The 72,089-nt window shown below is 36.3% G+C and overlaps 3 protein-coding genes across 3 annotated transcripts; 1 reads left to right on the forward strand and 2 right to left on the reverse strand.

Moving 5' to 3' along the window:
* Positions 1–14,844: 14,844 nt before the first annotated feature.
* Positions 14,845–20,565, reverse strand: LOC110879454 (probable protein phosphatase 2C 12). The gene is made up of 10 exons (XM_022127915.2): positions 20,321–20,565; positions 19,838–20,139; positions 19,385–19,556; positions 18,046–18,199; positions 17,409–17,472; positions 17,209–17,316; positions 17,003–17,128; positions 16,668–16,903; positions 16,367–16,566; positions 14,845–15,317 (listed from the first exon to the last, which is right to left on the reverse strand). Exons 2-9 carry the CDS (start codon positions 20,039–20,041, stop codon positions 16,368–16,370), a joined length of 1,263 nt encoding a protein of 420 aa, XP_021983607.1. The 5' UTR covers positions 20,042–20,139; positions 20,321–20,565; the 3' UTR covers positions 14,845–15,317; position 16,367.
* Positions 20,566–36,768: 16,203 nt separating this feature from the next.
* LOC110876698 lies at positions 36,769–38,661 on the forward strand. The gene is made up of 3 exons (XM_022124861.1): positions 36,769–37,020; positions 37,119–38,149; positions 38,577–38,661. The coding sequence occupies exons 1-3, from the start codon at positions 36,769–36,771 to the stop codon at positions 38,659–38,661; spliced, it is 1,368 nt and encodes a 455-aa protein (XP_021980553.1).
* A 13,975-nt stretch (positions 38,662–52,636) lies between these two features.
* LOC110879455 (26S proteasome non-ATPase regulatory subunit 14 homolog) lies at positions 52,637–54,994 on the reverse strand. Its single transcript, XM_022127916.2, has 6 exons — positions 54,747–54,994; positions 54,343–54,520; positions 53,644–53,725; positions 53,380–53,556; positions 53,147–53,314; positions 52,637–53,023 (listed from the first exon to the last, which is right to left on the reverse strand). The coding sequence occupies exons 1-6, from the start codon at positions 54,886–54,888 to the stop codon at positions 52,832–52,834; spliced, it is 939 nt and encodes a 312-aa protein (XP_021983608.1). The 5' UTR covers positions 54,889–54,994; the 3' UTR covers positions 52,637–52,831.
* Positions 54,995–72,089: the final 17,095 nt, after the last annotated feature.

Here is a 72,089-nt window from a genome sequence, read left to right on the forward strand (position 1 = left end):
CATCCTCACGCTTCCTTTTCTCAGCCTCCTTGCTCCTTAGTGTCCTCAGACGGACAGCATCTAATGTGAGAGACAAGGAGAGGTCAGTAACTGACCTGAAGGTCGTCGGCCGAGAGGCCTTTACACTCGCCTTTATCGCAGGCTCCAAGCCCCCAATGAAACGGGCAATTCTTCGGGGTTCTGGTGTCACAAGGTATGGGACCAGGCGAGACATCGTATTGAAGCTCGTCAAATAAGCCTGGCAGTCCAGGTTCGTCATCACCAGTGACACAAAGTCAGCCTCGATCTTCTCAACCTCATGCTGAGGGCAGTAGTTTTCCTTAATGAGAGCAATAAATTCCTCCCATGTCATCTTGTATAAAGCAGACTTACCTGATGCCTGCACCAACGCTCTCCACCATGCCAGGGCCTCGCCCTTAAATGACTGGGACACAAACTTCACCACATCCTTCTCTGCGCACCCACTGATGTCCACAATAGTGTCCATCTCATCTAGCCAAGTGATACAATCAACAGCACCTTTCTCCCCCGTAAATTCCCGGGGCTTACAAGACACGAAGTACTTGTAGGTGCAACCCTTGGCACCAGATGCATCAGTGTACTCTCGTTCACGACGAATACTATTTTCAGCTGACGAGTGATTGTCGTCATCCTTCTTGGGTTGAGAGGGTGGTTTGGAGTGTGTCTTTGGTTTGGAGGGTGGTTTTGTTACAGATCTGCTATGAGACTCAGTGTATTGACGATCAAGAGCTGCCTGAACAGCATTGTTAATTAGAGCCTTTAGCTGTGCGCATGTCAAATGCACTGGCGCATTGTCGTAGTCATCTTCATTTGTATGGCTATTCTCTCCATTGGGATCTGCCATTGTAACTTGAATCTGTTACAGAAGATAACAAAATTTTTATTTAGAAGCTTATTATGGAATTGTCTTTTATGACAATTCGTTAACCATGGTAACAGAGACCATATTTGGTTAACTTATTACTCACTTAGTTTTAGGATTTGAATACATCCTATTTTAGCTATAACAATAATATTGGCGGCATAAAGCCTAATCACGAGGATGTTTTATACTATTAGCCGAGATTTCAGAGAATCAAAGGCATAGAGATTTTAACCGTAGTCCTTTTATCTCTTTCTGACAGGGAGTCATAGACCACCACTGCCTTTTGTCTTTATAAGACAATTATTACGGCCCATAGGCACTACACCTCTAATGGATGTTTTAATATGGTTGGCCCGTAGGCACTACATCACTTAATGGATGATTTAATAAGGTTTGGCCCGTAGGCACTACATCACTAATGGATGTTTTAATAAGATCTGGCCCGTAGGCTCTACATCACTAATGGATGTTTTAATAGGATTGGCCCGTAGGCACTACATCACTAATGGATGTTTAAATAAGATTGATCACCTTCATTGGTGATTTAACCCACGATTTATAAATCATTTAGTTGGGTTTTGAAATCCTTAAAGGATTATTGTATAAGAATGACGTGCGTGATTTTAACGAATCACATCTGCCATGATTGTTAACATGCTTGCAGCGGTTAACAGGGAATCTGAATCTTTTAATTAAGTCCTACCATCTTGGCCGGATCTTAAAAGACACCAGGCTAGGTTTCACTCGTAAGATTCTTTATTTAGGCAGATCAATTTAAAAGGAATGGTTTTGATTGATTTCATACATATTAAAACAAAACTCATAACATACATTCCATAATCTCAATTACAATCACATATTGCCCTAAACGGGTCTTTTAAATAGTACATACCTCCATAGAGGTTTAAAATAAGTGACGAGTCCACGCAGGGACTAACATAAGATAAGTGTCCATGCAAGGACTAAAAGATAAGTCCACGTAGGGACTGAAATATGATAAATGTCCATGTAGGGACTTCTTTTAAAGTAGAAATTACATTAGTACAACTATTAAGGGCTAGTGGTCACGTTTCTTCTTTTTGCCCTTTAGTAGGTTCGCCAAGCCTTTGAGAAATCCTCGGTGGCTCTTTTTCTCTTCTTCGAACTCTCTCTCCACACGATCTAGTCGATGGAGTATCTCTTCCTGTTCAGGAGGAGAGAATCGTGGTTGTGGCGCTTGCTGCGGAACTGGAGGTCTGGGAGGTATTGGGTACCCATGAGCTGAGTAGTCCGGAGCCCCCATGTTCCCATGAGCTCCGTCAGGGTAGCGTGCATTATATCTAGCCGACACCACATATGGGTCGCGCTCATAATTGTAGTTGTAATGTGCCTGAGACGGTTCGAACGAGTTGTAAGCCGTTGGACCCGTGTAAGCAGGTATGGGTTGGTCGTACCCAAATGGTGGCGAATTTGGTGCAGCTGGTGCGGAGTTCGCCTCCTGTATAGGACTTGAAGGTCCTTCTTCTTGTAGTGGCGGATAGTGGCTACTACTAGAGTGTCGAGGGGTGCTGAAGTGGATACCCCCTCCTCCTCGTGTGGACATACGAGCATTTGTCCTCCTACGCCTTGGCGGATCAGGCATTACTGGTTGCGCCGGTGGCGGAGGTGGTGGCGTAACTGCCACAAAGCGTGAATCCTCAGAGGGATCCTGTGGATGTCACGGTTGTTGTGATGTCTGTTGAGGTGGTGTGTAGTACCACTCATGTCGGTCGAACAACGCTTGGAAACTATCTGGTCCCTGATAGGGTGTGCCATGGAAGGATGACCCGTCAGAGACTTCTATCGGATGCGTGGGCGTACCACGAGCAGGTTCTGTTGGATCAGTATCTTCGTCCATATGATCCTCGGAGAACTGATCTTGTGGCCCTAGTGGAACAAATCCTGAAGGCTCCTGTATGTAGTCAGCTGGATTAAACTGACCTATGAAGTATGGAGTAGGGTCGTCATAATTCCGGTGCGATACCGAACGTTGTAGAGGTAAGAAGGAAGGTTGTGGGTTGTTGGGATCATTTTCTGAGTTTGGCCCAAAGGAGTGCCGGTATGATGGCGTCGAGCTGTGCGAGGTGGAATGCCTTGCAGGTTCGTAAAGGTCTCTTCGTCGTTGTGGTTCTTCGCTCCTCGTCATTGAAGTAGGTCTTGTACCTGACGGTCCAGCTTCGTGATCGTGATGCGTCACGATATCTCCTCTGCCTCTTCTTCCCCTTCCTCTTCCTCGGAATATTACGGGTGGCATTTTTCCTGCTTTATAAAACTTTAAATACCAATAATAAAAGCAAAAGACAAAATTGGAATAACAATTCGAATTTGTCCTAAGTTCTTGTCTAGACTCAAGTATGTGCAATTGTGTCATTGAGATTAAACACATTGCCTAATGTGTTTAATTCACTCAATGTTGGCTCAGATACCAACCTGTCACACCCCATTTCCATGTGTATCACCGGTGGGCCCGGTGGGGGATTACCGTGACGTAGTTGGCAACAATATAGTCAAACCACACAATTATATAAATGCACAGCGGAAGCTTTAAAGATAAATATATACTTCAACCTCTGGTGGTAATATCAAATGTATTACAGAAGTCGAATGTATCCACAGCGAATCAAAATAATAATAAAATATTGTTCATTCAGATACGGCATCGAGTTTGCGAGACTATTCGTGATGCCTAGGAAGCTATTACCAGCCCATTTCGTATAGTACCTGCACTTAATCTTTTGGGAAAAATACGTCAGTTTACACTGGTAAATACATTCAACTGACACATTTGAAAATGTTTATTAAAATTGATTTGAATGCACAAGGCACAAACTCTTTTATAACTTGGGAAAATTATTAAAATCTTGTGAACGTATTACATGTTCTTTTATGCGTTCAGTAGCCCGGGTCGTGCCGGGTTAAAGATTTATAGACACACCACACTGCGTAAAACCGTAGTATAGAAACCAACGGCTACGTCTTTTAATTAAATGTCGACAATATATACCGGGTGTACGCCTACACCGGGATGTCGATGGTTATGGCCATTTCGTAAAATGATGCCAAGGATATCCGGGACAACGGTCATTAAACCCCCCAAAGGCTTTTAAGAAACAAAACTGTTTAAATGAGCCGATCATATTATTTAATTAACCACCTAAGCGATGGAAAAATATAATGCTCAATCAAGCGGTATTAACATACCGTAACCCAAGCCCGTATAGGGGAAATAAGTTAAAGTATTTACCTTTGCAAGTATTATTCCTTAATTTGATTAAATCACTGATAGCTTTTACTGGGCTCCTAATCTGGAACGAAGGTTTTAATTAACCTCTTAGAATTCTAACGGGTCTTTATATTGGCCGTAGCCTGGACCGGTTGGATTCCGGAATATAAATATGGTTTAATCGCGCGAAAAGGCGAAAACCGAGAATGGAATGTGATTCTGCCCCAAACAAGTTCAGAGACTTGTTTTATATGGGTTCAAGGTTCACACTCTGGATTTTGGGGTCAAAATAATATAGTTTGACCCGTATCGGCTAATTTATGAAAACTAGTTTCACAAGCCGAACCGTGCGCGCAATAGGCGAAACGGTTAACCATGAGAGTCTTACGCTTATTTCCTAAGTCAATATGCCTTAAAGAGGTTGTGGTACCAGTAGGATACCTTCCGTGATGCCCGTAACGAGTTTAAGTTAATATTACGCCCCGTAGGGGCTTTTCGGTCATTTTAAAGACTTTTAAAGGGCTTTTCGAGTTCTACAGGAAATCTGGGTTTCCCGATCAGTTTGTAAAGTCTAAAATACTTTATTTATTATTTAAAATCAGTAGCAACTGGAATCGGGTCAAAAGGCCTTGTAGAACTCAAGTTTTGGCCGAAAAGGGCATATTCGGTATTTACCGAACCGTAGCCATAACCGCAGGTTATGAGCAAGGTAAAAATTATTAAAAATCTTTAAAATTCCAAAAATATTATTTTATAACAGTGGGTAAAAGTTTTGGTGACGAAATCTTGGTTTAGATGGGCGTTATGCTAATTGCGCCGTTTATTACAAAAGTTTACTTTAATCGCGCCATTTAGCATAACTCTCATTCTGGACCTCGGATTGGCGTGAAACTTTAAGGACATGCTTATAATTTTGTAAGCAAGGTTATGGTCCGTTCACGTGTCCGAAATACTCGTTTTATTTTTAAAAGACCGTTACGGTCAACTTTTAGGCGATTAACGGAAATGCGTAAAAGACTCGGACAATTCATGAACCGATCACAGAGGTCTATACCACCATGTAACCTGGTCCTAAGAGAGTCCTAAGGTATATCTATACCTCACTAAAACGGGTCAGAACTGAAGTCAAAGCAAAAGTCAAACTTTTGCGACATTCGGCTCGGAACCGGGTCAATATAGCAAATGGTCGATTCAAACGAGCGTAAACAAGTTTATATACTTAATATCATGTTTTATGAGTGTCAAAACAGGTTTCATAGCATATACATTACAGATTATGTATTAAACGGCAAAATAGCTTTCTGTTGACTTTTTAAGTGCACGTTTGACTCGACATTTGACATAGTTAGAGTGGTGATCAGAGGGAACCCTTTTAGGGGTTTATTACCCACATTAATACCAACTCATAACTACCTTTGATTCGTCATAAGACTGAACCATCTCGGATTTATTTTAAAGTCAAACCGTATTTACGACGGTTTGGTTTCTAGTGATTTTCTAAGCATAAATTGAACTACAAAGGATCTAATGAACTTATAGAAGTTAAGACTTGCTTAGAGAGCAATGAAGAACACTTAAGAGCCTTTAGAATGACCAGAGAAGTGTTGTTGTGTTGTGGTGAAAGTTATGAACACAAGTATGCTATTTATAGCCAAAGTCAAGGTCCAAGATCATCACACAACACCCTACAACTGATCATGGATGGGTGGCATGTGTCCTAGAGGGTTATGGGTCGAGTAGGGGGCACCCATGCTGCACTAATTGTCCAAATGATCGTTCACAAGTTCAAAAGGCAAGTCTGTCCAAACATTCTGCATCTGGGCGTCCCACGCGGCCCGCATGGGAGTTCTATGCATGTTTTAATGCGGGTCGCCTGAGATTCAAATATCAGGCGAGTAAAAGAGGTGGCTCGCGGCCCGCCTCAACTTAACCCGAATCTTCACGCGGGTCGCGAGAGGTTAGATTTCCAGAAATTTTAAATCTTTTGTAATGATTATCAGAATCCGGTAATTAATAACGAAATCTTTCGTAATGATTTACCTGACCTTTCGGGTTTGAAGGGGTAACTTTGCGGTTTGGCCCTCGGTTAATTACATCTAAGGACCTCGTGTTATTTACCCGCGTTGTTAAGTCCCCGGTTAGTTTATTAATTATTCAGAAAGTCTTAACTTTCATTATTGACGCTTTTAACCCTTCTCATACGAATTTGATTATAACTTTCTCGTTTTAAAACGGAACTTCGCGGAATTTATACAATATGTTCTAGTGAGCGTATAATACTGTTACAAAGCCTCGGGAGCGTTAAAGGGTCACTCAGAGGTATTATTAAACATGTTGACACAGTAACCCCTGTAGCTTGTAATCTCTCACTTTCTTCCGTGTTTCGCTTCCATACGATCCATGATTTATTCGTTTGAAGGTACAAGCACCATTTAGGGTTACTATACAGTATATTTACCCTTGTTTGACATCTATAACTCTCGAATTTACATACATTCAAGGTTTGTCAAAATTAGTCCTTTATTTAATATCCATGCCACGTGTAATCAAATGACACGTGTTAACACATTATTGGACACAAAAATTCGAGGTGTTACAAATTTAATGTTTTATCTAATTAGAAGTGTTCACTTTTATATAATTTAATTACCTTTTTGTAGTAATTTGCTTAATTTTAGAAATTACAGTTCTAATTCGGGGATTTTGATTACATGTAGTGTTTTCACAATCTATACTATCTATTAAAGGAGTTTAGAGGATGACCTCGATTTGCCTACGTGTCACGTTCTTAGCTATTAAGGAAGAGAGTAAGACACAAAGGATGTGTCAAGCACAGTTTAGATGATATATGTTCAAGGTAATAAGAAGAAACCCTCTGTTGAAGAAGCAACCAGTGAGAGTGTTTTGCTGGAAACATGGAGGGGTCGGTGACGTTGTCGAGGAGTGTCAGGAAATGCTAAGTGATAGCATTTCCTGAAACTCCTCGACAATGTCACCGACCCCTCTTAAAAATTCCATCAAAACTCTCTCATTGGTTGCTTCTACAACAGAGGGTTTCTTTTTATTACCTGAACATGTATCATCTCAACTGTGTTGATTGACCCTATATGTGTTGTTACATCAAGATTCAATTAGGATTTTTTTGATTTTGAAAATTGATCGATTCAGTTTTGATCACCACAGATGCTTTTGTCATCTGAGGCTATGATGGCTAGATCTGCCGTGTTGTTTCAACATGCCCTAATCGTTGCTGGCTGCCGTTCGCGACTGTTCTAGGTAGCGTTGAGTGTAATTGATGTTTGGTTGATGATAATTAGATCGATGTCACCTAAGGGATATTCAGTCAATGATGTTGATGAGATGCTTCTCACCTGAGACTAAAACTATGATGAAGCAAACGTCTGCCCGAATAAGCGAGGCCTGACATTTTCAAATCATTTGAATTACTTTAGCAAATCATTTATTTAGTGTTGACTGTGAAAATGAATAAAAAAGTGAATTCAAAGTGCATTTTTCTTGTCCTTTCAACATGCGGCTATGATGATTTTGTAGATTAGAGTAAAAATTGAATGAAGATAACATTATGGTATGGCAAGGTCGTAGGATGGCAGTTGTTCATGCAACCTCTCTTGCAGCCATGGTGTTGTCATCTTTATGCACAATCTGAGCCTAACAGTCTGACAATATAAATATTTTTCCTAAACCTGTATCATCTGAAATGTGTTGACTGACCCTGTATGTGTTGTTACATTAAGATTCAATTAGGAATTTTTTAATTTTGAAAATTGATCGGTTCAGTTTTGATCACCTTAGATGCTTTATTTTATACCTTGACTAATTCACATGATTTTCTAAATTTTGAAGCCTTACAAGAAGATTAAAGAAGGTATATTCTTTTTGGCATCTTTTTTATATGTTTTTATGTTTGGATTATTCTGTTAAAAATTGTTTGTACTAAACAGGCTAAGATTGACTGTTTGATGCTTAATGGATACAACTGGTCATCCTGGTCGGGTTGGTTATATATCACGTTGGATCTTTCGGGTTGATGGTTGATGAGGACAACTGGTCATTTGGGTCGGCTCGGGTATATGATTGGATCATTCAAGTTGATGCTTGATGTGTACAAGTGGTCGCCTGGGTCGGGCTGGGTCGGGTTGGTTATATTACGCTGCAACTTTCGGGTTTGATTTATTGTTCTTCTGAATTGATTACTTTCTCTTGAATATCAAATTTTTTCGTTTTATTATTTCTTTTAACTTTCAGGATTAATTCAGTTGTGTAGCCATCTTAATCGACATCTAGGTTTCAGCTGCGATTTTTGGGAAATGATATGTAAGTCCTTGGAACATTTAATTTTTTTTATTCATTTACCTTTCATTTCATAGATTTCTTAGAATTATAAATTCAATTCTTTTATATGACTAGATTCATTATGTGTGACATTTATTTTGTTCATATTAGGTACAAAGAAGAAGCCGAATGATCTCAAATTGTCAAGATGTTCAAGCAACTAGCAAGTGTTTGGATGATATTCATGCTCTTAACCACTTTCTATAACAATTATTACTTAATATGATTAGTGTATTGATTCTCTAAAATTACTTGATTCAAATTTGTGATGAATGATTAGTCCCTTTTACTACTTGATTTGAAAATATATTTAAGATAAAATTTCTATAATTAGTTGTTATACATGAATAAATGACTTAATCTTTTTTTATATAATGTTCTTTATTTTCAACCATATAATACATTCACATTTTATAACATTTGGTTCATATTTTGATAATTTCTTTTTTACTCGACCGGTGTATATTGATCAACAGAATTTTTTATGCAACAGTACAAGACTACGTATTAATAACCTTTACAGACGTGTTATAGAATATGAGATTATATATGGATTTTAATATGGTTTTGGTTGAAGCCCGCGTATTACGCGGGCATTAACCTAGTTTGTTATTAATAGAACAAGTTGCTATAAATCTCTGTTAACACTAGTGATCCGTAGCAACTTACTACCAATATTCAACCCCTACTAAAGATCAATTTTCATTAAGCCATGCAAATCCGAAACAACTTTCAATAGTCTAAGCGAGAACCCAACCAAGAAGGTTTTGCCCCCCTTGGAATCCATGGGCTAATGGGGTTCACCCCTTATAACCCCCAAGATTCCTAGGTTCGAGAAATCATAATAATCTTGATCGAGCATCTACTAACTCGTATCAATGATTATTCGGAGTTTTATTGGTCTTATGTAAATCTTATTGACGAAATGGCTTGATGTTTGAGCTTAGAACTTACGTGAACACTTTGATAGTCATAAAGTAACGAAGAAATCATGTCAGAACATTAGATTTAAAGTGTATTGAAAAATGATAATTTGTTGTGTCATTTAGAGTAATGGAACTTGATTTTTTTTCATCAAAACTAGACACTACAAAGATGTTTTAGGTTCGCGAAATTCAGTGGAATTCAATAAAATTGGAATATCGTTTACATTTCCTAACGTGTTTCGTTCGTAGAGTTAGGTGAATTTTGTATCTCCATTGATTTCTTATGTGTTTTGTTGAGAAATGAATTGGAATTTGTATTGAAATTTAACCCCCTCACCTTTCTTTACAGGAAGAAATTTCAAACTTCAACAATATGATGGAATTCAACCAAAGTAAATGGAATTGTTGTCACATCTGCCACTCCCGCCCCTGCTCCACCCACCCCCACCACCGGCTACCCTTCATCCCCCTCCCTGCCACCGGAGCCACTCAAAACACTGTTGCCCTGGTCACAACCACCCACCCCGACCGTGTTCTACTTGTTTAAAAATAGTATTTGTTTTCATAAATGTAATAGAGCCCATTTTTTGCTATAAACCAGGTTCTACTTGTTTGTCCAATGGTGAATTAGATATTAAAACCTATTTTCTTTTCTGTTCGGAGGGGATAAATGTGTGTGTTTTTTTTAATAATGTCGTCGTGTTTTAAATATGCCCAAAAGACAACTACTATAATGAAGAGTGTCAAGCACCCATGAATCTCATTGAACTTACACAAAGACCAACCTTAAAAACGTAGTGTCCTTGGTCAGCCGGAAGAACGCCACGATCGATCAATGCCTCTGAGCGAAAATACGGTTGTTGTGATGTTCCATCGAAGGGATATCTGGTTGACAGATGGCGCAAAATGGCTGGATGCCAGGATGTATAATTGGAAAATAGCAGGGCATTATTAACTGAAAAGCATGCATGCATGGGTCTTGATTTTTGAAGGTCCAAAGATGCAGTGTCCGCAACATAAAAGGCAAACAATAGTTATCTAGATTGAGTGGTTAATTATTCTACAAGGGTACGGAATAGTACTCCCACATATTGAGTATGTACATTCCACTATTAGTAAATCAATTTAATATGTGATCCTTAAAATTTGGATAATTTCATATTTTCATAATCATCAATCATGCTTTAAAAATATTGTATATTATGTACTAAATACTTTTGCTATATAGTTATGATATTTTATAAGTTTAATTAGACGGAATATATATAAAATTCCTCGATTATTTAAGGCAAAACTTGAGGCAATATGTTAACTCTGGATTTTGTTTTGTTACAGAACATCAGATTAAAATGTTTAAGGTGTAGATTTGCTGGTCTAGGAAATCATCTCTTTATGGTGGCTGAGTTAATTGAATAATATTGTTATCCTTGAATAAAGAAATAATATGCAAAAAGTCACTTACTGCAAAAGAATGTACATCGTATTTGGCCACTATGAGTTGTGATACATGACAACAAGAAGAGTACTGTATGTGAACAACTCAGTAAACTACAAAAGGTTTCTGAAAATTCTAGATTTTGTCCTTTCTATTTTAAAATTACATGGATAATTCTTGCTTTTTATAACTTGTAAGTTATAACACATGATTTGGTCTTTTGGCCACTAAAATTAACTTCAATAAAATATTAACTTTTAAAGAATCATCATGTCCTTTCAATTGTAACCAACCACTTAATGTCCCGCCCGTGTTGCGGGGCGATGGTGGAATAATTCTCAATCAATTAAAAAAAGACTACTATAATTTTGCTAGGAAAAAAAAACAAAAACGATGATAAGACCGTAATTTTGAGCTCAGGGCAAAACTGTAATTTTTAAGGACTAATGAGCGAGTGTTAGGCATCTACTTGACACGAAAAAAAATTAAATCAAGAAAACCAATTAAAAAAAAAACCTTTATAGTTTTGCTAAAAAAACTAAAACGATTGGAAAAACGTAATTTTTAACTGAGGGCGGGATCATAATTTTAATTCGGGGATAAATCGTAAATTAAATGGACCAACGGGGGAGTGCCAGGAAGCTGCCGGCACAACTGTAATTTTACATTGGGGGCAAAATTGTAATTTCAGCAGGAAAACAAACAAAAACGATGGGCAAAATGTAAATTTAAGTTGAGGGTAAAATCGTAACTTGGGTGTGAGAAAAAAAAAAACTAATGGCAAAATTATAAATTTATACGGGGCAAAATCGTAATTTTGAACCGAGGGGAAAATTGGAATTTTTAGTTGGGAGCAAAAGCATAAATTTATTTTTAAGTGGGGGTAAAAACATAATTTTGAACTGATGGGGAAATCGTAATTTTAAGAGGAAAAAACTAATGGCAAAACTGTAAATTTAAACGGGGCAATATCGTAATTTTGAACCGGGGGCAAAATTGAAATATTTAGCTGGGAGTAAAAGCGGAAATTTATTTTTAACTGTGGGCAAGAACATAATTTTGAACTAATGGCAAAATCGTAATTTTAAAGTGGGATAAAATCGTAAATTTATTGGGCCAGTAGGGGAGTGCCAGACAGCTGCCTGGCACTATTACTTTACCGCCCATTTTACCCAATGAAAGGCGACACCTATTCCCCTATCGGTGCCGCCACTTCTTTTTGTAGTAGTTGAAAATTTCCTTTGTAGTTTTTGCCTGAAAAAAAAAAAGAAGTATTTTCTATGATTTACCTATTTTATTTAATGTGTATATATTATAAACTTTTTTTATTATGATAGTCTAATCTAAATAAATAAATGTTCAATAAAAGAATAAACTCGTCAAATAAATATTTTTATCTGGTTCTTACATACTCAAACCTTATTAATAAACAAATATCTTAAAAATTAAATAATTTTATAATCAAGGTTATTCTTATATTATATATATATAGGTAGAGGATCCTGTAAAAAGTGCTCAAAGTGTGAGAAGTGTGAGAAGTGTATTATAACACTATATATAATACTATATAACACCATATAAACACCATATAACAATATGTAACACCATATAATACCATATAACACTATGTAACACTATATATCATTATACAACAAATATAACACTATAGGTTCTCTGATAGGATGTCTATGATAGATGTATAGTGTTATATTTGTTATATAATGTTATATAGTGTTACATAGTATTATATGGTATTATATGGTGTTACATATTGTTATACGGTGTTTATATGGTGTTATATAGTATTATATATAGTGTTATAATACACTTCTCACACTTTAGGCCCTTTTTACAATATACTTACCCTATATATATATATATTATATATATATATATAATCAAGGTTATTCTTATATTATATATATAGTAGGGTTTATTTGAGAAAAAATTAAATTAAGAAGAAAAAGAACAAAGGGTACAATTGTAAAACATTAAATAGTTTTTCTCTCATCTCATTTATTATTATCTTTGACTAATTAATTATTCATAAAAACTATCATCCTCCACTTAATTTTTTTCCTACGCATATCAAAATTTATCTTACACGTTTTCAAATTTATCTTACATATATTGAAATTTATCCTACACAGCTCGTAATTCATCTTACACACGTCGTAGTTTATCCTACACTTTAAATCAATTTTTTTTTCTTCTTTGAATATATATATATATATATATATATTGAAAATAAGTTACAAATTTAATGTACTTAGTTATTAAAAAGGAAGACTACAAATTAATGATCTATCTAAGTTTACTAATATACCCTTGCACTAATATTAAATACAAAAATTAGATGCAGTAAAATTAAGGATTCTTATTGGTTGAGATTTCTTCTTTTTTATTCTTACAAAAAATTTCTTCTCATTTGAACCCTCCACTATATATATAAGGTGAGGTTCTAGAGTGAATGCTGGTGTATTTTGTTAACTGAGTGAACAAATCATATCCATTGATTTACATCATCAAATTGTAAAATACACTAGTGTAATTTTATCATCAAATCCTGGATATTGATTTACACTTGTGTATTGATAATCAAGGCTAGGATTAGTTCACTAGTGTTCAAAATCAAAGAGATTGTTCACAAATGAACCTAACCCTATATATATAAGGTTAGGATCGTGTGAGAAGCACTAGGCTAATTGACAAACCTGAGAAACATTCTGAACCACATATTTTTCCTAAGCTTTTCGTAATATACACATATGTATAGTTTAAAAATCACTATATACATATGCGTATAATTCAAGATTCGACAATATACATATGTGTATATAATGAATTTTAAACTATACATATGTGTATATTACGAAAAGCTTAGGGAAATGTGTGGTCCAGAATACTTCTCAAGTTTCTCAAATAGGGTGGACTTCTCTTAGGATCCCTATATATATATACACATATATATATATATATGATAATGTTCCGTTAGGAACCACCCTTTATTGCGAGAACCAATATGAACACAACAAAAAATACCTAAAAAAATTAAAAACAAACAAAAACAATGTTTTTATAAAAAAAACGCTACATTTCGTCAAAAAAACCGAACAACAGTACCACTGCACATGTGCATGCTATGCACATGGTTTTTTGTGGTCCACCCAAACTAAATGCTAAAAACTAAACCCTTAAAAAACCTAAAAAATCTAAAAAACACAAAAAAATATTTAATATTTTTTTATTTAAATCGCTACTTTTAGTAGCTAAAAAAATATTTTTTTAACTATTCATACTGATTTTGACACTCTAGGTCTGACTTACCAAAGAACACCATCAAGAAGAAAACCCAACATTATAGCATGCATGCCATTGGACCATAAGGATCTCAAACTCTTACCATCACTCCATGCCATTGGACCATAAGGCCAATGCATTGCGTCTGTTTACACATTTGGCTTCTTTATTTGCATGTACATCATGTATCATTCATTAGTATCAAATTTTATAAAGTTTATTTTATGACATTTCCTCATATTTGGCTTCTTTATTTACATGTGTTTTCATGTATTATTCTTCATACAATATTTCAAGTTTTATAAACTAATTTCTATAAATAGTTGATTTTATGATTCATTGTCGTAACCTCATATAAAAAGGAAATATTGAGAGTCACGTTCTGTGGGAATAAACTAATATATATAAAGATATATACGCGCGCGCACGCGCGCACACATACATATACAGAGATAAAATTATACTGATAAAATTTTGTTATACATGTAATAAAATAAATATATGCATACAAAGAAATTGAAAACATATTTATAAAAAGCAAATAACTATATATAAACTTAAAATATATTTATAAAAACTTATTATATATAAACATAAAATAATAGAATAAATTACAAACCAATTTTCCTATAAAGAGCACAAATCAGAGCATCCTATGTGGTCACATCTTACAAGTACAATGATCAGTTGCATCCAAGAAATAAAATAGAAAAAATGTTTCATGAAAACAGAATCATGATAGTACAAGATCTTAAAGTTACTATGAATGAATATCATATCATAATACAGACAAATCTGAAACAGTGTTCAATTAAGAGAATCTAGTAATACAAGAATTTCAAAAAATTGATACCCTCATAATAATTAAAATTCCAAGACAAACTTTCTGTCAACTGTCCAATTAGAGACCCCCAATTCTATTCAATGGGGTTTTATGTAATTTCTCCAAGCCTAGCACATTTTAGGCTTCCTCCCTTCCCTTGTTATATGAACATGGAATTAGGGCAAGATTTTAACTACAGTAGTGGCCCAACTTGAGCACAAGAAAGAATTACAAAAGAATTATTGATCAAGGCTCAAAGGTAGGTTGAGCAATTTTACATAGTAACTTATCTCAAAATCAGCCTTTTTCGGTCTTCGCATCCATACTCGGGTCATATGTATAGCCACCGATTACTATAAAAAGAAAAACATTGTATGAGGGAAGAAAACATTGAAGTAGAGGTGGCAAAATAAGCGAGTTGGATTCGGTCAGTTCAGTTGGGCTGACCAATTAGTTTTCTTTATTTTCCTTTTTATAATAGCCCCTGTAGTATATATAATTAACTGAATGTATTTATATTCTCCAACTGGCCCGTATCTGATGTCTTCTTATCCATTTGGACCCATTAAATTTATGCATTGCCTTAACTGGTACAGATATTTTAACCCGTAAAGCATTTTCTAATGGCCCTATAAACGGGTTATGCGGGATGTAATTATAATATGTCTGGGTTTGTAATGGTATTGTAGGTAGGCCTGTAAACGAATCGAATGTTCATGAACTGTTCGTGAACTTGTTCGGCAGGAAGTTTGTATATTTAATAAATGAACGAACATGAACACAACTTTTTGTTCATTTAATTAAACGAACAAACATGAACACACGTTTATTCGGTCATTTATGTTCGTGAACGTTCATTTATTTACATTTGTTTTTGCTCTTTCGTTTATGTTTGTTCGTTTATATTCTTTTCAATTGAAATACATAAGTAGTTATATTTATATAAATATTAAACATAAAAGAAACCTCTACCACTTATATAAATATGACTAATTGGTAATTGAGCTTTCTAGTAATAAAGATGGGTTTTCCAAAAAAAAAAATTATCGTAGTTAATATAAAAAATTACTTTATGTTCTTTTATGTTTAGTCAATTATGTTCATTTGTGCTCATTTATGTTTGTTCAATTTTGTTCATTTGTGTTGTTTATTGTTGATTAAATTATGTTCGTTTAAGTTTGTTTATGTTCGTGAGCTGTTCATTTATGTTTTAAATAAACGAACACGAACATGACCATTTTCATAATGAACGAACATGAACAAAAAAATGTGTTCAATCATATGTTCGTGTTCGGTTAAAGTTAAATGAACGTGTTCGAACATGCCTCTGTTCGTGTTCATTCGGTTCATTCACAAGCCTAATTGCAGGGTCTAGGTAAAGAACAAAGAACAGATGAGGTACCTTAAGGTCTTTTGCCTTCCATGGCCTCTCTTTTCTCATGGCAGCTTAAGCAAAGAAAAGGACCATCCCAAGGATTTGGTTTGGCCGAATTACCCGCTCCTGAAAGTACGGAAATACCCTCCCCTGGTTTCATTTCTTTTTGACACACCGCACAAGTGAACAATTTGAACAAGTTAGACAACGGGTATTTGGTATGTAACCTGCAACCAAATCATATATATCAGTTGTTAAGAATAATACATGACTAGACTCGTAGATCTGTCAATGGGTCAGATTTGACCCGTTAACAAATAGTACAAACCTTTCTGAAAGCAAAGCTGATCCTTCCTCTATTAGCTCTTCCACCACATCTGGCTGAAGATACACTGCATCAACCTGAGGGGGAGACCCGGAACTCTTTCTCCTAAACATGGATTTTAATACCCCTTTACCAGTCTTCTTTGCATGTGGGACGTTAGAGTTCGTCTTTTCTGGAGGAAGAATATCAACGACAATGCAGGTTGTGTCATCCCTTAATCCTTTGAATTGTACAGCTTCCTATTAACAGGAATAAAGTTCAGTAAAACTGATGTTTAGACGTGATCAAATCATCAAACAGACAAACACTAAATATACAAAATGTGTATCCATCCATACTTTAACAATTTGTGCAGCTGCTGTATCTGGTGGCAGTCCACGACAACAAACTAGAGCTGCTTCTGCTGACATGGCATCCCATACCCCATCGCTTGCAATAATCATCCTTCCACCAGCAGAGGACAGCTGGCAGGTTACAAATTATAAAAACTATTAATATTATTCATTAACGAATATAACATCATACTAGTGCAATATGAACTGACCTTCACTTGCTTAACATAAGGAACAGGCACGATGAACTCTCCAACGTCTACATCTCCAATCGATCGGGAGAGGCACAATCCACCGGGCCAACATCTCAAAGGACCAATCTATCAAAAAAAATTACGACTCGAAAATAAGCAACAGCTCTATACATATGCATAGTTGCATACTATATACAACGATAGAGAAGACCACGTACTTGTGCACCACCACCAGCATTAAGCCGACCAACCTCACCGCCACTTGCAGTGACACGCTCCCTCCTACCGAATAACAAAGCGAGAAATTACAGTTTAACAAGCTAAATATATTACAAGGTTAAAGTTTGAAGAATAGACTAAATGTGTTATAAAGAGATTTGTGAGCTATGTTGTCAAAGACGCAAGGCGCAGGCGAGGCGCATCGGTCTCGCCCGGAGCCCAGGCGCAAGGCGCAAAAAAAGCGTGGGCTTTTTTAAGAAAAGCGCACATAGAGAAAAAAATATATAAAAAATAGGTTATGCTTTGATAATAAATAAGATTCCACATATAAAATTAAAAAAACTATTATATATGCCATTTAAGATCATGTAGCTAATAGTTTTGCACGCGTGAGGCAGTTTTGCACGCACTCGGTTTCGTTTTTAATGGTCATTTGTGCTGTTTTACCTTTTTCCATGCGCCTCAACAAAGTTTTTTGCGCCTAGGCGCGCGCTTTTTGCGCCTCAGCATCGTTTTTTCAAAAAAATCCCATTTTTGCGCCTAGGCTTCCACCAGGCGCTATAGGTGCGCCTCGCTGCGCCCGGGCGCCTAGGCGCGCGCTTTTTGCGCTTTTGACAACATAGTTTGTGAGCATACTCTTCTTCACTGCAATCAAGCCTGTGATCTGCTGATAAATAATATAAGCCACCATCTGCAGACTCAAGTATGCAGCGGGAATCACCAACAGAAGCTACGGTGATAACTGATCCTTCGATAATTACAAAGGTGACAGTTGTTCCTGAGGATTGAACTGAGACATAACAATGCATAAGTATACACACACACATATATAATATGCGCATATATACACACATTTATGTGTGCGTGCATATATAGTATTCACTGATGTACATTAACTTGTATTGTAACTGTTTTAACATTTTATACCGACAGGAAGGCGGAGGAAAGATATTTATTAAGATAAACTATAAGAGACAAGTAATTAAGATGCTCAACCATGTTGATGTTGTTCATCAATGTTCACATTGTGGTGGTCTTATGTCTCATGACTCGCAACGTGTGGTCCTATACCTCTTTAAATGAGAAGTTCTACAATATTTTTTGGAAACCTTTTCTTTGTTAGCTAATCTGTTGTGGTTTATCAGTACAAGTATGCAACAACTTTAGCAAAATAAATATTAGCTTCCCTAAACATGAATTTGGCAATTTTCACCTTTTATTATCTCCATAACATGTCCCACTTATGTTTACAAGGCTTCAAATCAAGCTTGAGATTATGTATTATAATGCGCATTTATGATCCAAGAAGAAGGGATCAACCATTCAAGATATGAAAGCGAAAAAAGAAAGTAAACAAGATATGATTGTGGGCACATGAGCATCTGATTCTACAATCGTCAACAGGAATCGTATTACAACTGTTTGCATAACAAGAGTCAGGTTTTTGCATGCAAATAGCTTAGTACAAGGAACTTGGAGGACCAAGTATTTTAGATAGGGATAAAAAAAATCAATACAAAAAACTGCATAGGAATGTGATTCTATCACCCCAAAAAAATACATGCCAAATAAGTTATGTGTCATTAATATCCCAGATGTCAGTCGAACGAACACATTGTAACAAGTAATTACCCCCAAGGTTACTAAAATTCTATATATGACAAGTGATACTATATCAGTCTCAAATACACGTGAAAAGTTTATTCCGATATAGAACATTAATACCCAAGGCCTAATAAGGAAACCTTACTATACTCATGCAGATAACTAGACTCAAGCTTTTAAGTTAATTGAAATATTGCATTGAAGCTGCTTAGTGACTCCGCCCTACATGCATCAAAAACAAAATCTCCTACTTCAAATTGATGTGGGTCCAACTTTGTAAGGTTTAAAATCTCTACATGCATTACCACAACGGCATCAGGATGCATCCTGTTTATGCCGATTTGTCAAGAAACCTAGAGAGAGAGAATACCTTGTTCTTGGAAATCTTTATCTGTTTTCACAAATCCTGCCACCAAAGCCCTGGGCAACACTGTGACCCATTCATCTCGGTTAAGGTCTTTAGGAATAGCTCCCAATACATTGTTTAAAAGGTTCTCCTTAGCATATATAGCTGCCGCAGACCCATTATGACCGTCAAATATCTGCAAAGTAAATCTTCGTAAGAGAACAGAACCGAAGACCATTGGCAATACATCCTTTCATAATCTTATTTCTCCACTCACTTTCATTAAAAATTCACCATCCTGTGCCTATTTAACTAAAAAACGAAGCAGCTTATCCATTTTTGTATCTCCAACTTAAATAAAAAATTTAAAACATAATTTGCAAAAACAAATATGCACATAAGTAATTAAGTTATAACGGTTAATAAAGCATACATACACTCAAACATAGAAATCCAGAAACAGTTTAGATAAAATACCCCAAATACCGAATACGTAGTGACACCATCCCCTAACACACGTTGACATTCCGTCTTAACCAACGCGAAATCCTCCCCTTTCTTAGACTGGCTAGCCTGACCACAAGTAATCTCCGGTCTCTCCGTCTTCTCACTCGCCAGTTCACGTTTCAACAACACCGATAACGGAATCGCGTGATGATGCTCACCCTTAACCGCAGCCATTTCCTCACTTCCTTCACAAATCCACACCTATATCCTTCAATCCAAACCTAACAAACACACTAAACCTCCTCCAGATCCACCTCCATCACAACAAAACCCTAAATCACCACAAACATCATGAAATATATATAAATAAACAATCGCATAAAGTAGAAATACGCGTGAAATCGGAAAACAATGCGAACAAAACAGCTGGATTCGAAAACGAAATGCAAAAGAAAACCTAGAACAATAACAATAATAATACAGGTAAAGTGATGAAAGAGATAGCGAACTTACAGAGATTCGATGACGTTAACGGCAAATCGGATGTAAGAAATTCGAATTTGCAAACGGAAAAGTAAGATTAAGAAGCAGATTCGATGCGATTTGGAGGAAAAATAGGGGCGAATGAAGGGGTTTATAGAGTTTTTTTGTTGTTTATTGATAATCATGTCATGTGCTGTGCGAGCGTACAAAACGCGCACCGCTTTCTGCTTCAAAAAGCCGACTTCAGTAATGTATATGAGCTGTAACTGTTTCCTATCCTGAGTTGGTTCAACATGTTGAATTTTTTATTCTGTTCTATGATTTTTAAGGCACCGGTATTATTATTATTAATTTATTATATTATTTATATCATATCAATCATTAATATCGTTTTGATTTATAAAAGAAAAGTATTTAACTTTTTTTTTTTTTTTTTTTTTTTTTTTTTTGAATGGCTAAACTTGTATGTCATGGGGATTGAACCCATGACCTCTACCTATCCTACACCTTATCTAACTCACCAACACCATTGGGCTATTCCCAATGGTAAAAAAAAAAGTATTTAACTACGTATGTCAACCACAAAACACATTCTTTAGATCTAGGAATCAATCATTTTTGTTGTAAAAGGTGAAAGTTATTAAATAAAGTCATAAAACAATTATGGTTTATATGATTATTGTTTAAGAAATGCTATGTTTACAATTATATTCCTTTTATCATTGTGATGAGATATACGAAGTCATGTATCTATTTTATATACAAAAAAAAAAACACTCTCTCTCCCTAACCCTAATATCGCCGGAATCATTTGAACCGTCGCCGGTGACTCGACGAAGATTGGAAAGTGTTGGTTTAGGGTGCGAGGACTGGTGTGATTAACCACCTTTGCTAATCTGTATCTACCTTTCATCCTAAATCGATCCTTTGCTTCTTCCATTCGCCGTCCGGGACTTGGTTCTTCCGGGATTAATTCCTGTGAGTATCAGTGCTCGAAGTCCAGACCTTGATTGCTTAGTTGGTTTGTTTTTTATCGCGGCTATCTTTATAGTTCAGCTAGATTGAAACGAATCCAATTAACCTTTTAAAACTCTGCATCTTTGCGGCGGTGATACCCTCATTAGGAATGGAGAGGGGGCGAAGAATATACGACAACTACGGATGGAGGTATGATGCACAAGATGATTACACAAGTGATGAGCCATGGCGGATTGCCAAATACAAAGGAAGGAGGTTGGTTCAAGATAATAATCAGCAGAAGAAACCACATGTTAAAGAAACGACGTACTTCATTGGGAATCTGCCGTATGACTATTCAAGCTACCTCCTATGGGACACGTTCCAGATCTTTGGAAATATGACGGATGCCTACATACCAAGAAAGAAAGATAAAAAAGGTAATACCTTTGGATTTGTCAGGTTTGCTGGGGTTAAAGATGTGCATGTGTTAGGTGAAAAGTTGGGGTCGGTCAGAATAGACAAGGTTAGGGTGTCCGTTAATCTAGCTAAATTTGAGGAAGAAAACAACAATTTTGGTCATTACAAGCAGAAAAGTTATGGCGACTCTGATAGAGCAAGAAACAACCTGTCACACCCCGATTTCCACGTGTCTCACCGGTGGGCCCGGTGGGGGATTACCGTGACGTAGTTGGCAACAATATAGTCAAACCACACAATTATATGAATGCACAGCGGAAGCATAAAGATAAATATTTTTCAACATTAAATGTAATATCAATGTATCACCATTGTTGAAATAATAATCCACAGGGGAGCAAATAAAAATAACAAAAGTATAGTTCAACAGACTTTAGGCATCTTAAGCTTGCGAGACTTCTAATGATGCTAAGGAGAAATCCCAGCCAATTACGCATAGTACCTGCATTTAGTCTTTTGGGGAAAATACGTCAGTTTACACTAGTAAATACATTCAACTGACACTTTTGTAAAAATGTTTAATAAAATTGGTTTAAATTCTCAAGGCACAAACTCTTTATAACTTGGGATAATTTATAATCAAATCTTGTAAAGAATTACATGTTACTATGCGTTCGGTCGCCCGTGTCGTGCCGGGTTAAAGTTTAATAGACACACCACATAGCATAAAACCGTGGCGGGTAACCAACGGCTACACTTTTATAGTTATGGACATAATGCCGGGTGTACGCCTACACCGGGATGTCAAGGTCGTGGCCATTCGTAAATGCTGCCAAGGATATCCGGGACATGGTCATTAAGCCCCCAAAGGCGTTAAGCCAACAAAACAAGTTTTTAAACGGGTCACATTGATAATACCCAACTACTAATGAGTTGGGGTCAATTGCCCGACCAAGCGGTATTTTAAATACCGTAACCCAAGCCCGTATAACGGAAAATAAGTTAAAAGTATTTACCTTTGCAAGTATAATTCCTTAAATTGAAATAAATTGCAGATAGCTTTTACTGGTCCCCTAATCTGGAACGAAGGTTTAATTTAACCTATTAGAATCCTAACGGGTCTTTAACTTAGCCGTAGCTTAGACCGGTCAGTTTCAAAGCATAGTTACGGTTTAATCGCATGAAAGGCGAAAACCGTGAATGGAGTGTGATTTTGACTCAACAAGTTTGAAGACTTGTTTTATACGGGCATAATAATCATACTCTGGATTTTGGGGTCAAAACAATATGGTTTGACCCGTTTCGGCTAATTTATGTAAACTAGTTACATAAGCCGAACCGTGCGCGCAAAAGGGCAACGGGTAACCGAAAGAGTCCTACACTGTTTTCCTAAGTCAATTAGGCTTTAAAGAGGTTGTGGTATCAGTAGGATACCTTCCATAAGGCCCGTAACAAGTTTAAGTTCATATTATGCCCCGTAGGGGTATTTCGGTCTTTTTAAAGATTATAAAAGAGGTTTTAGAGTTCTACAGGAAATCTGAGTTTCCCGAACAGTTTTTAAAGTCTAAAATACTTTATTTATTAATTAAAATCAGTAACAACTGGAATCGGGTCAAAAGACCTTGTAGAACTCAAGTTATGGCCGAAAAGGGTATATTCGGTATTTACCGAACCGTTGCCATAACCGCAGGTTATGAGCAGGTTAAAAATAATAAAAAATCTTTAAAAATCCCAAAATATTATTTTACAACAGTGAGCAAAAGGTTTGGTGTCGAAATCCGGGTTTAGATAGGCGTTATGCTAATTGCGCTATTTAATTACTAAAGTTCCGTAATTTGCGCTATTTAGCATAACTCCTATTCTGGACCTCAGATTGACGTGAAATTTTAGGGACATGCTTAGAAATCAGTAACCAAGGTTATGATCCTTTCACATGTCCGAAATTCTCGTTTTAAATTAAAAAGGGCGTTACGGTCAACTTTTAAGCATTTAACGGAAATGTGTAAAAGACTCGGACAAACAACGAACCGGTCACAGAGGGTTATACCATCATGTAACCTGGTCCTAAGAGAGTCCTAAGGCATATCTAAATCAAACTTTAACGGGTCAGAACTGAAGTCAATGCAAAAGTCAAACTTTTGCGACTTTCGGCTCCGAACCGGGTCAAAACAATAAATGGTCGGATCAAACAAGCTTAGACTAGTTTATATACTTATTATCATGTTTTATGAGTGTTCAAACAGGTTACATATCATCTACATTACAGGTTATGCAAGAAATCGCAAAATGACATTTCTGTTGACTTTTTCTAAGCATGTTTGACTCGATATTTGAACTAGTTAGAGTGGTGATCAAGGGGAACCCTTTTAAGGGTTTAATGCCTACATGAATACCAACATATAACTACCTTTGATTCGGTTAATCACTGGACCATTTGTGATTAACCGTTAAGTCAACCGTTAGTTACGACGGATTGACTTTTAAGCTAAAAGTAAGCAAAAACTAAATAAGAAAGGGTCAAGCACACTTACTGAAGTCCTATGCAAGACAAGAGATGTGTAGAGAGTGCTCTTGAGCTCCAGATGTGATCAATGAAGGCAGAACAAGGTGTGAGGAACTTGTTTGCACAAAGTGGCCTTTTATAGGCAATGTTGATGCATAGGATCATCACAACATGGCCTACAAGGGTTCCTTGATGATCAACAACTATCCTAAAGTGTTAAGGAGTGATTAGGGGTCACCCATATCTCTGGAAGATCTTCACATTAATGATTTACCGCTTTAAACAGCCAACAGCCAACTTTCTGTCGCTGGGCGTCGCTTACAGACCGTATGGCATGGGCCTTGCGGTCCGTAAGCCTATGGCGGAAATACTTTTACCCTTTCACCCCCTTACGATCCGTAAGGCATGACCCTTACGGTCCGTAAACGCTCATCAGTGGCAAAAAAAATTAACCTTTCATGCATTGAACGGTCAACTTGCAATATATGTTTTTGAATCCGGGACAAGTCAGTATGAGGCCCCTTTTAACCCATGCCTAGCCAGATATCACCATGTATTATGGGCTTGCATAAGGATGGGGTTTAAGAACCATTATTTGTATTGCATTATTTCTTTAAAATCCAAAATTTAGGAAACTTGGACACTTTTGATTATTAGTAATTACCGGATTTAAGATATGTTAGATGCTTATTAATTTTGCTTAAGGTCTTGGGATTTAAAATGACGAAGTCGCTCAGAGGTAGAAATTAACATGTCGACATATTCGAAAATCCTACCGCATATCTTAATTAAATCCGGGTTTATATTATTTTTGTCGTAAGCGACACGTGTCATTTATTTATTGGACACAAAATTTCGAGGTGTTACATCCTCACCCCCTTAAAATAAATCTCGACCCGAGATTTACTGAAACAAATAAGGGTATTTTTCTTTCATCGTGGATTCAACCTCCCACGTGAATTCGGGACCTCTACGGGCATCCCACTTGACCTTTACTATAGGTACATGCTTCCTTCGAAGCTTCTTTACCTGTCGATCTTCAATCGACAAAGGTTTTTCCACAAATTTTAAGCTCTCATCTATATGCACATCTGTATGTGGTATCACCAGTGATTCATCAGCGAAGCACTTCTTTAGATTGCAGATGTGGAACACAGTGTGAATTCCATTGAGCTCTTCTGGCAAATTTAGCTTATAGGCAACGGACCCGACACGTTCGATAACCTCGAAAGGTCCTATGTATCTCGGGCTTAGTTTGCCTTTCGTGCTGAAACGCATCACCCCCTTCCAGGGTGATACTTTAAGTAACACTTTTTCACCTACTTCGAAGTGAAAATCTTTACGCTTTGGATCCGCGTAACTCTTCTGCCTATCTCGGGCAGCTTTGAGACGGTCTCGAATCTGGACAATCTTGTCCGTCGTTTCGAAGACTATCTCTGGTCCTGATAATTGGACATCTCCAACTTCCGCCCAACAAACAGGTGATCTACACTTTCTACCGTATAATGCCTCGAAAGGCGCAGCCTTAATGCTGGTATGGTAGCTATTGTTGTAGGAGAATTCGATTAGTGGTAGGTTCTTATCCCAACTACCACCCAAATCGATAGCACATGCACGTAGCATGTCTTCCAACGTTTGAATAGTACGCTCACTCTGACCGTCTGTCTGAGGATGGTAAGCCGTACTAAAATTCAAACGTGTGCCCAAAGATTGCTGGAAACTCTTCCAGAAATGCGACGTGTATCTAGTATCCCGATCAGAGATAATAGACACAGGTATGCCATGCAAGGATACAATCTTATCAACGTATAACTGGGCTAACATATCGGAGCTATAAGTCTCCTTGATGGGTAAGAAATTCGCTGACTTAGTCAGCCTATCAACGATAACCCATATTGTGTCATTTCCTTTCCTTGTCTTGGGTAACTTGGTAATAAAATCCATAGTTACGCATTCCCACTTCCATTCAGGAAGTTCAGGCTGTTGTAGCAAGCCAGATGGCTTTTGATGCTCAGCCTTGACTTGCGCACAAGTTAAGCATTTTGCTACATAAGCAGCTACAGACTTTTTCAAGCCTATCCACCAATAATTTGCCTTTAGATCCTGATACATCTTATCAGCTCCCGGGTGAACAGAATACTTGGAACTATGGGCTTCCTGGAGGATAACATCTCGTAGTCCTCCATAAATCGGAACCCATATTCGTCCATTCAAACGTAAAATTCCGTCCTTGCTAAGAGTTAACTGCTCCTCATTTACTCCTAGTTTCTCTTTAGGATAGTTAGCTTCCAACACAGCTTCTCGCTGTGCAGCTAAAAACCTTTCAATCAAATTATTCTTAACTTCAATGCTCTTGGCATTGATTTGAATGGGTTTCACCCTTTCCTTTCTACTCAGGGCATCAGCGACTACATTCGCTTTGCCGGGATGATATCTGATTTCACAATCATAATCATTTAAAGTCTCCATCCAACAGCGTTGCCTCATATTTAGCTCCTTCTGATTAAACAGATGTTGAAGGCTCTTGTGATCCGAATAGATCACAAACTTGATACCATACAGGTAATGTCTCCACAGTTTTAGTCCGAACACAACGGCACCCAGCTCCAAGTCATGGGTGGTGTAATTCTTCTCGTGCACCTTTAACTGTCTTGAAGCATAGGCAATAACCTTGCCTTTCTGCATGAGCACACATCCCATGCCAGTGTGTGATGCGTCGCAGTAAACTACGAACTCCTCGGTACCTTTCGGTAGTGTCAGCACAGGAGCGTTGCTCAGCTTTTGCTTCAGAATATCAAAGGATTCTTGCTGCTTAGGGCCCCAAACAAACTTTATCTTCTTCTTGGTCAGAGAAGTTAAGGGCGCAGCAATCCTTGAAAAATTCTCGATGAATCGCCTGTAGTATCCTGCTAACCCCAGGAAACTACGAATCTCTGTAGGCGTCTTTGGCTCTTGCCAATTCATGACATCCTCTACTTTAGCGGGATCCACCTGGATACCACGCTCGCTGACAACGTGTCCTAGAAATTGGACTGCTCGTAGCCAGAATTCACACTTAGAGAATTTGGCATAGAGTTTCTCACGATGCAGGAGTTTGAGAATACAGCGAAGGTGTTTCTCATGGTCAGTTCGGTTCTTCGAGTAGATAAGAATGTCATCGATGAAAACGATGACGAATTTATCTAAGTACGGCTTGCAGACGCGATTCATGAGATCCATGAACGCAGCCGGTGCATTTGTGAGCCCAAAAGGCATCACTAGGAACTCGTAGTTACCGTAACGAGTCCTAAATGCGGTTTTATGCACGTCTTCATCTCTGACTTTCAGTTGATGGTAGCCCGACCTCAAATCAATCTTCGAAAAATAACTTGCCCCTTGTAACTGATTGAACAAATCGTCGATCCTCGGCAAGGGATATCTATTCTTTATCGTGACCTTATTAAGCTCGCGATAATCGATGCACAGACGCATCGATCCGTCCTTCTTCTTAACAAACAAGACAGGTGCTCCCCAGGGAGACGAACTGGGTTTGATGAAACCTTTAGCTAGCAGTTCATCCAGCTGGGTCCTTAACTCCTTCATTTCGGTTGGTGCTAGCCTGTAAGGTGCTCTAGCGATAGATGCTGCTCCAGGGATGATATCGATCCTGAATTCCACTTGCCTATCTGGTGGCAAACTAGGTAGATATTCAGGGAAAACTTCTGGGTATTCCAAAATGACGGGAATGTCTTCTATCTTCGGTTTAGGCTCTTCAATAATCACCTGTGCCATGTAGATGACACAACCTTTCTTTAGACATTTAGAAGCCTTGAGCATAGTCACTTGCTCAGGCAATCCGTACTGGGTATCCCCCCGAATGGTAAGCGATTCACCAGACGGAGTCTTTATCACCACTTGCTTTCTGTTGTAGACGATTTGGGCCTGGTTGTGAGATAACCAGTCCATACCCAACACTAAGTCAAAACCGGCCAATTTAAAGGGAAGTAGAGATAGAGGAAAAGAGTGGTTCTTAATGGATATCACACATCCATCTAACACAGTGGAGACGGTTTCTTTGGTTCCATCTGCTAGCTCTACCTCGTAGTTCACGTTTAAGGTTTTGACAAGCATATTAAGCAATTTACAAAACTTATGATCTACGAAAGACTTATCAGCGCCCGAATCAAAAAGTACTCTTGCAAAGATATCATTTACGAGAAAAGTACCTGTGATCACGTTATCATCCAGCACTGCTTCTTTCGCCTCCATCCTGAAGACTCTAGCATTGTTCTTCTTGGCCTCTTCAGGCTTCTTGGCATATTTAGGGCAGTTACTTTTAATGTGCCCTTTCTCGCTGCAGTTATAGCAGGTTGCATCTTTTATCTTCTTGCAGTCCACGGTCTTGTGGTCCTTGGACTTGCATAACCCGCAAGCATACGACTTCGACTGAGTCTGCGAGTTTGATTCGAGCCTACACTTTCCAAAGTGATGTCTCTTGCAAGTCTTGCACTTAGGCTTCTCACCAGACTGTTGCCCATCCTTCCTTGACTCCGACCCCCTCTTGTTATCACCGTTTCCACGGTGTTTCTTGTTTGACCTCCGTGAAGTTTCATCTTCACGCTTTCTCTTTTCCGCTTCTTTGTTCCTTAGCGATCTTTGTCGGACCGCATCAAGAGTAAGGGACAAAGATATGTCGGCTACAGATCGAAAGGTCGCTGGCCGAGAGGCCTTCACGCTTGCCTTTATTTCGGAGGCTAACCCACCAATGAAACGAGCGATTCTCTTTGGCTCCAGGTTACCAGATATGGAACCAACCGGGACATCGTGTTGAAGCTTGTTAGGTAAGCTTGGCAGTCAAGGTTTGTCATCACCAATGACAGGAAGTCAGTCTCTATCTTTTCAACCTCATGTCGAGGGCAGTAATTCTCCTTGATGAGAGAAACGAATTCCTCCCATGTCATGCTGTATAAAATAGCCTTTCCCGAGGCCTGAACCAACGACCTCCACCAAGCCAGGGCCTTGCCCTTGAATGATTGAGACACAAACTTTACCACGTCTCTTTCTGCACAGCCGCTGATGTCCACCACGGTGTCCATCTCGTCAAGCCACGTCATACAATCGACCGCTCCTTTCTCCCCAGTGAAGTCTCGGGGTTTGCATGATACAAAGTACTTGTAGGTGCAGCCTCTGGCGCGAGACGCATCAGTATACACTCTCTCTTGACGGACACTGTTTTCATTGGACGAGTGATTATCATCGTCCTTTTTAGGTTTGGATGGTGGCTTGCTGTGTGATTTTGAGTGGGTTTTTGGCTTTGAGTGTGGTTTGGATATGGTTCTGCTCCGAGATTCGGTATATTCCTCGTATTGTCGATCCAGAGCTGCCTTAACAGCATTATCGACAAGAGCTTTCAACTCTGCGCCCGTCAGATGAACTTGGGCGTTATCATACTCGTCCTCCTTCGAGTGGCTATTTTCTCCACTAGGATCAGCCATGGTAACTTGAATCTGTTACAGAAGATAACGAAAATTTTATTTAGGAGTTTATTATGGAATTGTCTTTTATGGCAATTCATTAACCATGGTAAACAGAGGCCATATCTGGTTAATTTGTTACTCACTTTTATTTAGGATTTGAATATAACTTATCCTAATTACAAGCAATATTGCTAGTGGCATAAAAGCCTAGTCACGAGAACGTTTTTATAATATTAACCGAGATTACAGAGAATCCAGGTATGAAGGTTTGAACCGTAGTCCTTTTACCCTTTCTGACAGGGAGTCATAGACCACCACTGTCTTTTGTCTTATATGACAATAATTATGGCCCGTAGGCACTACATCACTAACGGATGTTTATAATTTGGCCCGTAGGCACTACATCGCTAATGGATGTTTAACAAGTGATCATCTTTATTGATGATTTAACCCATGATTTATAAATCATTATTTTGGGCTTTGGAATCCTTAGAAGGATTCTTATATAGAATGACACGTGCGATTTTAACGAATCACATTTGCCATGAACGTTAACATGATTACAGAGGTTAACTGAAATTTTGAATCTTTTAATCAGGTCTTACCATCTTGGCCGGGTCTAAAAAGACACCTGGCTAGGTTTAACTCTTAAGATTCTTTATTTAGGCAGATTTAAATTTAAAAGGAATGATTTTTGATTTATTTCATATATAATAACAAAAATGAAATTCATAACATAACATTCCATAAACTTCAAATACGATTACACGCTGCCCTAAGCGGGACTTTTAAATAAATAACTACCTACGCAGAGGTTTATAGCAAAAACATATCCACGCAGGGACCAAATACAAGATAGATGTCCGCGTAGGGACTAAAAGATAAGTCCACGTAGGGACTGAAATACGGTAAATGTCCACGCATGGACTAAATTGCAAATACAACATTACATAAGGAGACTAATGGTCTCGTTTCTTCCTTCCCTTCAGTAGGTTTGCTAGGCCCTTGAGAAATCCACGATTACTCTTGCGTTCTTGTTCGAAGTCTCGTTCCACATGGTTTAAACGGTGGAGTATTTCTTCTTGCTCCGGTGGAGAAAAACGTGGCTGCTGCGACGGTTGCTGAACCGGAGGTCTAGAGGGTATTGGATACCCATGAGCTGAGTAATCTGCTCTCCAAGAGGTTCCATGGAGGGCATTATAATTAGCCGCTATCACATATGGGTCGGCATCATAGTTATACTTGTAGTGCGTATGAGTCGGCTGCTCAAACGGGTTGTATGCCGTGGAAGCGCCGTATACTGGTATCGGATTGTCATATTCGAATGGTGGCGGAGGTGGTGCAACTGGTGCAGAATTCACCTCTGCAGGGTGACCAGAGGGTTCCCCTAATTGTGGTTCTTTTTCAGGTACTGACGGAAAGTGACTAGCACTCGAGTGGCGAGGGATGCTGAAATGAAATTCCCCTCCTCGGGTAGACATTTGTGCTCCTGATCTTCTACGCCTTGGCGGATCTGGAATTACTGGTTGAACCGGTGGCGGTGGTGGTGGCGTAACTACCACAAACCGCGAATCCTCCGAAGGATCCTGTTGTTGCTGTTGATCATGAGGCGAGTAATGTTGTGAAGGTGTAAAGTACCAGTTACATTGGTCAAACCTCGCCTGGTAGCTATCGGGACCTTGATAGGGCGTTCCATGGAAGGATGACCCATCCGAGATCTCGATTGGATGATTGGGAGTACCCCGTGCCGGCTCGACGGGATCTGTATCCTCGTCCATATCCACTGCATTATCTTCAGAAAAGTGATCCTCTGGCCCTAGAGGGTTATACCCTATTGGCTCTTGGACGTAATCCGCCGGATTAAACTGTCCTATGAAGAAAGGTGAAGGATCGCCATAAGATCGGTGCGAAGCAGATCGTTGTAGAGGTATAAAGGATGGTTGAGGGTTATTGGGATTATTTTCCGAATCTGGTCCAAATGAATGGTGGTATGAGGGTGTTGAGCTATGCGAGGTAAAATGTCTCGCAGGTTCAAAAAGGTTTATCCTTCGTCTCTGTGGTTCCTCACTTCTTGTACTAGAAGGAGCTCGCATATTCGAAGGTCCAGCTTCGTGATCATTGTGAGTAATGATCGTTCCTTTGCCTCTACCTCCTCTTCCTCGTCTGATTGCAGGTGGCATATTTCCTGCTTTCAAAACTTTAAATAACAACAACAATAAAAAGACAAACTTGGAATAACAATTCGAATTTGTCCTATGTTCTTGTCTAGACTCAAGTATGTGCAATTGTGTAACTGAGATTGAACACAAAGGCTAGTGTTTAATTCTATCAGTGTTGGCTCTGATACCAACCTGTCACACCCCGATTTCCACGTGTCTCACCGGTGGGCCCGGTGGGGGATTACCGTGACGTAGTTGGCAACAATATAGTCAAACCACACAATTATATGAATGCACAGCGGAAGCATAAAGATAAATATTTTTCAACATTAAATGTAATATCAATGTATCACCATTGTTGAAATAATAATCCACAGGGGAGCAAATAAAAATAACAAAAGTATTGTTCAACAGACTTTAGGCATCTTAAGCTTGCGAGACTTCTAATGATGCTAAGGAGAAATCCCAGCCAATTACGCATAGTACCTGCATTTAGTCTTTTGGGGAAAATACGTCAGTTTACACTGGTAAAAACATTCAACTGACACTTTTGTAAAAATGTTTAATAAAATTGGTTTAAATGCTCAAGGCACAAACTCTTTATAACTTGGGATAATTTATAATCAAATCTTGTAAAGAATTACATGTTACTATGCGTTCGGTCGCCCGGGTCGTGCCGGGTTAAAGTTTAATAGACACACCACATAGCATAAAACCGTGGCGGGTAACCAACGGCTACACTTTTATAGTTATGGACATAATGCCGAGTGTACGCCTACACCGGGATGTCAAGGTCGTGGCCATTCGTAAATGCTGCCAAGGATGTCCGGGACATGGTCATTAAGCCCCCAAAGGCGTTAAGCCAACAAAACAAGTTTTTAAACGGGTCACATTGATAATACCCAACTACTAATGAGTTGGGGTCAATTGCCCGACCAAGCGGTATTTTAAATACCGTAACCCAAGCCCGTATAACGGAAAATAAGTTAAAAGTATTTACCTTTGCAAGTATAATTCCTTAAATTGAAATAAATTGCAGATAGCTTTTACTGGTCCCCTAATCTGGAACGAAGGTTTAATTTAACCTATTAGAATCCTAACGGGTCTTTAACTTAGTCGTAGCTTAGACCGGTCAGTTTCAAAGCATAGTTACGGTTTAATCGCGTGAAAGGCGAAAACCGTGAATGGAGTGTGATTTTGACCCAACAAGTTTGAAGACTTGTTTTATACGGGCATAATAATCATACTCTGGATTTTGGGGTCAAAACAATATGGTTTGACCCGTTTCGGCTAATTTATGTAAACTAGTTACATAAGCCGAACCGTGCGCGCAAAAGGGCAACGGGTAACCGAAAGAGTCCTACACTGTTTTCCTAAGTCAATTAGGCTTTAAAGAGGTTGTGGTATCAATAGGATACCTTCCATAAGGCCCGTAACGAGTTTAAGTTCATATTATGCCCCGTAGGGGTATTTCGGTCTTTTTAAAGATTATAAAAGAGGTTTTAGAGTTCTACAGGAAATCTGAGTTTCCCGAATAGTTTTTAAAGTCTAAAATACTTTATTTATTAATTAAAATCAGTAGCAACTGGAATCGGGTCAAAAGACCTTGTAGAACTCAAGTTATGGCCGAAAAGGGTATATTCGGTATTTACCGAACCGTTGCCATAACCGCAGGTTATGAGCAGGTTAAAAATAATTAAAAATCTTTAAAAATCCCAAAATATTATTTTACAACAGTGAGTAAATGGTTTGGTGTCGAAATCTGGGTTTAGATAGGCGTTATGCTAATTGCGCTATTTAATTACTAAAGTTCCGTAATTTGCGCTATTTAGCATAACTCCTATTCTGGACCTCAGATTGACGTGAAATTTTAGGGACATGCTTAGAAATCAGTAACTAAGGTTATGATCCTTTCACATGTCCGAAATTCTCGTTTTAAATTAAAAAGGGCGTTACGGTCAACTTTTAAGCATTTAACGGAAATGTGTAAAAGACTCGGACAAACAGCGAACCGGTCACAGAGGGTTATACCATCATGTAACCTGGTCCTAAGAGAGTCCTAAGGCATATCTAAATCAAACTTTAACGGGTCAGAACTGAAGTCAATGCAAAAGTCAAACTTTTGCGACTTTCGGCTCCGAACCGGGTCAAAACAATAAATGGTCAGATCAAACAAGCTTAGACTAGTTTATATACTTATTATCATGTTTTATGAGTGTTCAAACAGGTTACATATCATCTACATTACAGGTTATGCAAGAAATCGCAAAATGACATTTCTGTTGACTTTTTCTAAGCATGTTTGACTCGATATTTGAACTAGTTAGAGTGGTGATCAGGGGGAACCCTTTTAAGGGTTTAATGCCAACATGAATACCAACATATAACTACCTTTGATTCGGTTAATCATTGGACCATTTGTGATTAACCGTTAAGTCAACCGTTAGTTACGACGGATTGACTTTTAAGCTAAAAGTAAGCAAAAACTAAATAAGAAAGGGTCAAGCACACTTACTGAAGTCCTATGCAAGACAAGAGATGTGTAGAGAGTGCTCTTGAGCTCCAGATGTGATCAATGAAGGCAGAACAAGGTGTGAGGAACTTGTTTGCACAAAGTGGCCTTTTATAGGCAGTGTTGATGCATAGGATCATCACAACATGGCCTACAAGGGTTCCTTGATGATCAACAACTGTCCTAAAGTGTTAGGGAGTGATTAGGGGTCGCCCATATCTCTGGAAGATCTTCACATTAATGATTTACCGCTTTAAACAGCCAACAGCCAACTTTCTGTCGCTGGGCGTCGCTTACGGACCATATGGCATGGGCCTTGCGGTCCGTAAGCCTATGGTGGAAATACTTTTACCCTTTCACCCCCTTGCGGTCCGTAAGGCATGACCCTTACGGCCCGTAAACGCTCATCAGTGGCAAAAAAATTAACCTTTCATGCATTGAACGGTCAACTTGCAATATATGTTTTTGAATCCGGGACAAGTCAGTATGAGGCCCCTTTTAACCCATGCCTAGCCAGATATCACCATGTATTATGGGCTTGCATAAGGATGGGGTTTAAGAACCATTATTTGTATTGCATTATTTCTTTAAAATCCAAAATTTAGCAAACATGGACATTTTTGATTATTAGTAATTACCGGATTTAAGATATGTTAGATGCTTATTAATTTTGCTTAAGGTCTTGGGATTTAAAATGACGAAGTCGCTCAGAGGTAGAAATTAATATGTCGACATATTCGAAAATCCTACCGCATATCTTAATTAAATCCGGGTTTATATTATTTTTGTCGTAAGCGACACGTGTCATTTATTTATTGGACATAAAATTTCGAGGTGTTACACAACCAAAGAATGCCGTTCTTTGCAAAGCAAAAGGAACCGCAGGTTGAGTTGGAGAATGTTAACATGAAGTCTGGTAACCAGAGGCCTCAGTTTCAGAATAATGCTTGGTTTCCTAAAAAGACAAATGAGAAGGCACAAGAGGAGGCATCTAGGGACCAGTCAGTACCAAACACCGATATTGGGATTCGAGATCTAAATGTACCAGTAGAAAACTTGGAGATTAAGCTGCAGGAAAGCAAAATTTCAAAAGGATGGAGGGGCAGGTCCTTTATTGGTGAAATGATTAATTTTCAAGATCTTAAAGATTTACATACACTAATGGAATTAGAAGGCATCTCTGGTGTTTCTATAAAACATTTGGGTGGTTTGCGAATACTACTAGTCTTTGAAAGTGCAACAATGGCAGAAGATTTTGTTAAACTAAAGAAAGAGCAATGGTCTTCATGGTTCTCTTCGATTTACTGGTGGGAAGGACAGAAAGTGCCTTTCCAAAGGTTTGCATGGATTATCATTAGAGGTGTGCCATTACAGTTTTGGGGTCCGGAAATATTCAATCAAATTGGTAATATGGTTGGGAAAGTGATCATTCCCTCAAATGCTTCTGATGATGACTTGGATTTATCGGTCAGCACCGTTGGGGTATTATCAGGTAAGGTGGGACGTATCAATAGTCTTTTAACGTTAACATGGGATGGCGAGCCTGTTCCAATCTGGATATCGGAAGGGGATTCGATCAATACGGAATGTTCGGAAGATTGCCGGAAAAATAAATGGTCAACGGAATGGGGTAATGGTACGCCAAAAGTCGTCAACATGGACTATGATTCATCCTCGTCGGGTTCCGAAAAGTCACAATGTAATGATGGGGTTTTTGGAAATCCAAATAAGGCCTTTAAAAATGCGGCTGACAAATCGGGTTCCAAGGAAGGTTCTATTGGTTGTAAGGATATTTCCAACATGGACCCACCAATCAATATTAATGATGACTCATCATCTGTGAACAATTCGGCGGATCTTTGTAACACACCTCCACCTCCAGTATCACGTCCTCCCAGGTCCGTTATTGAGCCCAATTCTGGTTTGGGCCTGGACGATCTTTTTAATAATGATGATGTTATTGTGGAGGACACTCCTCCTACGAAGCCCAATGAGGATAATAACATTGATCCATCTGATCCATTTAATCTAATGGATATCATCAACCAGGTGGCCCAACAAGATAAAGACTTTGACCAGCAAGATAAGATCATTGACCTCAATAATCTACCCTGCTCCTCACAACAGAGTGAGGAGAGAGAGTGTAACGTCCAGATACCTTCTCAGCTGAAATTAGGTCACAAGAAGAAAAAACACTTTTTTCCTTCATTGAAGATGAAGGATTCTCTTTGGAATGGCAGGAACCATGAAACGTCTAAAAGTCGGAGTAAATCGGCTTCTAGTCTGGGTGATTCGAAGAATGGCGAGTCGGCAGAAGATGATGGCATTACAAACAAGATCATGAGGCAGAAGATTACACAAGAAGCAGAAGCTACCATCGAAGTTGGGGAAAATTTAGGGTTTCGAGTGTCGGAATATGTCGATATTGTAATGAGACAAATTGAAGATGCTCAGGGGACAACTCGTTATCAATGAACTTCTTATCAGCGAATATCAGGGGGGCGGGTGACTTCAGTAAAGCGGAGCACATAAGGAATCTCAAAAAGAAAAATAAACTCGGCTTTATTGCTATTCAAGAAACACAGGTGTCGAATTCTCTGAACTTACAGGTCAGTGACTTTTGGGATAATACTGTCTTTGATTATGAATCTATAGAAGCTTCGGGGAGATCGGGTGGTCTTTTAAGCATTTGGGATCCAGGTCTTTTTGTTAAGAAGTCAACAGTAAAAAACAGGCACTTTTTAGCTATCATGGGGGAACTGTGCAATGGAGGGGGGATATGTCAATAGTCAATATTTATGCACCTCATGATCTATCACAGAAAAAACAATTATGGGATGATCTACTTGTCCTGATGGGTTCATTCTCGGGTCCTTGGATCTTTCTGGGTGACTTTAACTGCGTCAGGATCCCCACCGAAAGAAAGAACTCTAAATACAACAAACAAGAGGCGGAGGATTTTAACATGTTTATCAATACAGCGGGCCTGGTGGAATATACAATGTTGGGTTGTGCTTTTACATATGTGACTGACGATGGAATTAAATTCAGTAAAATTGACCGAGTCTTGGTCTGTCAGTCATTCCTTTCTTTATGGCCGTCGGCGAAATTATGGGGTTTAGCGAGATTCAAATCAGATCACAGACCACTGATTTTGTTATGCTCAGATGTGTTCTTCGGTAAAGCTCCCTTTCGTTTTTTCAATTCTTGGTTAAAGGAAGAGGGTCTTGCGGATGTCGTCAGAAAAGCATATGAGGGGGTCACAAATTCTGAACCACCTGACAAATTGCTTGCTGCAAAACTGAAAGCAGTTAAAGTCGCATTGAAACCTTGGGGTGAAAAGCTAAAGAAGAGAGATAACTTACTATTACGGGAGCTTCAAAAGAAGGTAGAGGTTTTGGATCTAAAAGCTGAATCGGCTACATTAACAGAGCAGGAGTTAAGTGATAGAGACTCATGGCTGAAAACGATAAACGAGTTGGACGAGAATAGAATGGATGACCTAAAAAAAAGGGCAAAAGTTAAATGGGCAGTAGACGGGGATGAGAATACGTCATTTTTTCATGGCGTGATCAATGGTCACAGGAAAAACAACAGAATCAACGGGCTGGAATTTGATGGTGTATGGGTTTCGCAACCGGAGGATCTTAAGAAGAGCATTAAAATGTATTATGAATCGATTTTTACTGAGCAAATGTATGATAGGCCGAAATTCATAAACAATGGTTTTAAAGTCCTATCCTTAGATCAATCTGCCATGCTTGTGAAAAGATTTTCAAAGGAGGAAATTAAGGATACAGTTTGGAATTGTGGTGGAGACAAGACACCGGGTCTAGATGGTCTTACTTTCAGGTTCTTAAAAGACTTTTGGGAGTTATTTGAGAAAGATTTTGGCCTTGCCATCGAGTACTTTTATGTACACGGCAGGCTAAATCGTGGATGCAACTCTAGTTTCATTTCACTGATCCTAAAATAAATAACCCTCACATGATCAATAATTTTCGGCCAATTAACTTGATAGGCTGCATCTCCAAAGTGGTGACCAAGATCCTAGCTAGCAGGCTTAAAATGGTTATGGATTTTCTGGTCAGCGATGTGCAAACGGCCTACATAGAAGGACACAGTATTCTTGAAGGGCCTCTAATCATTAATGAACTTATCTCTTGGGCGAAGAATAGCAAACGAAAGATTATGTTATTCAAGGTGGACTTTGAAAAGGCTTTTGACTCGATAAGTTGGGAATTTTTGGATTCAATTTTATCTCAGATGGGTTTTCCAGCTCTATGGAGGAAGTGGGTCATGGGTGTGCTAAGTACGGCTCGAACATCGGTCTTAGTCAACGGATCTCCAACAACGGAATTTGAAATTCAAAGGGGGGTTAGACAGGGTGATCCATTATCCCCCTCTCTTGTTTATCTTAGCCATGGAGGCTTTACACATTGCAACGGAAAGTGCGGTTGAATGTGGTATTCTAAAAGGCATCAAAACACCTGGTTCGGGCCCTATAATCTCACATCTTCTATATGCCGATGACGCTTTATTTGTCGGTGAATGGTCCGAAGAAAATTTTCATAACCTTGCTAGACTTCTGAGGTGTTTTCACTTATCCTCGGGTCTTCAAGTGAATTTTGCAAAAAGTAAGGTATTTGGCGTGGGGGTTAAGAATGAAGACGTCTTGGAGATGGCTACGATACTTGGATGTGATAGAGGCTTGTTACCATTCACTTATCTTGGTTTACCGGTTGGATCCAACATGGGAGTGGTAAGAAATTGGAAACCCGTCATTGAACGTTTTGAAAGCAAACTCTCTACTTGGAAGGCTAGGACATATTCATTTGGTGGAAGAACGACACTAATAAAAGCGGTCTTAGGTAATCTTCCAACTTACTATTTCTCATTATTTAGTGCTCCGGTTCATGTCATTAAATATTTAGAAAAGGTAAGGCGTAGATTCTTGTGGGGTGGTTGTTTGGACAAGAACAAGATGTGTTGGGTACCATGGTTTAAAGTTGTGGCACCTAAACAACAAGGGGGATTGGGTATTGACAGCCTTGCGTCAATGAACAAGGCTATGATGGTCAAATGGATTGTGAAATTTACGAATGAATTAACTCATTTATGGACGAAGATAATAATGGCAAGTCGGCAATTCATGGGAGAGATCGTAACTTCACAACTATTCTGTTGTTGAAGTCGATTAGTGGGGTATGGAAGAATATTGTTCATTTAGGTAAGGGGGATAGTCTTAAACTGACTGATGTAGAAAACAGGCTGGAAGTTCAATTGGGGTGCGGGAATAAAACCTTCTTCTGGTTAGACAAGTGGGTTGGGAATCGTTCACTGAAAGACCAATTTCCTCTTCTCTTTGAGCTACAAGCAGACAAAAAATGTATGGTGCAGCAGCGATATACAATAGCGGATGGGAAAATAAGGTGGAACTGGGGTGGTGAGTCACCGATTTCTCAATCGGAAACTGCAGAACTATGGGAGGAATGTATTAAACAGCTGGAAAATGTTCTAGTGAATAATAGAGCGGATACTTGGCTATGGAAACAGGGAGATAGTCGAGAAGAATTTAAGGTTGGTTGCCTTCGTGCTGAATTGGACGAAATTAGCATCATCCCGGAAACGCAAGTTCTTAGATGGCTCCATTGGATACCGAAGAAAATCAATTGTTTTCTATGGAGAGCGGTGTTGGATCGTATACCGACTAGAGACGCTTTGGCATTGAGGAACATACACATCCCCTCGATTCTATGTGTACTTTGCAACACACACAATGAATCGGTGGATCACTTACTGATATCTTGTCAATATTCTCATCTTGTTTGAACGGCGATCTCGTTATGGGTAAAAATCCCCCTTCCGAGGTACCTTCTCAGCGTCGTTGGGTTACTGGAACATATTGATACACACACTGCATCACAGGAAAAAAAGAAGGCAGTTTATCTAGTCATTGCGGCGACATGCTGGACCTTATGGCGGATAGAAATAACGTGATTTTCAATGGTAAAACAACTCAGATTTCACGAGCTATCGGCGACATCAAGTCACTCTCATTTTTATGGGTTAAAGCAAGGGCTGGAATCGTGGATCTAGACTGGAAAGACTGGGTTGAATTCAAGTGTTTCAAATGAGGTTTTTGTATTGTGTGTAATGTTTTATTTATTTTGCTGTACCTGTACTTATATCACTGTCTTAGCATCTTGCTAAGGCTGTGGTTGTATTTCTCTTTATAAAAATCGCCTTCTTTAAAAAAAAATCTATTTTATATACGTGTATTTAAAAGTGATAAAGGTTGTGAAATACAAGAAGTTATTTTTTGTGTGAGTTTTATTGTTTGTGTATTTATTTTATATGTTATGTTTCTTTTTTATGTATAGAAGATTTTGTAGAATGAGTTTAAAATTTGATTTTGTTTTATTGATACTCATTTATTGAAATTCATATTCTTAAATATGAAAATAAACATATATTATAAGATACATATATGCTTATATATTAAAACCAAAAACCCAATGAGATACATATATGCTTATATAATAAAACCAAGACCCGTTATCATCACTTTGGTAGGGTGGTAGAGGCTTTGTGCCTCTTGGGGAGAGACCAGAGTTCAATTTCTGACATGGATAAAATTTAGTGTAATTTAGGAGTAATGTTATGTAACCTTTGCCGTTAAAAAAACCAAAACCCAATGCAAGAAACAAAAGATCAAGGACAACGATAGGTAGCCTTATTGGTTGGTCTACGTTGCAACTGTGAAACAAAAGCCAAATTTTCTGCCCTAACTAAGGTTGTACGGAGTGATGGCGGCATAGGGTCGGCATGCCCCAAGATGGGCCGGCAACAACTCCGGGTTGCCCCGGCATTGCAGCGGCGTGGCATACGCGACATCGAGAGGACAATGAAGACGGAGCGATGTGAATGTTGGAAAGAGGGTGACCGTTGTAAATTTGAACGTTAGGGGTTTTTAAAAATATAAACCCTTTTTTTATCTATAAATACCATTCCACCCTATTTTTATTTACACCACTTCTCCTAATCTCTCTATATTTTTAGAAAATAATCTCTACAAAACCCAACCTCTCTTACAAATTCTTTCGCCAAGTTTTCTAATTTATGGATCCATTCAACCCGAATCGAAACCCAAACAATCCGAACCCCAACCCGAACACCAACCCGAACACAAACCCGAATGCTAACATCTTCTCGGCTCCCGCCTACTCGCCTATATCGAGTCGTATCCAGAAAAAGACGGTCGCGTTTTGCAAAAAATGAAAGACGAGATAGCAAAAAAATGGCCTAGACATCGAGTCGTTTCTAGTTATTTAAATTTTTTGTTATCCTGTTTTTAAAATTTTACATTTTTAGTTATGTAATGTTATTTAAAATCTAGTTATTTTAATTTTGGTATTTAATCTAATTTTGTTTTTATATTTATTGTAATTTAATTAATAAAAAAGGGCATGCCTATCCACACTTCCTTGCTCTATAATTTGGGTCATCATCCCACCTTGTGATGATGTGACTGCTGACGTGAAGCTCCGTCCTAGAAGACGGACGAAAACCACTCCTCATAGCCTAACCGAGGCACGTGATCATAAATTTATAATGTAAGGCGAGCTTTATGGTTGATAAGACAGATTTAATGGTGTAATAACCGTGTGGGTACAAGACAAGTGTCAAAAGTTAACCTAGCAACCAAATGAGCCAAATCATCTACATCTAGGCAATTATCAAAATAACATGAATATGGTATAAAATATAGTCGCTCATCTATACTATATAATAAAAGAAACCGTTTTAGGGACACTTGTCATCATATTAGGCCATATCTTATGGATAATTATTGTTTTAGTTTAATATCTTCTAATTAGTTATAGATAACTCTCATACTAAATATTATTTTATTTAATATTTTATAGATAATTATTATTTAGTTTAATCTGTTCTAATTAATTATAGATAACCCTCCTACTAAATATTATTAATGAGTAAACTGCCAAAATAGTCCCCGAGGTTTGGTCACTTTTGCCACTTTAGTCCAAAACTTAAACCTTTTGAATCTGGATCTCTGTGGTTTCAATTTTGTTGCCATTTTCATCCAAAATCACAATATGATCAGATTTTTCAGTTAACATTTATCTTTTTTATCTTTTTCCTCCCTTTTAATGAAGGACAAAATGGTTAGATTTTATATTTTGCTTTTGAATGAAAATGACAACAAAATTAAAACCACATGGGGCCCAGAAGTGGCAAAATTGACCAAACATCAGTGACCATTTTAGTAGTTTACTCTATTATTAATTTAAGATATTTTAAATAACCAAATTATTTATCACCAAAACCAAACTTTTTATTAACATATTATTTATTTTTATTTTCATTATTAAAAAAATATTATATCGATAAGATTTAAACTAATAATATTTAGTAGGAGGATTATCTATAATATAAGATATTAAACTAAATAGTATTAGTAGGAGGGTTATCTAGATTAGAACCCCGTGTATTACACGGGCTGAATAAATGTGAATTTATATACTAAATAATAAAATAAAATATCTTTAAAAACTTTGTTTATTACATGGATTGAATACATATAATTTTATATACTAAAAAATAAAAAGTTATATCTTTAAAAACCCCTTGTATTGTTGTACAGGTTGAATAAATATTATTTATATATTTAAAAACCCCCGAGTATTGTACGGGTTGAAAAATCTAATTTTATATATCAAATAATAAAAAAGTTATATTTTTAAAAACTCATGTATTACACAGGTTGTATAAATGTAATTTTGTATAGTAATTTATAAAAAAAATATATCTTTAAAAAACCCCATGTATTACACGGGTTGAATTTATATATCAAATAATAAAAAATTATATTTTTAAATACCTCATATAATACACGGGTTGGATAAATGTAATTTTGTATAGTAAATGATAAAAAAAGTTGTATCTTAAAAAACTCCGTGTGTTACACAGGTTGAATAAATGTAATTTTATATAGTAAATAATAAAAACTTATATCTTTAAAAAACCTCGTGTAATACACGAGTTGAGTTCTGATTAATTTCAGATTTTGATATCCTGCATTTTCTCTCCTATTAAATAATAATAATTTTTCTCTCCTTAAAATTACATCTTAAGTCATATTCTTATTTTTATAAAACATATTTAAAAAATATATAATATGTTATTTAAAATAAATATATTTAAAACATTTACTGATTATAAAAAGTTAAATATATTTAGAATATATTACTGATTATAAAGAGTCATAGACAATTTAAATATGTTACCTAAATTTGGATGTAAAAGTATAAACGTAAATATTAAAATAAAATCTCTCTACAATATAATAAAACTATAATGTAACATATTCCTATATCTAAGGAAATATATTATAAAAATAATAATTTAATATTAATAGTATATTTTCTAAATAAGTTTTTAATCTATACTATATCTCTACGTATATCTCATAATTATATATATTAAATAGTATATCTCTACGTATATCTCATAAATTATTATTTTACCCAAATTTGGATGTAAAAGTATAAACGTAAATATTAAAATAAAATCTCTCTAAAATAAAAAATAATAATAAAACTATAATGTAACCTATTCCTATATCTAAGGAAATATATTATAAAATTAATAATTTAATATTAATAGTATATTTTCAAAATAAGTTTTTAATCTATACTATATATCTCTACGTATATCTCATAATTATATATATTATATAGTATATCTCTACGTATATCTCCTAAATAATTATTTAATTTTAATAGGCTAAAAAATAGATGGCTTCAATGAGTGACATGTGTCCCCAACATCAGTGACCATTTTAGTAGTTTACTCTATTATTAATTTAAGATATTTTAAATAACCAAATTATTTATCACCAAAACCAAACTTTTTATTAACATATTATTTATTTTTATTTTCATTATTAAAAAAATATTATATCGATTTTATTACATAATTTTTAATAAATTGTATATAACTTTCAATATTACTTTATATATAAAATTAGATTTATTACGGGTTTTTAAATATAATTTATATTTTATCACTCAAATGACTGATTATTCGCTTCTTGAATAGCATGTTTGACCACCGTTTCTTCTTTTCAATAATCATCTCCGCAATCACCATATTTGTCGCGTACCGAGTATATGCATTAGTTTTTTAAAATATAATTTTCTTTATTTGGTATATAAAATTATATTTATTCAAGCTGTATAATACACGGGGGTTTTTAAAGATGTAACTTTTTTTATTATTTGGTAAACAATATTCTATTTATTCAACCCGTGCAATACACGTACACGTGGTTTTAAAGATATAACTTTTTTTATTATTTGGTTTATAAAATTACATTTATTCAACCCGTACAATATGGTTCTTATAAATATAATTTTTTATTACTTAATATCTAAAAATGATATTTATTCAACCCGTGTAATAAAGGGGTTTTTTAAATATATATTGTTTTATTATTTAATATATAAAATTCATTTATTCAACCCGTGTAATACACGGGGTTATAACCTAGTGAATATATATATAATTTATGTAAATTAAAATAAATATTTAATTCATACAATAATTTATAATGTTACATCTTTATAAAAACGGTTTAATAAAACTTATTTGTTAAATAAATGTTGGATAAGATCTTCGCCAAAACGATTACTTTTTAAATTAACTTAGTCAAATTAATTGGATTACACAAATTAAGTGATGCTCAACCAAAGAAGAAAAGAGACAAAACTCAAACCAGTATGTAAGAAAAGATGCATTGCATATCAAGTTTTTGTCTTCCTTTCTCTCTTGATCTGATTTTATTATTGCTTTGTTAAAAGTTTGATCACAAAGTTGAATTCATTGTTTGAATATTCACAACAAATGAAAGTTGTCTCACATGATCCACTTGAATTCATTGTTTGAATATTCACAACAAATGAAAGTTGTCTCACATGATCCACAGTTAGTTTGCAGCTTGACCATATCATCCGCCGTATGTACAGTGACGGACCCAAGAATTATTTGTTAAGGGTGCGGATGAGGGGTTCAACCATATTTTCAAGAGGTGTGTTCGCGTTTTTTGTCTAAAAAAATACACTAAAATATTTTTTCAAGGGGTGCGCTCGCCCAACAAAGAAGACACTTAGGCCCGCCCCTGCGTCTGAATCCTGGCCAAATCTTTTCACTCTTTTTCCTCTTGGTTATTTAAACATCTCTCTATCTCTATTATTCTGACTAACCTCTTGCATATTTAAAACCAGAAATATTTTTCATATTCTTGAGTGACTATATCAATCCATATCCAAGGTTGATATTCAAGAACAAATGAAATAGTGTGTGGTAAATTCATTGTAACACCTTACTCATTCACTCATAGTTGGTGATGACTACGATCTTATTGAAAAGTTATAGTGGTGACACTAACATTCTAGTATCCTAGTGAGTAGTGAGACGTTCAAAACGTTATCATTACCTTATTTAGTGAGACGATTCAAAGAGGGATCACTACATTGCTTGGTGAAAAAAATTCAAAGGTAGTCATTATTTTACTTAGTGAGACAATTGTAAAGAAGATCATTATCTTGCTAAGTGAAACGTTATTAGTAGAAATAAACTCTTTGTTGATACCAATGAGCGGATGTACGGTGGGTTCGTTAACACCCACCCGAACTGCTATAAATCTTTATGTTTTTGTGTGTTCATTTCTCTTTATACTCTCGTATAATTAACAAATAAATTTTTAATAAGAAAATATTATAATAAATAAAAATATTACAAACATTGGTCATAGTGGTCGCTAACATCTTGTAATCTTATATAATACTTTATGTGAAAGATAATAGTCAAATGAAGATAAATTTATATGCTTTTGTATCAGATAATATAAATAGGTAGATTAAAAAATGTTTAGACGACGACAAATGCTTGTGCAACCTTTAGTTGCATGTGGGAATTAAGTAGGGAATGTGTAGGGTCCGATGAATATCTATAAACTGGAGATGAAGCCGACTTGAGTCGGCCCCTAAAACTTTGAAGCTTTGGAAGGTTGCGGCTTAACTTTTATTGGTTTAGGCAGCCAACTCATGAACACGTTTTCCGGAAAGACATATGTTGCTTCATTCATACTATTTCTATTTCCATCTATCATAATATTTTGATCTTCTAAAAATCTAGATACATGACCCCGTTAAAAGAAACTTTAAACTTTTAAGACTTTCAAGTGTTATATAGCATGTGATTCTCGTTTATTATATGATTTTTATGTATCTGACTTTTGAGTAATATTTGTTTATCGAACATGGTATGAATAACTAAATTAATTGAAACAAACCAAAACCAAACCAAACTCTATATATTTTTGTATTTTTTATTGATAATATGTTAAACAGTTTATAAATATAGTTGCCGCCTATTCTTCTTTATAAACTGAAAGAATTGTTATTAATTTTGTTTAACCTATAATATAACTAGGTTAGAACCCCGTGTATTACACGGGTTGATTAAATGTAACTTTATAAATTAAATAATAAAAAATTATATCTTTATGAACCCCGTATATTCTACGAGTTAAATAAATGTAATTTTATATATCAAATAATAAAAAAAAAGTTATATCTTTAAAAATCATGTGTATTACACATATTAAATAAATGTAATTTTGTATACTAAATATTAAAAACGTCGTACCTTTAAAAAATCCGTGCATAATCGGGTTGAAAAAATCTACCAAATAATAAAAAATTACAAACTTAAAAACCCCGTATATTACACGTGTTGAATAGATCTAAAAAAAGTTATATCTTTAAAAACCACGTGTTGAATAGATCTAAAAAAAAGTTATATCTTTAAAAACCATGTGTGTTACATAGATTAAATAAATGTAATTTTGTATATTAAAATACTAAATATGTCGTATCTTTAAAAAACCCGTGTGTAGTCGGGTTGAAAAATCTACCAAATAATAAAAAAATTATATCCTTAAATCTAATTTTACATAGCAAATAATAAAAAAAACATTGTCAGCGATCACCAACACCGGAAAATCTTGTAAAAACAAAATAAATAAAAACGGGAAAAAAATAACGCCGAATGAAAAGAAGACGTAAAATCTTTGAATCACGCGTTGCTGAGAAATTAAATCAAAACGTAAAACATAGAAAAAATAACTAAGTCCATCCAGGACCCGCGTGTTGGACGAACTTATCAAACGCAGAAAAATAGATGTGACGCAACGGGCCAATCAAATGGGAAAAAATATACGAAAAAATACATTGTCAGCGACCACCAAAACCGGAAAATCTTGTAAAAACAAAATAAATAAAAACGGAAAAAAAATAACGCCGAATGAAAAGAAGACGTAAAATCTTTGAATCGTGCACGCTCGTTACTGAGAAATTAAATCGAAACGTAAAACATAGAAAAAATAACTAAGTCCATCTTGGACCCGCGTGTTGGACGAACTTATCAAACGCAGAAAAATAGATGTGACGCGACGGACCAATCTAATGGGAAAAAATATACGAAAAAATGTTGAACCTCACACGCATGTTGCGATGCGTTAACTCACAAAATTTAGAACGAAACGAAAAGCTTGGAAAAGATGAAAAGTATGGTGGACTAAAATTGAAAATAAAAAAGAGTTGGGATTAAATTGCAAAAGATGAAAAACTTTGAGTTAAAATAAAAATACAAAGGGTCTAAATTGCAAAATTGAAGTTATTTATTAATTTTAGATAAAGATAAAGATAAAAATAAGTGATATCTATATATTTATATATTGGTTATTTATTAATTATTAATATTATTATTAAAAGAAATTTATTAAACAAACATAAATAAAAATTTATGGGGTTGAAGGAGAGAATGACACGTGTATAAAAGATGGTTTCTTTTATTATAGAGTAAACTGTAATTTTACCCCCTGTGATTTGCGGGTGCTGACACCCTTACCCCCTATTTTCAAAAAAATTCTCTCTTACCCTCCGCGTTTGCCTGATTGCATCAATGTTCACCCCTTAGTGTGTGAAAAGACGTTTTTGCCCCTGATAAAAAAAGAATTAAAGTAAACGACAGATTTACACCCTGTACTTTACCTTCACTAACAATCTGACATGTTTACAACCTATTTTATTAAAGTCGTCTTCTCCGGCGATATTCCGACCACCGGAGCAAAACCAGTAACTCGTCTCTAAACTAACCGGGTTCATGCTCACCTAGTCGAACCTATAACACATGTACATCGCTCTGTTCAAACGTCTCATCCTGAACCCATAACCCATTTGCAACCAAGTTGCACCAGCCCTATTTGAAATCCCATGAACGCATAAGAGAAAAACCAATGATGGAAGTCGGATGGTCGGGTTCGGTTTTGGCCAGCATTTACACTGTTTGACCAGTCTCTGAAGCTCATAGACTGCGAAGCAGGAAGGAATTGAAAGTGTAGATAGAGTAGTTTAGAACTCTGGCGTGCTTCCGACTTAGTCCCGATGGCACCAGGGAAGAAATCGTGTGATTTTTTGGATACGAAAGGGTGTGGATGAGGAAGACGACTTAAATAAAACAGGTTTTGTTCCGACGTGCTTCCGACTCGGTCCCGGTGGCACCAGGTTTTGCTCCGGTGGTCGGAATATCGCCGGAGTGGTCGGAACATCGCCGGAGAAGACGACTCTAATAAAACATGGTGTAAATGTGTCAGCGTAGGTAAAACACAAGGTGTACAACTGAAGCTTTACTATATATATAGGTAAGATTACGAAGACGCTCTTTTGGTAAGGTTACAGTTTTACCTCTCAGAGGGTACATTGATGCAATCAGGCAAACGCATGGGGTAAGATAGTAATTTTTTGAAAATAGGGGGTAAGGGTATCAGCGCACCCAAAACACATGGGGTAAAACTACAGTTTACTCTTGGATTTATTAATTGCATTTAGTTTGAATCCAAACACTTCTAAAGCTGATGGTTAACCAAATCAACTGAACCAATTTTTTTTTCAAATAACCGAGTCAACTAAAACGTTTATAAATAATATTGATAACTTACGAAAATCGAAAAACTAAAACTTTTAGGCTTGGTTTTAGCCCATACCCGAAATGAAACATACCCTACTCCTTCCCACATCATAATTTCGTTGCTCAGTATCCCAACTAATATGTGTTCTCACCCACTCCCCACCCTTAAGAAAATATCTCGATCTCACTCAGTTACCTAAAACAAACAAAGTCTACACCTAAAATAAAGAGACCACATAGAAGTTGCCAAGCGCCCCAGAACCAACTGGCCTAAATCAATCTCACACAAAAGATATTATTTTTGCTCTAGATTCTTTCTAACAATCCATTTCTAAGTCTCAATAATTGGGTACCACCAACTAACCAATTCAAACTACTTGTGGTTCAAATACATAGACAACATCTATGGTAAATGTCTAAAAGAGCATCTACAATTCAGATAATAATCATTCACAAACGTGTTTAGTTACATATAAACATTTATCCTCTAATAAACAGTCAATTCCTCTACAATACAACATCCTTCAGTTTTCACGTCATCACCGCCTATTACAACAATTTTTTTTTATAATAAACTATCCAATTTTTTAATATCGTATAATTAAATAACATTAAAATATGTATTTATGTAAAACAAAATTATATAATATAATGTGTTTAGAAGTTCAATAAGTTGATATATTTATACTTATATTCTTTCGGTTTTTTCAAAAATTATTAAAATTTATATAAACTGATATTATAATAGGTTAATATATTTATAAGTTGTATAAATTCCTAGACCTTATTAAAAAGTTCAATTTTAATGAGTTTTTAAGGTTAATAATAATGTATAAACTATACAGCGTTATCAAGATTCAAGAACACGACATCCAAAATCTGGTCAAGCTGTAACAAACGAATCAGGTAAATCAAGTACAAGAACGCAAACATGGTCAAGTTACAGGTTCAGTTCCAAGCAAATCAAGCAGCGATGATGAAGTCTAGGTAAGGTTTAGGCGGATAAAAATATGTTGAAAGTGTAGACACGGTATGTATGAGTTGCAAGTGCTTTCTGATGTCCTACAAAGCACCATCTATCGGTGTAAGTTGATTTGGCTGGAATCGATGGTGGATCATCTTTTTAATTGGAGGTGGGGGATGAACACAGGTAGACAACTGATGAATTCGAAGCGGGGATGATTTAAGTGGGGAGCAGTTTTGTCATTCTTATTTTTTAAAAATTTCAATTTCTTTCGTAATTTTACAAACCAAACACAATGCAAAACTTCATTTGAATCAATTCTAATTCCACTAAATTCCAACACCTTTTAAGATTTCAATTTCATCGAAAAAAATTTTGCGAACCAAACAACCCCTTGTAATGGAAGTGATAATTCAACTGTGCTTACGAGGGAATTGAGAAAATTTCAATGTAAATGAATAAAATGGAAACTTTTAGGTTAAAGTGATATGTAACTTTGTGTAGATTGTGATCTTACTAGATAAGATTGATAGAAGTAAGTCAGTAACGCTATGAAGTATGTAATTGACTATAGATAATTTGTAAAGATTAGCTTGTGCACAAATTTGGGTTGATTTTAAGGTCAAACTGCAACTTACTACACGTTCAATCATAAAGAGAGATGTAAGCGTAAGGTAAAACATACCCCTCGAGCATAACCATTATAAGGCTAAAGGGTGTGGTCATGACCCTCATGACCACCATGACTCACCATATCATCGCCATGTCACCCAACTCTAATCCAACATCCACAACCACTACCTTAAGTGTGTGGTCATGACTCAAACCACTGTCCCCTTATTTATTTTAATTTATATTGTATAAAGGAAAAGGGAAAAGGATTTTAAAAAATGAAATTAAAACAATTTTAAGTATGGTCATTGAGTTACAGTATTACTAGTCTACTATTTTTGTGGTACTTATGATTTTACTATTGAAAAAAATCACGTTTAGATGACCTATATCTTATTATCTTGTATTTATGGGCTTATGGCACATGGTCTTTGAGATCCACAGGCCGACTTGCTCTCGTATACATAGAACTATAGAAGTAGGGGTGACAAACTTTCGGGGACAACCTGATTAACCCAGTAAACCAGCTCATCTCGGTCCAAAACCGCCATAGTTAGGATCGGTGTTCAGTAGGGGTGACAAACTTTTGGGGACAACCTGATTAACCCAGTAAACCAGCTCAACCCGGTCCAAAACTGCCATAGTTAGGATCGGTGTTCAGTACTAAAAAAATATAGAGTAATTAGTTTCAGGTCTGTTCGCTCCAGACCTGAGTGAAACCTGAGAGAGGAATTACCGAATTAAGAAAAACATTGAACCTAATATGTGTTCCCTTCCCAGTTGCTACTTTATCGACTTCTTTACATAAAACATAGTGAAAGCACATCATCTCCAACATAGTTATTAAAGGCGCTAAACGCACTCAAGGCGCATAGGCCTCGCATGGGGCCTAGGCGCAAAGCTTTGCGCAAAAAAAGCGTGGGCCTGAGAAAAATTAAGCGCATAATGAAAAAAAGTTAAAAATATATTATGTATTAGAAAAAGAATACTATTCTTCAAATAAAATAAACATATTCTATTATATAAAACTATATATCATCTATTTAGAACCAAAAGTTCTAAAAACATTAGTGTATTAGTGTAGAAAAGTAGTTTTCCATAGATAAAAGTAGAAATCTAGCTAGAATCTTGTCGGAATTTAGAGAATTTGGCCGGAAACTATCCGGAATCTAGGAATCTCGCCGGAATGTGCGCCTGAACCATCACCTGGAGAATTAAAGCGCAATTTCCTGGACTTAAAGCGCAACTGCCTCGCCTCGCCTAAAAAATGGGCCTAGGCGCTAGAGGCGATGGCTTTTAATAACTATGATCTCCAATCACCTGCGCTTCTCACTGAGGGAGTGCTTTTGTCGAGAAACTTGTCCACCGGAATGTACGACCACCACAGAAAATATGAAATAGTTGTAAAGGGCAATCACACATAACGGGGAATTAACTCTTATCTATAAATGGTCTGATCCTCAGGTTTAATAATCTACAAACTTTGGTTTCAGGTTCAGACCGAGTCAGTTTGGTCCCGTCCTAACCGGTTTCGACCTGACGCACACCCTATTAGATGACATCAAACTAGTAATCATGTACTTTTAAGCTTTGCAACATGTGTTAGGACTTAAGGTAGGTAACATATTGGGTCAGTTTTCCTATTTCTCAAATAATTAATGTATTACAAGTGATTAGCAAAACTGTATTATAAAACAACAATAATATATAAAAAAACAAGGTAACTTAGGTTATAAGAACCTAAATAAACTTTTGATTACTTTCTACTTGTTCGACACACGAGTCCAATAAGGGCAGATTTGTGTTGAACAAAATCATGTGTACACGAGTCTTGTAAAAAGATATTAAATCAAGTAAAAAAGCACGGTCAATAATGTACCAAAACACGAATGATCAGAACTCTAGAAAGAAACCGTGTCGAGCATTGTACCTAATGTCTGAATGATATTGGATGACATGAGATTGGAGACATGTTCTTCTAGATGTTTCTTTGCATCCTGTCTTCCCACATTTGCAATTGCTAGCTTCTCCGGAGACAGTTTGTCTTCTTCCTGAACCGCCTTGTTATATTTGATGGCTAGACTCAGCATCTCCTGCAAACACAACGTTTATCCAACAATATACTTCATACATCAACGTTACTTAATGATGTAAGTTTATGTTAATGTGTGACAAAATTATCATGGGTATTTGAGTTCATTGAAAAAGATGCTGACCTGGACAGTCTGTTCGTTGGTTTTTGAATGGGCATCAAATCGTTCGAGTTTCAATCCATCAGTCCACTTCTTCTTGTGAAGGTTCAATAACATCTTCTCTTCAAGTTCATTCTTCCTGTAATTAATAGCTATCGAATAGTAGTGTCTGTTCAACCCGTGAATCAGTGCCTACAAAAACAAGATCAATAAACATCCTAATAATCCCAAAGATCTGAGATATGTCAAGGACTCACTTGGATGGACGGTTTATTAAGATGGCCAAGGTTGGATGTTGTTTGGCGTGGTTCTTGGCCGAGCATCATGGTTTGCGGGTTTATAAGGCGGAAGGCATCGATCACAACCTTCCCTTTCACACTCTGGATTGGATCCACCACCACTGCAACGGCTCTTTGATTTAGAGCTTCAAAACTCTACAATTTGGTTCATTTGAGGTAAACTTTATTAGTAAAATTTATTAACGTAGTAGTGTAATAAATAAGGTAAAGTTTATGCACTACCTGTTGTGTGTTGATGTCAACTCCAGATAACCAACAACCAAATCCGGGATGTGAATGGTACCATCCAACCACCATCTCTGGTCTGTGGCAACAAGAAGGTTTAAGATAAGTGTATTTGAAGGGCGTCAAGAAAATAAAATGATAACTCTATAGCTAATTAAAAAAAACATACATCTTTTTATAAATTCATCCGAATCTTTTAAAAAATAATCCAAAAATTATAAATGTCAAACCCATATCCAGAAGCCAACCATAGAGACAATAAGATTGATATTCCTCCACCGTTGCAAAATTTCAAATCATCGTGAAAGTAAACAAATAAAAACCTCTTGGCGATAAACTAAGATGTCAAGGAAACAAGACAGCACCCAATTTGCGGAAAACAAAAGCGTCACTAACTGAGTAACTAAGAGCAATCGATTCGATGCATATGCATTAAATGTCACATTAACTTCATTAGAACACTAGTAATATCTTGTATTATCCCAAAATTATATTCAAATTTCAATGCACATAACAGTAGATAGAAGCATATAATACGAATCCAACCAGAATTAACATTTCATGGCTGTGACATGAAATCAAAATACATCAAACCTCTTGAGTAACAACTAATAGTTTAATTCAGCGAGTTTATATGGCCATAACCCTACGAGACTATGACACAAACAACTCGATGCATTAAAATCACAAAAATACCTCCCAGTTTGTTTAAGCATATCAAGCATATTAGTTTGGAAAACATGATCAACCGCTTCAACACTAACACCAGTACCACTCTGTGGCATAGCGAAAACATCCACCACCCGAACCGTATACTCATCAACAAATTCACCAAGCATCAATCCCATCACTTCCATAGGCACTCCCGCTCTCCCTACACACCAACAAAACCATCTATTAACCCCTAATTCTATTCAATAACACAACAATTCACCCAAATTACAAAACATACAGCAAAAACAAACATATTAACAAATTAAAACCATCTGTTAACCCCTAATTCTGTTCAGTAACACAAAAATTCACCTAATTTTTATGACATATGGCAGAAGCAAACATTTTAATTTAGTAAAATAAACCCTAACAAGTGGTGAATTTACCGTGTTTAAGCATCTTGAGGAGGGCTAGTGAGGAGATGTAAACTTGCTCCGATGTATCGAGCGTCGGAGAGTCCGGTGGTGGATGACCTAACGCGCCTCCGGCTCCGGCGAACATCCTCTGTAGCCGTTCCATCCCTGACATTGCGTTCCGATCAACAGATTATAATTTCTTGGGTAACACGACAAGATCTCCCCGGAACTGAAAGGTTTTTTTTTTTCTTCCGACAAATATGCAATGGGTTATATATATATTTTTTTGAAAGATCACTGGGTTATATATTTAGGTTACCTAAGGCTAGTTATTAGGCCCTTCGGGGCGTCTTCGGTATGCCGAAGCGGGGTGGAGAGAAGGAAGGCGGTAAGACACCGCCAACCCTTCGGTAAATGAAATCGGGGAGGAAAGAAGGAGGGAAGCCGGTGGCGGCTCACCGAGAGAGAGGGAGGAGAGAGAAGGCAGCTGTCCAATCAGGTATTTTCTTTTTTTTTTTTTTTTTTTTTTTTTAAAAAAAAAAACCAATTCACCTAATAGGGGAGTGGCGCCATCAAATGGGGGTGTTAGGGGAGTTTAAGAGGGGAGTTGACGTGGCACACGGGGATTGGTTTGGCGTAAGAGAGGGCACTCACCTATTAGGTGTGCACCCCCTTCACCCTTAGTAAGAGTTAAACGCCGCATATTTATTGCGGTTTGCTATTTTTTCAACTTTTATTCATAATTTTTTAAAATTACAGCTATAGTCCGTAATTTTTGTAATTTCGTTCTCGGATAATCTCTAGGCCTAACATCATCTAGTTTTCTCAGTTAAAAGGATGTGAAATGACAAAAATACCCTTACTATAAAACAAAATAACTTAACCTATTAAATAGATTTATTTATTTTTAAGACTCACTCCTTTATAAAAACAAAATAACAAACCCACCCCCACCTTTCTCTCTCTTTCTTCTCTCTATCTTCTCATTCCACCTACAACGGCGATTTCTCCTCCTCCGACCACCATCATCACCACAACAAAGAAAACTTCTTTAATTTACCCCACAACCGCTACGATGAAGATACCACGGGATTAACTCGTCGTTTCTCTCGATCAGTTTCTTTACAAGAACCCCTTTTCAATTTCAAAATCTCGCCGGAGACAACTTTGGTTGGTCGGGTCATTCTCCGGCGCCGTCGGATGCAGATGCATGGAATCTGATCTATGCTGCAGCAGGACAAGTGGCAAGAATGAAGATGAGGATGAACATGCCGGATTATACAAGTTTACTGAATGTGTGTTTCGTTTTTGTAGTTTCAGATGTTTTGAAATTAATAATATATATAGATACTTTCATTATATAGGGGAAAGATGTATAGAAACCCCACTTTAATTTAGAAAACCCGGGAAACTCAAAGCTCCCGATGTTTTTTTTCTTGAAAAAATTTACACATGTTATATACATGTTTTTAAGGGTTTTGGGCAAAAAAAAAAAAATCAAAAAAGCGCCGAGTAGATATTTTTTAAAAAAATAAACAAGTTTTGGTGTAACACATGTTACATTCATCTGACATATTTGTAACATGTGTTACACCAAAACTTGTTTATTATTTTTTTTTAATATCTACTCGGCGCTTTTTTGATTTTTTTGCCCAAAACCCTTAAAAACATGTGTAAATTTTTTCAAGAAATAAAAAAACATCGGGAGCTTTGAGTTTCCCGGGTTTTCTATAGATACTTACATTATATATTATATATATATATATATATATATATATATATATATATATATATATATATATATATATATGGATTATGCTGGATTTTGATGGTACCCAGTCTTGTTTTTGTGGATTTTAGTTGGTTTATTGAATTTGTATTAAGATTTTAGTTGAAAATTGTTGTATTTGATATAAAATGTTAGGTAAACTGTTGTTTTTGTAATTGAAGTAGTATTTGATAGAGCTGAATAATATGTTGTATGTTGTTTGTGACACGGATAAATAGTGAGTCCAGGAGGTCGTTCGTGCAGGTATGGAAGAGTTTGGTTTGGTTTTGGTATGTCGATTAATCATAAGTTGTGTTAGTCTGTCGATTAATCATAAGTTGTGTTCAGGTACGGATGGTTTTGTATTTGATATTTGAAGAGATTAAATACCTTGATGTGGCTGCTATGTGCTGCTTATTTGTATTTGAAGAGATTAAATACCTTGATGTAGTTGCTATGTGCTGCTTATTTTCTTGCATTTAAAAGGTGTGATCGGAGATTCATGGCGGAGGAGTGATGGAGAAGAGTTGTTCCGGTAGCAGCATTTTCGTCAGAATATATGTGTTGCTAAACAAAACAAAATACCCTTGTCTTCAACTGGTGTGAGGATGAGGTTGTTATTTTGTTTTTATAAAGGAGTGGGTCCTACAAATAAATAAATCTATTTAATAGGTTAAGTTATTTTGTTTTATAGTAAGGGTATGTTTGTCATTTCACATCCTCTTAACTGAGAAAACTAACTGATGTTAAGCGTATGGACTATCCAGGAACGAAATTGCAAAAGTTGGTGACTATAGCTGTAATTTTAGAAAGTCAGGGACTAAAGACGAAAAAAGGCAAACCACAGGGACTATCCAGGTATTTAACTCTATTAGTAATTTTATAAATATACTTCAAATTCAAATTACTGGCTTTTATCTGGGACTTAAAAATTTAATATTTAATTTAATAAATACAAGGAAAAGTTTCCGTACAAACAACATTATCATTTAAAACGTATGAAAGACATGAAAAAAGTAAAAAAAAAAAAAATACAGTGACATTTTTATAATTATATACTCGTAGAGTAATTATCAAAATTACCCTACAAATGATCTTGTAGGGTAATTTTGTAAAACAATCTTGTAGGGATATCCCGAATTTTTTTTTACCGTTCAGTCATACAATAATAAAAATGATAATAAATAAAGTAAAACAAATACTTAATAGATTATTGTTTGGGTCTTGAGCTAACTTTATCGATTGTATTTAGCGTCTCCTTTTAATTCTATTATTGTTAAAATTTGGGCTTATTTTATCATTCCGGCTTAATATTCTACAAGTATTCGGGTTGTAAAATTTTTGGGCTTATAAAAATGGGATTTTACTAATATCAAGTATCCTATTTTTTGGTTAGGAGTATACTCGTATTTTTTAGGGATATCCTTTGTATAAAACCAGAAAAAAACATTACGAATACATGGTTGATCCGTAGCACAGGCTACGGCTTCTAACACTATACTTTCGCCCCTGCTATCAACTCCTTCCAAATCTTTGAAGTGCTTCTTTATATTTTCATGTGTTGCAAACAAACACAAATCGGAGATGAAAATGCATTTTCTTAATACATTGTCGTCAACTTCTTTTTTTGGTGTCATATCCTGCTTTATATGAAAAGTATATTCTACTTCCTTCGACTCTAAGAAGAGCAATCATGTAACATATTATAAATAACATATGGGTAAATTACACTTTTCGTCCTTTATGTTTGTATTGAATTGCAGTGCATATCCTTTAAATTCAATAATTACAGTCACAATCCTTTATTTGTAAAAACCCATTACACCTTAGGTCCTTTAGCCCTAACTAGGTTAAAATTTTAAATTAAGTCTGAGCATGTGCCTTACGCATGAGGGTAGATTAGTAATTTTACTCATTTGTTTACATTAAACCCTATCTTTTCTCTCCCTCATCCATCTCTCTCCCTTTTTCTCTCTCCAACCAACCTCCACCACTACCACCACCATTAAATCCAACCACCATCCGTATCCGACTAATCCATCAAAACTAATAACTAATCCTAAACGACCAATTTTGCGCAAAACTTCTTGTAAATACATTTCATTTTTTCTTTTTCACAAAATTTAACCTTGTGCAAAAAGAATCCATTTAGACGTCCTATAAATCTTTTCTGCTACCTGAATGATAACATGATCAAGATATACAACAAAAGTATCCCAATTTCATCATTGTTCATACCTTTTGAAAAATTGATGATCCACCAGAAGTCTCCAGTGGCTAATAATCATAATGCAGATCAACTAACCCAACTGAAACAAAGGGTTCGTTCAACGATCATGAACCACCAGCTAAAAGAGAAACTTATATATCAACACATATGAATACAGAGAAGCAAAATTAGCATCCCCAAATTAAAAAAACGAAAAGTTCACCATTAAATCATATAACCAAACACCCATTATCTCCGACAACCACCGGCTTCCGTATCGAACCAACCCTCACCACCGCCGTATCCAACTAACCCTCTCCACCAATATTATCAAAACCCACGATTTCCTGAACATAGAACCCTTTATTCTTTTATGAAATACATGTTTTAATTATTTGTTTTGAAAATTTTTAAGGATTTTGATATCTTGATTTGGTCGTTTGCGATATTGATGAAACTAAGAAAGATTTTTTGGGTAGGTTTTGAGAAATGGACTGTGGAAAAGTATATGGATTTTATTGCATTAAAATTGATTTTGAAATCCGGTATTGCAAATAGTGTATTCGCCGATTAATGCAGATTTGGATTTAGGCATTATGTACGTCGGCCTTTGAGTTAATAATATGTTGGATTTAGGCATTATGTATGTGGGCTTTTGAGTTAATAATATGGTTGGATTTAGGCATTATGCTTCTTTAGAGATGGGCTGAGCAAGTTTTGAAATTACAATGTTGTTTCATAATAATAATGGTTATGTAAAAATATTCATCAATATTTATAAAACTTCGACTAGAGTTATACAAGAAGAATGCGAATGAAATTATGAACTGGTCTTTTTTTTAAATATAATCAACAGGATCAAAGAATCATCGGACTGAAGATTCGGGCAAATATTCCACTCGAGGAGGAGAAGGCTTCATGTTTAACATAGCTGCATGTTTATATATATTAGAGCTTAGTCGTTTACGACGCGCTAAATAGCCGTTTGCAGACCTAATTAGGGACTTTGGGATGAGTTAATTCTAGGTGTTTACCACAAAATAATGCTTGTAGGCTTATAATTCTAGGTGTTTCCACATTACAAATCATTCACATGTTCACGAGTTAATAATTTTCAAGGACAAATCTGATGAATTTTGAAAAGTCATCAACCTAGGATAAAACCCTATTGTTGATGAGTTGATAATCTAAAATGCTGTTTATTATGCATCACACATAGGAGATGCATATTAGAGGATTTAATAGCAATCGTTATACACTATAAGACATGTTTAAGAAAATGTTGCCATGTAGCTGAAAGTGGCAATATAGCTGGCTTAGAAGAATATGGAGAATTAGTTAGCATCGGATTTCAAAGTTTGTATAACAAAAAAAAATATTTTGAGAAAATGTGATTTAGCTTTTTGGTTAAAAGATTTTGTGAAAATTGTGTAGTGGAAATTCATATAAGACCACCCGTAGTGGGGCATTATTTTTGAAAAAAATTGAAAAATAACGCCCCCCACCCATTGTACTAGGCGTTTTGGGGGTTATTTTTGAAAAAATTTTTGATTAGCGTTATATTTAAAACGCCATGTTGCACTTGTGGAAGGTTTGACTTGGGTTGACCCACCAATGAGAAATCAGTTTGTTTTTTTAAGGATTGAAAGGGGCATTATTTGGGCATTATTCCCACTACGCCAATTTTGCAATAACGCCCCATGCTGACTGGACTGCCACGTGTCGAATAATGCCCCATGGTGGGGGCATTATTTTCCCCTTCCACTACACATGGTCTAACAAAAGATTCTGACACATTATTACCAACTCTAATCTTTATCTCACATGTTTCTTTTTCTTTTGTCAACTTATGGTACTTGACCCATATGCTCGATAAGAAAGCCAAGTGTCACAGAGTAATTTTTCAACTATTGTGCGACCTTAGACCTTGATCTAAGTATGCTTGCTAGTAGCAAAAGTTAAGCCTTTAAAATGGAACTTTGGATATTGAAAATGCTTTTGCTTGTAATACTTGAACACAAGTTTACAAGTAAAGACTTTATATTACTTGTAAAACTCTTATAAGGAGAGAAATAGTTACAATGCTTGGGTGGTTTGCTAATAATGGCACCATCATCTATTTATACTAGTTACTAGGTTTCTAGATAGTTCATAATCTAGTAAATTCTATACATAATAACTAAGTTCATTTCATGACTTTTCTAGCAAAGTATTTAGGTCTTGTGGTGCTTGTTTCTTGATCTTGAGAGTTCCTCATTTTCTAGACCAACCCTTGGAAATATTTTATTGCTTTCATGCTTTCTAAGGCTTTTCTAGAGGGTTCCTGTATAACAACCCTCCTAAAATATTTCCGACACCCCTAATATATTTATAACATCTCTATACGTCTTAAAATACACCCCGTATACGAGAAATGACCCTAAATACCTTTAATTTTGTAAAAATAAAATAAAAACAATTTTTATTATTTTCTAGCGGGCCGCGAAGACTCCTTCTTCGTCTTACGCGGGCCGCGACAACCTGGCTACGCAGCCTCACCCGGTGTTGCCACGTGGCGTGATCGTGTCAAGTCCACCCTAATGACCAGTTAAGGCTAAAGTCTATTTTCCCTACGTCGCGGGCCGCGAAGGCTAAGCCTTCGGCTTACGCGGGGCGCGACAAACTTGAAAATCAGCACTATAAATAGAGGTCATCGGCCTCAGTTCACAATTTGCACCAAAACGAATTCTCTCTCTCAATTTCTGCATAGTAGGCATTATACCGGGCATAATACCCCCCCCCCCTAATTAATGAAGTTCTGCCTCGTTTTAAGTATCATAACCTCCGATTACGTATTAGATACGTTGCCCGATTGATCTAGTGCTCCGTAACGGCTGTCAAGGCTCTGCCCGACGTAGTCGTTGGAGTTCTGTCTTGGGGAGGGTATAACTAATGTAAATATTGGGTTATTATACTAACGCGTCTACATTGTTTAATTAATAGATTATAACCAGGAAAATCACAGGAAAAACCCTAAAATTGCAATGTGAGTAATCTCCTTTTCGTAAACTGTTTTTACAAAACCTTAATTATTTTAAATTATAAATAGCAGTGATTGAGTCTTTGTAATTCTTCAATTACTGCCGGTATGTTGGGGTTTTGTATACAAAATGTGGAACACGTTACCATTGGACAACGAGTTAGCCAATGTGTAATATGACCCACCAGTCAGGATTTACAGTACTGAATGAGTAATTGTGTAGATATAAACATTGTAATCGCTCTCAATACTGTGAAATGATACAACTCCTCTTGATTAAACTGGGATTCACTCACCAGTATTTCCCACTGACAAAATGTTTTTAAACGCGTTTCAGGTAACAAAATGTGAAAGCCAAATAGAAGCCAGTTGGACAGCACTGAAGGCTTGAAAAAATGGCTATAAAAGTTACCTAAATAAAGAAGATGTCTTTTTCAATAAAATAGGGTTTATCCCTATAAATCAGTTTGTAATGAAAACTTGGGTTTTATCCCATTATATTTATCAATATAAAATGTGGTGTTTTACTCTGATAACATATTTCCTAACTACGATCATGATGTAAATTCCGCTGCCAAATAATGATAAACACCGATACCACTGAATCTGATCTCGCGGCCGCCCGTTCCCGGGTGATTAGGGGACAGGGGTTGCGACATCCTGGGCTACAACTTTGGGGTTAATTTGTACACACTTTCTGGGTTGTAGTAGGGTCATCATGGGCAAATCGCTAACCTTTCTTACATGTTCAAACTATCTAGAAATTAGAGGTTGTTCCGGAGTGTTTTGAGTAGCCTTGGACACTTCCAATTTACTAGGAACCTTTCGGATTGCGAGAAAAATAACTGGATTTTTGGCGGGGTGTGACATCCTCCCCCCACCCAAGTTCTTGAGGTCCTCGTCATGATTTGTGTGCATTCACCGATTCATCTTTATGAGTTTTATTACAAAGATTGTTTTGCCTCGACGCCATGTATCTGACTCCAAGTGGTTGAATGCACTTAGTCATCATTGATGATGTAGAGAGTGTTGATGGATGTTGTTTGAACAACTTTCGATATATCCCTAACATAATTTCATAGTCGTCTAACGGTATGACTGAAAAAATGCAATTTTCCCCACATTCTGATCTTGGCATCTACACCCCATGTTATTCTTACACTTAGTTTGGGGTATCCGTAGGCAGCCTTGTGTAAGAATAAATAAATAATGTATTTGTTTATATATGGCCATTATAATCATTTATATAATAATAGATCAAAATATATAATAACCTATTAAATAATTAGTTGGTAATTGTTGATGGGCCTTATTACCATTATTAACTAATTAGGGTTTCCTCTTGGGTGCATATATAAGGAGACTTATGTAGGAGTTCTAAGGTTAGACACAAAACCTAATTATCATAACATCAAATCGCCTCCTCTCCTATACCGATTACCCTTTATCGGTTCTTATCACCATCATTAGATTACACCCTAAGGAGGAACCAGACCAAGTTGACAATCATGTCAAACACTATTGCTACATCTCCATCTGGATTCTCTGCTGGCCTGTCTCTTGCAATCAGGTATGTTTTCCTATTTTCCATTATGCCTAAAACAGAACTGATCAACATGTGGTATCAGAGCATATGTTGATTAGTCAGTTCTGTTTTCGTATCTGGAAAACGGAATTTTGAAGACCTAACAATCACGGCCGGTTTCGAGTCATATATAACCACTCGAAATCACTGTTCGAGGAAAAAGAAAAGGAAAAAGTTAACTGTTGACTCGAAATCATAGTGGTTAAAATCCAGAAATCCGAAATCTGTTTTAGAAGCCTTAATTTTCAGGTTTCGGATTCCAGAATTATGTTTTATTTTTTTTAGGGTTCATCATGTATTCTTAGGAAAATTCGAAATTCCTATGATTTGGATTATTGAGTGTTTTTCCATGTTTTGATCTGTTTTAACTCTTAAAAAAATTCGTAAACTGTTATTAGATCAACAGATAAAATTTTTGAAATATTTGATAAAATTAGATCAACACTAAAATAGGAAATCACATCTCAAAATCCCTAAGAATTTGAATTTTCAGTTATTTTCACAATAACAACTTTAACAGGAGTTTCGAGATCACCTTTTTAACGACCCGAGACCAAGATCTCGACTCGAGATCACGAGATCTCGACTCGAAATCATAAGGGTTCTCAAATCTTTACAACGGTTTCGACTCGAGACCATAAGGTTTCGACTCGAGACAACTGAGGTTTCGACTAAGGGTTTTAAATCTTCACAACTGAGACCATGGTTGCGACTCGAGACCTCATTATGGAGTTGAGATCTCATAAAATTCAGTACTCGAGACCATGGTTCCGACTCGAGACCACAAGGTTGCGACTCAAGATTTCGACTGAGGTTGCGACTCGAGACCTTAATGACTCGAGACCTCATAATGTTACAAGATGAGTCGAGACTTGACTCGAGATCTCACTCGAGACCTCATAGCTGAGTCGAGATCTCATAACTGAGTTGAGATCTCATAACTGAGTCGAGATCTCACTCGAAACCTAAGACTAACTCGAAATCTCAACCTCATTAATTTATTAGGCTGTTTAATGTGAACTAAAATTTGGCTCGGGGCTCCGCCCCGAACCCTGTGCTAACAGGTGGTTTGCTATTAAATAATTGGTTTTTGTAAATACTTAGTTAACTAATCAGAATAAGATAATGTTTTACAAAACCAAAAAGGCTTAACTTGAATGAGCTTCTGATGTATCATTTCTGGCCAAAGCTGATTTAATACATCTATTTATCGTTCAAGTATTACGAAAGCTATGTTGAGTGTGCATTACAAACGTGAATATCTTAATATCTGGCCAAAGCGGATTTAATTTATTCATGTATAGCATACTCAACAGGTGCATAACTAAAGTGGTTGTCTCATTTCTAGCCAAAGCTGATTTGTCACAATCACTTTGCACACATGCTTAGATGATTACACTTCTGGCCAAAGCCGATTTGTCTTCGTTTAAGTAGAATTTTAACTGAGTCTATTATTTTGATGTTAGTATAGACATATCACAACCTCTTCACATAATGATCCTTATATTAATGATCCTTCATTAATCTTATGATCATTTCGTCTGCCTTATTTTTAAGTACCCATAACTTTACTCACTATAAGTTTCTTCTATAAATCTATATCTCATCCACTCTAATTCCTAAACCTAAAATGTTTTGCTTTATTTAAAGTTTTTATAAGAATTAGCTCTTAAATTAAATCCTTGATTATCTCTTAAGACACGATAATCGTAGTGCTCTCTTCTGATAAAAGTACCACTATAGAAAATTAGAACATGATAAATATGACAAATCAAACATGATGTCTCTTATGATAATCCAGAACTCTCTAACACAAAATGCTATTACTAAAGTTATTCCAGATTAAGTCTTTCCTAAGACTAATCTATCATCTGTGGAATAATTACAAGAATTCCTAAGATGCATGCCTTCATTTAAACATTCTAAACTATAAAGTTAAGTGGTATATGTGAATACATTATAATGTACAATACCATGACCCATAAAGTTAAGGGCTTACGAATGGAAATAAGTACATTTTTCCAGTACATTACATACTAAGATTTTCACTTGTACAATTTAATGCCTTATAAATCAACTATAACACTCAAAAGTACCAAAGGAAAATGAGTGTGTTGATAAGCAACATACGTACATAGAAATAAATGTTTGAAACTGGAAAATAAGATGTTGTTCACCTTACAACCACTGAAACATCAAAAGAGGATAGTTCTAAGGTCCATAGACAAAGTATAAGCACAAAATTCCAACTCTAAGGTTCTTCAAGGGAGAATCTCATTGCATAATTATGCCATTAGACTAGGCATAAGCAACGAGACTATCCATTATTCAAAAGAGCAGTTGGATAAGTTAATTAGGTAGTCACTTACTAATGATATTTAAGTCTGCTAATTTTAATATTCCTATTAACACATGATTAGTTGACTCTAGTTCTAAACGTTTCCTTACCAGAAGTCAACAAATAACTAACATGAGTTATTGACAAAATTAAATGTTAAGGTTATAAGAACCATAATAAGCAGTCTTCCAATAAAGCTTTTCGATACCTTACATATTCTGAAGATTAATCAGAATACAATATCATTACTTAGGCTATGTCATGAAGGTTGTGAGGTTTGCATAACCAACATAAAGTCACACTTACCTTAAACTCTCATATTATTTGTTCTCAATATCTGGATAGAAATATTACTAAGATGAAACTAGATGATACCGTAAACTTTCACAACTTTGTCATCAAGCAAATGAGAATTTCACAAAAGGAAAATGAGACCTATAAATTTCATCCATTATAACTGAAATTCATGAGAAATCATGACATGGTTAATGAGGATGATTTTCTTTCATCTAATCTCCTTCTAAGTGATCTTAAATCATGACGTTAAAGCCCTAAAATATGAATTGACTTAAGGAATAAGTATGGGTCCATCATAAGTCATTCATTGACATTCGTGGAACTTATTCCAAATGGAATATTCAGACATAATTCATTTATCAATTAAAGACTATCAACTTGTATCTAAATTTTGTCGCATATGGCCCGCGGCCTTAGAAGAAATCTATTCATATATATACTTAATAAGATTTCTATTAGATATGTCTCTGAGTTTTCTTATGATATCTGGACATTAAGGAATCCAATAAAGTCTAACATATATATGATAGGTTCCCACATCACGTACCTCATTGAAACTTCTCTTGTAGCATTTCTAGAGATATCAAAGATCAGTGGGAGCATTAAGTGTCATGATAATAACTTGCAATAGTTGCAAGAGGTGGGGGAGTGAAAATTTCACATTACCTCTATTTGCACCTCTTGTACAAGACGCCGCTCCATCTCGACACTGTTCTATCAAAACTTGTCTCCTTAAAATATAATGATACACTTACAAAAGTTTCATTGTTGCTTAATTGTGGGCACACTTAGATTTCTTACCTAAACTAACATAATCCTCAACAAGAGAAACTACAACGACTAACGTCATTAACTTGTTTCTCTATTAGAATTTGTTGGTCGTTAAATATTTACCCTAAGCATGCTGAGTTCCTAAATATTTCTAAGATCAGTGGGAGCAGTCAAAGTCCTTATCATGACTTGCAAGGAATACAAGAGGCGGGGGGAAGAGTGTCATTAAATTTCACTCCGAATTTAACTCCGATTACACCTCTTGTACACCATAGTGCACCAACTCTTACAAACTTAGAATCCTGAAAATGATAGCAACCTAACCAAGAGCTAATCCATAAAACTGAAACTTTTAGAACCCAATAATCAACTCAGGAGGTCATCTAGGTTTAAAAGCTTACTAACTTTGATGATTATATAACATCCCTAACTAAAGTTGAAATGGATTTTGGAAAAGTTTACTGATCCTATCTCTTCTAATTAAGCCATTAGCGCCAATCAATCTTCTAAATGGAATAAAACAACTTTCTAGTAAAACTGATTTTATGTGTTCGTATAACATTTGGGATTTGATTGAATTACCTAAGAGTGTTCATAACTAAACCAAATCCTGATATAAGTGTTAAGACACGAAGAGGCATGATTGATTGTCAAAGGCTATACTTAGGAAGAGATAAATTATCAAAGATTTCTTTGAGGATCTTTGAGGATCATCACTGTTCTAGTAGCTTATAATAGTTTAAAGCTACATTAGATGAACATTAAAAGCAATTTTCCCTAACAAATGGCTGACATATTTACATGTTCATAAAACAACCTAAAAGTTCCAAATTGAAGGTTAAAGAACACTTTATTTGTAAGCCAATAAAATCCATGTATGGGTTAATGCAAACATTATAACGTGATGAAATCTTAATGTAATTATTTTCATCAAGAATCAAGTGGATTAATGTACCTACCTCAAAATGAGTGGGAGCAACTAAAATAAACTTGTCTATATAGATGATATTCTTTTGACATGTATATGTTGCATAAGTCAAAGCATTGTTAACACAAACTTTGATATAATTGATCTCAGAGATATCTCTTACGTGATAGATATCATAACATACCGAGATAGACCCAATGGGACAATAGTATCGTTCCATAAGTTTAACCTTAAATGGGTCCATACATATGTAACAAACAATACTGCTCTTCTTTAGAGGATAATAGGATAAATGAGATTATTTCCTTACGCTTCATTAATTAGAAGCCTTATGAAAGTTCAAGTCTATACTCATTAGATATTACTCACATTACAACACACTAGATTATTGTGAAGCATCTAATGGAGTATTATAATATCTTTAAAAGAAACGAGATGCTATAACATAAAGAAGAAATGAGAACTCAAACTGGTTGATTACTTTAACTTTGTAATGTTTCAAAGATGACAAAATGTTATTTCGGGTATATCTTTATGTCAGTAGATAAAACCTATCTCATGGAGGAGTCATAATGGACTGATATCAACAACCTAAGTTATAACGACATAATATAGTCACTAAATGTTGTTGGAAATTTATCAGTGGACTCATAAGTTTATTAACTGCATATAATTATTATTTTGAAGACTTAGTGTGATAAAGTCAACTACCATGACTCCTTGAACAGTAACAGTTCAAAAGGTGCTGCATTAAGTTTCGATACGCAATTAATTATTCGTTTATGAACGAATTGAGGAAACTAAGTCTTTGTATCGAATACATTCATGATATGCTTAAGGATCCTATAACTGAAGGGCTATTACCCATAAGTCTTATTAAGAGAGCTCATAGACGGGTATTAATTGATGGTCGTGCGCAACTGCATATCGTACTATGAATGACTAAGGATTAGTTAATTTTCCTCATCAGTTTGATTTTGTATGTCTCTAAGAATATGTTAAACCGGTATAATGGCATATAGACAAATAAAATTACAAATCAAACAAAGGGCTTATGCGTATTTTGATCATAACGATTAGGTTTTAAATTAAGGCTATAGTATGACTAATGGGGGTCCTGAGTCGCATAATGATTCAACGGCTGTATTTCTCTGCTATAGTTCTTGTTTAAGGCTAAAATGAGTGTTAACTCCTGATCAGGCTTATCTAATGCTCATAATAAATGATTACTCGGCCAAGTGGAAGAATGTAAGAATAAATAAATAATGTATTTATTTATATATGGCCATTATAATCATTTATATAATAATAGATCAAAATATATAACAACCTATTAAGTAATTAGTTGGTAATTGTTGATGGGCCTTATTACCATTATTAACTAATTAGGGTTTCCTCTTGGGTGCATATATAAGGAGACTTATGTAGAGGTTCTAAGGTTAGACACATAACCTAATTATCATAACATCAAATCGCCTCCTCTCCTATACAGATTACCCTTTATCGGTTCTTATCACCATCGTTAGATTGCACCCTAAGGAGGAACCAGACCAAGTTGACAATCATGTCAAACACTATTGCTACATCTCCATTTGGATTCTCTGCTGGCCTGTCTCTTGCAATCAGGTATGTTTTCATGTTTTCCATTATGCCTAAAACAGAACTGATCAACACCTTGGTCCATCATTCTTTTGAGGTGATCCTTAAGTCAAGTCTTCTAGCCTCGTTTTATGTCATGAAATTATGGCTCACACTCATCTCGACTAATTCCTTTACTGTTTCCTTTTTATTTAACATGTTAAGGCCTTCTTGTGCCGTACTTCAGGTCCCAGAGACCTTAAAAGTACCAACAGTTACGTCCTTTTAAGTAGGAGCCCTTTCTCATGCACTTGCTGCTACAAAGTTCTCTATTAATGAATCTAATACCGTTTGCGTTAGCTTCGTATCATTTATCTGAGTGAGTCACATGATCTAATATGTTAAAGCCTTCTCATGCCGCACTTCTTGTCCCTATAACCTCAAACGTACCGATAGTTGTGTTCTTTTAAGTTGGATCATTTTCTCATGCACTTGCCTCTACATAGTTGTCTCTTATTGAGTCTGATAATGTTTAGATTAGCGTTGTAACCTTTATCTAAGTTTGTCACGTGATCCAATATGTTAAGGCCTTCTCGTGCCATACTTATGGTCCCTAAAACCCCAAACATGCCGATTGTTACATGTCCTTAAAGTAGGAGCCCTTTCTCATGCACTTGCAGCTACAAAGTTATCTTGTAGGGAGCTTCGTATCCTTTATCTGAGTCTATCACATGATCAGACTATTAAGGCATTCCCATGTTGCACTTCTAGTTCCTAAACCCTAAAGGTACCGATAGTTACGTCCTTTTAAGTTGAAACTCCTTCTCATGCAATTCCCTATACATAGTTGTCTCGTAGTGAGCTCGATAACCTTTTGATCAGCTTCATGACATTTATTTGAGTATTTCACATGATCTGACATGATAAGTCCTTCTCCTGCTGCACACCTGGTCCCTAAAACCCCAAACGTAATAGTAGTTACATCTTTTTAAGTTAGGGTCCTTTCTAATGCACTTTTTCTACCTAGTTGTCTCTTAGTGAGTCCAATAATGTTCTGATTAACTTTGTAATGTTTATCTGAGTCTGTCACGTGATCTAACATGCTAAGGACCTCCCATGTCGTTCTCCTGGTCCTTGAAACTCCAAACGTACTGATAATTACATTCTTTTAAGTAGGAGCCCTTTCTCATTCACTTGACATTATAAAGTTGTCTCTTAGTGAGTTTAGTAATGTTTTGATCAGCTTCGTATCCATTATCTGAGTCTGTGACATGATCTGTCACGTTAAGGCATTCCTGTGCCGCTATTCTGGTTACTAAAACCCTAGACATAATGATAGTTACGTCCTTTTAAGTTGAAGTCCTTTCTTATGCAGTTACCTCTATTTAGTTGTCTCTTAGTGAATCTGACAACGTTTCGATCAACTTCGTGACATTTATCTGAGTCTGACACATGATCTAACATGTTAAGGCTTTCCTATGCCGAACTTCTGGTCCATGAAACCCCAAACGTACCCATACCTACGACCTTGTAGGTTGGAGCCCTTTCTCATACACTTTCCTCTACATAGTTGTCTCTTAAGAGTTCGATAACATTTCATTCAGCTTCGTAACGTATATCTAAGTTTGTCACATGATCCAACATGCTTCGTGAATAAATGGTGTCTTAAAAAATGAATAAAAAATAAAAATATAAAAGACAAAAATACCCCTTAATTAACTAAGAAAAATGGATGAAGTTAATGAAGTGGATGAAAATGACGAGATTTTAAAACCACGAGGACCCAGATGTGAGAAAACAAACTATCAATGAAGTACTATGTCCAACCAGTTCTACTACCTTATAAATGTCCAACCAGTTCATTGATAATTCAGGCAGGAAACCATGAGGTGGAGATGAAGCGAAGTGATTTTCAAGATGGAGAGGAGGGAGAAACATGGGTTTCATCTCGAATCTATAACCAATAAATAAGTTTGTTGCATTACATGTCAAAATTATGTGAAATCAATATTCATTTTCCTGCTTCTCTTATTTCACTTTTCATGTTCTATTTCTTGACTTAGAAATTATAAAAAGCTTAATTAAAAATTCTACCGGTGAAATATATGAGTTTTTAAGTTAGTGGAAGAATGAACAAAGGAGTGAGAGGGGATGCGAGAGTAGGGGTGTAAACAAGCCTAGAGGCTCGAGAGCTACTCGTGATCGACGCGGTTAAAAGCTCGAATGAGCAGAACCTTAACGAGCTCTGAGCCCGAGCCTAAAATAGATAGCCCGTATAGGCTTGAGACCAAACAAGATTTTAGTTTTTTTATACGTAATATGATAATACTGATGATAACATCGGCGAACCGAGCTTTAGCTCGTTTAAGTGATATTGAAGCGAGCTAGAGCTGAGCTTTTAGCTCGTTTGAGATTGTTCTCAAAATAGCTTGAGCCGAATCGAGGCAAGCTCAAGCTTTTGGTTTTACTCGTGAGCCGAGTTCGAGCTCAAATAAGTAGGCTCGAACCGATCTGAGCTTGAGCTCGAGCTTCATAAAAACATGACGAGCCAAACTTGAGCCTAGTCGGGCTCGGGTATGTGACACCTGTCTCACTTCAACCATCAAACAGATACCAAACCAATGAAATATTGTATTTCATACTTGGGATTTGTATAAATATGTGCATCGTTTGCACATATCAATTCTTGTTCGATTTCGAGCTTTAAATCGCTTTCTGGAAGGTTATACGCGAACTGATGCGTAAATATAACCAATTTAACGCAACAAACACTCCGGAACAGTGACATAGGCTTAACATATCTTAAATAACCTTTACATTACTTAGAAATAAGTTGTGGATTGTTTGGTGTGTTGAAATCAAGTTTATTCGATCGTAGGG

The sequence above is a fragment of the Helianthus annuus genome, chromosome 9 (genome assembly GCF_002127325.2).
Source record: "Helianthus annuus cultivar XRQ/B chromosome 9, HanXRQr2.0-SUNRISE, whole genome shotgun sequence".
Classification (NCBI taxonomy): domain Eukaryota; kingdom Viridiplantae; phylum Streptophyta; class Magnoliopsida; order Asterales; family Asteraceae; genus Helianthus; species Helianthus annuus.

What these genes read in the sequence shown, in the direction of transcription:
- LOC110876698 (XM_022124861.1), top strand. Translation starts at nt 36,769, where the DNA reads ATGAACTTCTTATCAGCGAATATCAGGGGGGCGGGTGACTTCAGTAAA. An exon ending in TTTTTGTTAAGAAGTCAACA is followed by an intron (nt 37,021 to 37,118) that starts GTAAAAAACAGG and finishes GATCTATCACAG; the next exon opens with AAAAAACAATTATGGGATGA. An exon ending in CTAGATGGTCTTACTTTCAG is followed by an intron (nt 38,150 to 38,576) that starts GTTCTTAAAAGA and finishes TGGGTTTTCCAG; the next exon opens with CTCTATGGAGGAAGTGGGTC.
- LOC110879454 (XM_022127915.2), bottom strand. Translation starts at nt 20,041, where the DNA reads ATGGCTGCGGTTAAGGGTGAGCATCATCACGCGATTCCGTTATCGGTG. An exon ending in CTACGTATTCGGTATTTGGG is followed by an intron (nt 19,557 to 19,837) that starts GTATTTTATCTA and finishes TTTACTTTGCAG; the next exon opens with ATATTTGACGGTCATAATGG. An exon ending in CTTATGTTAAGCAAGTGAAG is followed by an intron (nt 17,129 to 17,208) that starts GTCAGTTCATAT and finishes GTAACCTGCCAG; the next exon opens with CTGTCCTCTGCTGGTGGAAG.
- LOC110879455 (XM_022127916.2), bottom strand. Translation starts at nt 54,888, where the DNA reads ATGTCAGGGATGGAACGGCTACAGAGGATGTTCGCCGGAGCCGGAGGC. An exon ending in TTGACATCAACACACAACAG is followed by an intron (nt 53,557 to 53,643) that starts GTAGTGCATAAA and finishes ACCAAATTGTAG; the next exon opens with AGTTTTGAAGCTCTAAATCA. An exon ending in TTAATAAACCGTCCATCCAA is followed by an intron (nt 53,315 to 53,379) that starts GTGAGTCCTTGA and finishes TTGTTTTTGTAG; the next exon opens with GCACTGATTCACGGGTTGAA.